This window comes from Paramisgurnus dabryanus, chromosome 2, assembly GCF_030506205.2.
Source record: "Paramisgurnus dabryanus chromosome 2, PD_genome_1.1, whole genome shotgun sequence".
In the NCBI taxonomy this organism is placed as follows: domain Eukaryota; kingdom Metazoa; phylum Chordata; class Actinopteri; order Cypriniformes; family Cobitidae; genus Paramisgurnus; species Paramisgurnus dabryanus.
Window position 1 is genome coordinate 23,446,846 of NC_133338.1, and position 59,589 is coordinate 23,506,434.

At 39.0% G+C, this 59,589-nt stretch overlaps 5 protein-coding genes across 6 annotated transcripts; 3 read left to right on the top strand and 2 right to left on the bottom strand.

Annotated features, from left to right (window-relative positions):
• Positions 1–804: 804 nt before the first annotated feature.
• LOC135730621 (butyrophilin subfamily 1 member A1-like) lies at positions 805–4,612 on the top strand (the record flags this gene model as incomplete). The annotated part of the gene is made up of 7 exons (XM_065248521.1): positions 805–883; positions 1,089–1,442; positions 3,039–3,308; positions 3,465–3,572; positions 3,667–3,693; positions 3,794–3,820; positions 4,040–4,612. Coding segments are annotated over 7 exons (1,425 nt in total), but the record flags the coding sequence as incomplete, so codon positions are not given.
• A 2,684-nt stretch (positions 4,613–7,296) lies between these two features.
• Positions 7,297–12,168, top strand: homezb (homeobox and leucine zipper encoding b). Its single transcript, XM_065248680.2, has 2 exons — positions 7,297–9,031; positions 9,391–12,168. Exons 1-2 carry the CDS (start codon positions 8,687–8,689, stop codon positions 11,224–11,226), a joined length of 2,181 nt encoding a protein of 726 aa, XP_065104752.1. The 5' UTR covers positions 7,297–8,686; the 3' UTR covers positions 11,227–12,168.
• A 198-nt stretch (positions 12,169–12,366) lies between these two features.
• Positions 12,367–15,836, bottom strand: cideb (cell death inducing DFFA like effector b). The gene is made up of 5 exons (XM_065248686.2): positions 15,629–15,836; positions 15,127–15,241; positions 14,376–14,525; positions 12,886–13,079; positions 12,367–12,741 (listed from the first exon to the last, which is right to left on the bottom strand). Exons 1-5 carry the CDS (start codon positions 15,655–15,657, stop codon positions 12,591–12,593), a joined length of 639 nt encoding a protein of 212 aa, XP_065104758.1. The 5' UTR covers positions 15,658–15,836; the 3' UTR covers positions 12,367–12,590.
• Positions 15,837–16,510: 674 nt separating this feature from the next.
• On the top strand, positions 16,511–30,165 carry tinf2 (TERF1 (TRF1)-interacting nuclear factor 2). Of its 2 annotated transcripts, XM_065248682.2 has the most exons (11): positions 16,511–16,773; positions 17,311–17,513; positions 17,746–17,841; positions 17,993–18,088; positions 21,175–21,285; positions 22,487–22,607; positions 22,930–23,728; positions 23,929–23,987; positions 24,076–24,158; positions 29,519–29,647; positions 29,842–30,164. In XM_065248682.2, exons 1-10 carry the CDS (start codon positions 16,743–16,745, stop codon positions 29,633–29,635), a joined length of 1,716 nt encoding a protein of 571 aa, XP_065104754.1. In that variant the 5' UTR covers positions 16,511–16,742; the 3' UTR covers positions 29,636–29,647; positions 29,842–30,164. The 2 variants fall into 2 exon arrangements, with proteins under 2 accessions (XP_065104754.1, XP_065104753.1); XM_065248681.2 differs by having other exon boundaries at positions 29,519–30,165.
• A 24-nt stretch (positions 30,166–30,189) lies between these two features.
• On the bottom strand, positions 30,190–36,066 carry LOC135730769 (dehydrogenase/reductase SDR family member 4-like). The gene is made up of 9 exons (XM_065248685.2): positions 35,840–36,066; positions 34,866–34,984; positions 34,440–34,617; positions 34,242–34,343; positions 34,030–34,100; positions 33,883–33,934; positions 33,080–33,214; positions 30,608–30,663; positions 30,190–30,312 (listed from the first exon to the last, which is right to left on the bottom strand). Exons 2-9 carry the CDS (start codon positions 34,979–34,981, stop codon positions 30,198–30,200), a joined length of 825 nt encoding a protein of 274 aa, XP_065104757.1. The 5' UTR covers positions 34,982–34,984; positions 35,840–36,066; the 3' UTR covers positions 30,190–30,197.
• Positions 36,067–59,589: the final 23,523 nt, after the last annotated feature.

A 59,589-nucleotide genomic window follows, 5' to 3' on the forward strand; every position in this document is an offset into this window, starting at 1 on the left:
AAACAAACAGTAGAGAAAAAAAGAAAAGAAAAAGACAGGCTATGATAAAAGACATAAAACTGTCACATATGAAATATTTAATAAATTGTAATAGAATACATGATATTATTGCTTTTTAGTATAACCAATTGAAATCTTTAATCTTTCTAAATAAATTATAAATGTAACGTGATGAAAACGCTATAAACATAGAGGGAACAGACTTCAAAGAGGAACAAACACCGGCGCCGTCTTTGATTCATTAGTTCTGATACCAAATAAAGTCAACTGCATAAATAGTCCTGTATCCATTGCAAACATATTTTATTATAAGTCTTAAAAATGTCCATAACATAAAATCATTGTCAGCATACCATAGTTTGACTTGTACTGCGCTGCGCTGATTTCTAAAGACTGCGGCGAAAGCGTTTTGCGCTCAAACAACGCTAAGAGAGAGCTTACGAATGGTCCAGACCAACCTTACGAAAGTGTGACTTACAGAAGATATACTTAGCGTACGAACGTTTTGGGAATCATGCCATAGAGTTAAGAGAGAGGTTAAGGAATAGGTTAAGAACTACTTAGCGATAAGAACGTTTTGGGGAACCGGGCCCAGAATGCTAAATGTGTGTGTGTGCGCGCGCGCACGCGTGTGCATGCATGCATGCGTTTCTGGTTTGACTGGTTCTTTTTAAAATGAAAGTGCTAGAAAGTATTCTAAAGTTTCATCAACAATGGACAGATCAGGCAAGTGTTTTAAGACGTATCAATCAATCACATGAGACAACTTATTAGTAATACTGTATATAACATGATGTTTATACATTAAACCATTTGTTTGTTTCAGGGAGGAAGCTTGTTTTTGTTTCTCTAATTTTTTGTGGAATTACAAAGTCAAGATCAGGTAATCTATTCTCACCATGAAAAAAAACAATAGCTAAACTTCTTTGTAACCTGGAGTCGATCTGTGGAGCTGCAACTTTAAGGGCAGAAGTAAAATGAGAAAGTGTTTTATGTGTAAATACACTGTGTATATTAAAATGAGTACAGTAAAAATATGCTGAGCTGAATACACCAAAAACTAAGGTCTGAATTATATTCTCTTATAGCTGAGCAGTATCATTTAAAAGGACCTGCGGCACCTCTCTACGCTGTTGCTGGTGAAGATGTGATTCTGCCTTGTTACATTAAACCCATCACCAGTGCTGTGGACTTGAGAGTGGAGTGGTTTAGACCCGACCAGCAAAACTCAGTAGTGTATCTATATGAAGCTCATGAAAACCGAACTACAGCGCAAAGTCAGGCCTACAAGGGGAGAACAAGGCTTCTCCATCAAGAGCTACAAAGAGGAAACTTATCACTCAAACTATCAACAGTCCAAGTCTCTGATGAGGGCGTTTACAAGTGTTTTATTCAGTCTGAATCCTGGTATGATGACATCAAGGTTATTCTCAAAGTTCAAGGTGGGCAAAACGTGTATAATCAATTTAGTAGGCCTAACCACATTTTCAATAAACGTATTATTTTGATAAACTTGTCAGACATTTTTGTTGTTCGCCAGCAACAAACAAAGAAGCCACAGTAGAAATTAGGCCGAAATAAATTGGCTAACATTTTGTATATTTGGAATGTACTGTACAGATATTACACTGTGAAAAAATATATGATACTTAAACAACTTAAATATGCACGGAAAGTCGTGCTATAGTCACGAAAACGTTAATTAATTTATTTGTGTCCATGACACGAAATTCAGCTTTTTCATGTCTTGAGCACAAATGTCTTTTTCATTTCACTCACACAAATTTCTATAAATAGTTTTTCATGTCCACGGTGAAGGCAGGGCTTTCTTTTTGTGGCATTTTATGTATCGTTTCTCATTGTTTTTTCCTATTTTCTTAACATTGTCGCTTGGGGTTGGGGTTAAAATCACTTTCAGTTACATTTTTAAACATCAAAACTAACCCCAAGTGACAATGATTTAAAAATAGTGGGAAAAAATTAGAAAACAATACATAAAATGACACGAAAAAGACATTCGTGCTCAAGGCACGAAAAAGCTGAATTTCGTACCATGGACACAAATAAATTAATAAAAAGTTTTGTGACTATAACACGACTTTGTTAAATCATGTTGTAGAGTCAATAAAACCTACCTTTTTAAGTTTTGACTTGTGATAAGTTGACATAACTTAGAAAAACAAGTTGAAATTGTTTTACTTAATTTTTAAAGTTAAAGTAACAAAAATAGTATAATAATAAATATAAACAATTAATGGGATAACAGGTAATAAATTCACATTAACGTTGACCAGTGTAGGGGGTAACATGCATTACGTAATAATATTACTTTTCTGAAGTAACAAGTAAAGTAACGCATTACTTTTTAAATGTACACATTAATATTTGAGTAACTTTTTCAAAAAAAGTAATGCAGGTTACTTTTTTAGTTTAATTAATTTGATTAAATTTTTTTTACTGAATTAAACTAAACGTAGTTACATTATGCACTCTATGCGTACACGCCTCTGTGGGAACAGTAAACTGAGATGGCAGGCCAGAGCTCGACATTTTTGTGATGAAATATGCAATTTCTGAATGCAAAACTTTTCAGTCATAAAAAACACCTGCAAGGCCTGGAAGAGATCAAACCTCAGCCAAGAAAAAGTAACGCAAAATTAACTAAAAAGTAAAGTAAGCATTACTTTCCATGAAAAGTAACAAAGTAACACAATTAGTTACTTTTTTGGAAGTAACTTAATATTGTAATGCATTACTTACTTTCCCCAACACTGACGTTGACATTGTCAACAACAGACAAAGACTAAGGCAAACAACAGGGTATAAGTAGACAATAATAATGAACATAATTGATAATAATTGACAGGTGAGGATGATAGCAAATGCAGTTCAGGTGAGAAAGTGAAAAGAGTGATGGGAATTTTAGTCCGGAGAGCGATGACTGAGGAAAACAAAGCAAAACAAAACGGGACTGTAACAGATAACATTTTTTACAGTGTACAAAATGACCATAAATTTGCATTCTTTGTTACCTGTAGTTATAGGCACTCATCCAATGATCATTATAGAAGAATTTGATCATTCAGGAGGACTTCATCTGCTGTGTAAAAGTGAAGGCTGGATCCCTGAACCTGAGCTTGTGTGGTTGGACAGTGAAGGCAGCATAATTTCTGATACTGTAGAGAAACACAAAGATTCAAAGGGCTTCAATTTGAAACACAGAATTATTGTACATAACAGTGATGCTAAGTATCACTGCAGAGTCAAACTGAACCATCATATGCTGGAGACTGAGATCACTATCTCAGGTATGTTTATCTTCTGATATATAACTCATCTCAAATCTCATTCAGTCAATATTTGGTAATATACTTTGTTTCATAGCTAATGTTTAAATGTACTGTATACATAGTAGTTTCATATATCTTTAAATTGGTTGCATGTTACTATGGTTTGTATTGCAGGTAAAATATTTCATGCTTGGAGGACATCAGTCATTTTGGTATCAATAATGGTTGTGTTCAGCGTGTTTGCTGCAGTAGTAATTGCTATTTTTGTTTACAGAAGAAGAGGTAAATCATTTATATCCTAAATTAATGCATGTGTGTATTGCAATACCACTGGAATTCTGTGTCATTATAATTGTCTTTTTTGTGTCATCATTAGTTCGATACCATCGGAAGATTCATGAAGGTAATTTTAAACATTAATGCTTTTTCAATTAAAAAACATACTTCATGAAAGCATAAATAATTAAATGTGTATTGTATATATTGTTTTAAACATTTTGTAGAGATCCTAAAGATAAAAAAATACGCAGGTAAGGAAAGTTTTATGTTCTTTTAACATTTTTTCTTTTACTGAGATAGACGCATATAGGAAGTTTGCTTTAATTAATGGATTAAATCATATCAAAATCTAACAGCTAAATTCACTTCATTCAGTTTATTTTGTTGTATTTTAACACACCACAATTCAATATTTCATTCTCACAACTAATCTTGTAATCTCTACAAATTCCTTTCATGACTTCCATCAGTGGATGTGACATTGGATCCAGACACTGCTCATCGATATCTGATCTTGTCTGAAGATGGGAAACAAGTGCGAAGTGTAGAAAACAAACAGAATGTCCCAGACAACCCAGAGCGGTTTAATAAATGTGGTAATGTCCTGGGAAAAGAGGGATTCTCCTCCGGAAGGTTTTATTTTGAAGTGATGGTGAGGGGAAAAACAGAGTGGGATTTGGGAATCGCCAGAGAATCCATTAACAGAAAGGGAAAGGTCAAGTTGAGTCCTCAGAATGGATACTGGACAGTACGCTTGAGAAATGGAAACAAATATAGCGCCTGTGCTGGTCCCACTGTACCTCTCTCTCTGAGAGTGAAGCCACAGGAGGTGGGTGTGTTTGTGGATTATGAGGAGGGTCTGGTCTCCTTTTATGATGTAGAGTCCTGTTCTCATATCTACTCTTACACTGGACAGTCATTTACTGAGAAACTCTATCCATTCCTCAACCCATGTACGAATTTGAAACACAAATATTCAGCCCCTTTAAGTATTTCACCTGTCAATTGTCAAACCAGATTAATTCCCTAACAATAAAATATACAAAAATAAATAAATAACTTTAAAAACAATGTCAGCTGTTTACTTTAAATACATAAATAACGATATGTGCTTTGTTTATATTAGAATAAAAAATACATTAAATCTGTACTGTAGATTTAGGATGGAGAAAACACACAAAATACATTGTACTTTATATCCTTTAATGTCATTCAACTGGATTTATCAGTAGTGGTTAATGAACTATTGCACTCAACTCAGTTCAGTTTGAGCCCATATCTATATCACTGAAAAAAATTATTCATTCAATTTACTCCTTTTTTAAGGCAAGTGGTCGCAATCAATTTATTTAAGCTACATTTAAACAAAAAAATTTGAAAAACAAAACAAAACAAAAAACTTTTGTTTAAATGTAGCTTCGATAAATTAATTGCAACCACTTACCTTAAAAAATTGAGTAAATTATATGAATTTTTTATGTGTAGCAAGAGCAGATTTAACAAAGCACCATTATAACGGTGGATAAGTTCAACAAGGTCAGGACCTGGTCAAGCAATTTAAGTGCTTTATTAACCTCTGGAATCTGTTAAAAATGAACTCTTCTCTATATATCGTCTGCACAAACAAAATCAGAGTTTAAGTGTACATGATTTGGACGGTTGTAGTTACTGAATCAATAGAACACTGAAGATTTTCTAATGGCACTAGACAGTATAGTATATTAAAAAGGTCTGCATTCTTATGTTAAAATGATACAGCAGTCAAAATTTTTAACTCTGTTAAAATTAACTTCCATTATACAAGGTCAATGTTTCCCTATATGGTTGCGTAAGCGTTTCTTTAAGTGTGGTTGTCTGTGATATTCTGGAGTGTAGATGTGTCTTCTTGGGTCTCTCATTCAGTGCATTTTCAATGCATTTAGTATTTTTTTCACCAGGCAAACATTCTGATCACATAGAAATTTAATAACACATTTCTGAAACATGCATATCCATGCATGCACTGCAGCCAGGTTACACAGCAAAGCTTAAAACATGGTAAAATGTTCAAGTCTTTATGGCCAGTATTCATTTTGCCTTAGCAATAATTAAAAATGATTATCATTGGTGTTAATTTAAAACTTTAGTCGTTGTTAATTAGAAAATGCAAATCATTTAAAACTACAAAGCTCATTTGTAGACCACTGAAATTATGTGTGTGTAGTGTGGTTAGCAAGCATATACAGCCGTGGAAAAAATTAGAGAGACCACTCCAGTTTTGACTTAATCATCATTTCAAGATGGATTGTGACCATTTCAGTCCAGTGTCTGTTGAGTTTCAACAAAAGCAAACCTCGGTAGTGACATAAAGTCACCCAACAGCAAATGTAAAAGACTGAGATCATAACAAGAAGACTCATGAAAGATTTGACTAAAAGTCAGGGTTTTTCCAAAATGACAAATTAATTTTTGAATTCTTTCTAAAATATATGTAAAATAGTAGTATTTTTTTAGTGGAAAAAATGAATTTGTTTTTTGACAATCAAAAAACACTGCATCTTTTTTTGTTGTTTTGACCACGTTTTCCCCATTTGATTTTTCAGTAAATAAATCCGAATAAAACATTATTTTTCCAAAATGTTGTCGGTAGTGGACAGAATGAAACAAAAATTTTACTTAAACACCTATAAATAATAAATCTATAAAAACTGAGAGGGACCATTGAAATGGTTTCCTATTTTTTTTTCCGCAGCTGTATTTATATATAAGAGCTACAGACAGCACCAAGACAATCTCTTAAAAGCTACAAGGAAAGCCCACTAAATTATCTAAATGATCAACTAAATGATCTAAGTTGAAATAAATGCAAACCAAAGTCAGCAACTGCAGCTTATCCTACTTGAAATTAGCAGCTAATATTATCTCTCCCCTTTTGACTTACCGGTATCAATGCAATCTTTTACTTAATACTGGTGCTATCCCAATTCAGCTCTTGTTATTAAAGGAGGGAGTTTCAACTATTCTAGATAATTTTAGACCAGTTCAAAGCTTTGTGTTTTGTCCAAAATTCTAGAACGTTTTATTAGTGAACAGTTAACACATTATTTCAATGATGATGAGATCCTGTCCGGGTTTCATATAAAATAGTACCATAACATCTGCTCTGAACGTTTTTAAGGATATTGTGGAATCTCTTGACAAAGGTGATCATTGTGCCTCCCTTTTTGTTGACTTATCCAAAGCTTTTGATATGGTAGACCATGATATATTGTTAAGCATACTAAAGAGTGTTGGTCTATCTAATCGGGTAATTTGTTGGTTTATGAACTATTTAAGTGAAAAAACTCAATGCGTAGCTGATGGTAAATTATTTGACTTACTCGAGTCACCAATGTTACCAAACCGTTCATGAACCCCATTCACTTCCATAGTATTGTTTTTCCTACAACGGTAGTGAATGGGGCTCATGATCAGTTTGAATACAAACATTCCTTTAACTTTACATTTTGGTCCCATACACCCTTCCCTTTGAATCTCTCACTCTGGAGGGTAAACCCTTAAAGGGATTAGGGCATATGGATGAGCTATTCAGAGTGGAAGGCAGGAATTAACAAGACCAGACAATAAACAGGAAACATTAGCGTAATAAGACAAGAGAATCACAATCTGGGTAGAAGAAACAGGAAGAAAAATTCAGGACGTAGAATGAAGTTTTAATACACACCCAAGATTAGCGATTTCTTCACACTAAAAGTCAACGGAAAAATGTTTGTCTTGTGATGCTGAAACATATATGTCTGTCTTTTTATATAGACTGTTTATATTCACTTCTGTTGTAAGTGCCTTAGTATAATTGTGACTGAAAATAAACAAAAAATACATATAAATTACTTTCAAGAACTATACAGACCAAACATTTTACACCAATAAAATAAAAAATATAAATTGAATAACTATGAACTCAGTCAGGCAGGAAATCAGAAACAAAACCACATAATGCCATGATTTATGCAAAAACTCTGAGCTAAAACTGAGCTAATTTCACAATTTAAAATTCTTTTTAAAATTCACATTTAACAATGCAAAAACATTTTCTCCAAATTAATTAGTCTTACTTAGTGAGTGAAAAAAGCATTTAGTTCACAATTTTAGTTTAGTTGACTATTTTTTGCTAATCCTACACTGTTAGATCGCTGTAGATTTAGCAGTAGACTGCTGTAAAAATCCACAGTACTATACTGTATGTGTACATTAACAATTTCTAAAATACATTAATTTATCATACATTATGTGTAATTAAACCTCAGAAAAATAAACCAACTAACCAACAGCACCACATTGTATAATTGAATATGTTTTGTTTGATTAAAATTAAAAAAAATTATGTCATAAATTTTCTTTTGGGGGGCCATAAAGGGATACACCGTACACAAGGGGGACCGCACGCCGAAAAAGTTTAAGAACCATTGCTTTAATGAACTGAAATGATGGCCAAGTGAGGTAAGTAGAGTAAAAGAGTGGAAGGTATTTTCATATTTATTAGTATATTTTAACTATATTATTTGATAGCTTTACAGATCATTTAATAATACCAATACATGCTCCTAAATATGAAAGGATTGTGTGATTTATGAAAGAGACAAATTTCCTTTATTTTTTCCTGACGTGTTTCCAAGAGTAAGGGGACTTTTATTTTGAAGCAAACTAAACTCCAGCTTCACTTTCAAGGATGCGACAAATCAAACCTGTGTGATAGCTCTCAGCAGTACCTCCCAAAGGCGATAGCGATTGCCAGGGCAATACGCTTTTAAATGTGAACTTTCTTAAGTCATTGTCTTTCTGAAAGAAAAATAAACCGTGCTGCATCCGAAACGATTGGTTTACTTTAAACGCGATTGTGTGAAGTCAACACGACAAGCTCTTGGGTTAGCTCGTTTTGCTAAGCAGTCTTTGTTTCAGACCAGCGTGACCATGGTTTAGAATTTTTATTTCCAACTTTTCCGTGATAAAATTGACCTATTGAAGTGAAAGTAGTTGCATCTTTGACACCGTTACAAGCTGAAAATGTTACTGTAAAGGATAAGTTTATCGTTGTGTTTGCATGTATTACGTCTCGGCTCAGCCGTGCACAGCTAGCGATGGAGCGATGCGCAGCTCCGCAGCTCGAGAGCGCTCGCGCCTCACCTCCAGAGCAGGTGACTCGTACTGAAATCGAGGTGGAAAACGGAGGAGACACCGAAGAGACGACTAAAGATGCTTACGAGTGTCGGATTTGTGGTTATAAAGCGATAGACGTTAAATGCCTCAGTCAGCATCTTCACGCCGCTCACCCGGTAACTAGCTTTCCGGAGACAAGCTCGCTGAGGAGCGACAGATGTAATACACAAGAGGAGGAGCGTGGAGGAGGTGTGGATGATAATGATGATGAGGAGACAGCTTGTCTGATTGTGCCGAGGTCACAGTCGACTCCTGCTAATAACAAAGTAAGTTTGAGTGCGTGCATGGAGTTGCGTGGATGACTTGTGTGTTTACGTCAATTATCATCTAGTTCTACAGTAGACAACCACTGGGTGCCCTAGAGAATTTAGTTTTGAAGAATAATTATATTGAAAATAATGATTAAATTTATTTTTGTTATCCTACATTGATCCAAGGGGAAGGGTCTACTGTCAATTGTGTAGTGTTCACAACCAACACAAAGACTGGGGGTCTGAGAAGTGAATGCAGGGTGATGTCTTCAGTCAGTTATATTTCAGTCATAGTGTATGTGACTTTAGTGGTATTAGCATGTTGCATTTGCTTTTATGCTTTTTTTATTCATACTCCTGTTTCTCACTTTCAGGCAGCCACATCCGAGGGATCCGAATCTGCTTCGCTTAATACCACTGAAGACTCAAACGAGACTTCATCCTCCATAGAGGCCCAGGAACAGGAAGACAGGATGGACATCTCTCCTGTTCCCAAAGCCACGCAGGGCTCATCTCCTGCATTAATGCCTAAGCATGCATGCCACAGAGGTCAAACTGTCCTTGGCACACCAACCCATAACAAGACTAACCTGGTCTGTCTGCCATTGGTATCAGAAGGATTGAAGCTTATTTGGGTGCGCTCCGAGCAGATCCACGAACTGGATGCGGTGTCTGATCTTGTGGAAGCGTTTAACGAGTTTCCCTACCCCACGCCGCAGGAGGCAAGTGCTCTGGCTCGGAAGTGCGCATTACCAGCAGACCGAGTGAAAGCGTGGTTCATGATGCAACGGGTACGTTATGGAATCAGCTGGGGTGATGATGACATTCGTGACATACGGCGCAAACTTTGGCACATTCAGAAAAGAACAGCAGGCGAGGATTGTGAGGATCTCAATGATGAGGAGCACGAACAGCAGGATTACTTAGGACATGTCAGGAGAAGGCCAGATGAGATGCAGCAGGTTTCAAAACAGCCAGCTGTGGCAGAGACCCACATACAGCAGAGAGACCACACACCGAAACCCAGCCACGGTGTTTCTCAACACACTACCAATGACCAACACCGCTTCAATGTTAGCCAGAATAATATCACCTCCCAGTCCGGCAACGGTGTTCGGCAGTTTCCTAATACAAATGTTGTGTTTAATAATGGTCTTGAATTTTTAACCAGAGTTCCTCAAATGAATTCCCACTTGCACAGTGGCAGTACAAACGTAACCCCTCAGAATACCGGAGTCCAGGTTTTAAATTCCTATGGACAACCACCATACATGGTAATGAATGACCAACACACCGCAGCTCAGCTGCTTCCCCAGTCCTTCCAAAGCTTGCCAGGGAAAAAAACGAAAGCTCAGCTGATGGCCCTGCGGCGAAGTTTTGTACGGAAGTCTTGGCCCTCTGATGCCGAAGTCCAGCGCCTCCTAAAAGCGACTGGACTTAGCTGCCGTGAAATTCGTAAATGGTTTGCAGACAGCCGCTACCAGCTTCGCAAGAATGGCCGAGCTTGGCTGGCCAAGCTTGCCAAGCACAATCGCTCAATGCAACAAGATCAACAGCTAGGGGATGAATCTATACCTGGTGGCAGTTTCTGTAGCAGCGAGGCAGATAACACAGAGGAGCAGTTTGATTTCGATGTGGGTGTGGATGATAATGAGGAAAAAGGTAACCAATTAGATGAGACCGTACAGGAAATAAGTGATGAAGGTGAGTTTGAGGACAGCAAAAGTTCCATTCAGCAACAATCGGCAGAACGCTCCACTTCCCCTTCTCCTTCGCCCTCTCCATCATTCCATCAAGCCCGAGTAGAACCAAATGTGCGACTTCGAAAGAAAACCAGGGAACAGTTGGAAGTTTTGAGGCAGAGCTTCCTTCTCTGCCAGTGGCCGACAAGTGACGACTACTTGATTCTGCAGCAGAAGACGGGCCTGACGAAAACTGAGATTATTCAGTGGTACGGAGACACGCGTTACCACATCAAACACAATCAGATGCGATGGATGACTTCGCAGGAGAGACAACGCATCATTGAGGTCATAACGCAACAGCAGAAAAAGAGCGGGAAGACTATGCGGAGTAAAATCTTACTAGGGGGCATGGGCTCGGGAGCTTCAGCTTTTATAAATGGAAGCGGAAGTGGTGCTCCCATTACGTGGGCTGAACTCTTTAGAGAAAATACCCCAGTAGTGCCCGAGGGTGAACTTTTGACTTGAAAGCAAAGTCAGTTCATGAAGGCATTTGTAGCTGTGCAGATAGGTGGAAGCTGAATTCCACATCGCTGCCAAAGATGTTACACAAAAAGTTCAACCTTTTTGTTTTCCCTTAACTGTCTCGGCACCCAAAAATTAATGCTATGATCCAGGCACCTCTCACAACATTGTTATGCAATACGTATCTCTAAACGCATCTTACTTGAATCAAAACTACTTACTTAGTATTAGAATATGTACCTAAAAGTAATTGAAATAAAATAGCGTGCAGCAATGCACTGAATTACTGTAAAATGTATTTGTTTTGTAGCTTGTTTCATTGGTTTATTCATTGTGATTCTAAGTGTGATTCAACAAAGCGAGTGCATGTTTGCATTTCATGTTTTTTTTAACGTTTAATTTGCACTTCGAGCTTGTAGATGTTTGCTTTTACAAAGGTCAATTGTATTTAAGGTTTGAAGCAGAACTACAGTTTTTAGATGGAAAGTGTTCTATAAAACAAGGATTCTTGGATGAAAACAGCGTGCTGATATAACATACTCATTTCTTTACTTAATTATTTTTCCCAAACATAATGGGGTGGTTTCCCAGGCAGGGTTAAGATAAATGTCCTAATAGTCCTGGATTAAAGTAGTTTTTACAAAAATACCTTACATAAAAACATTACGGGTGTGCATACCGAGACAAAACAATGACACTGATATATTTAAATATATGTAAGTGGACGCTGTTTTCAGTTAAGACAACTCAAACATGCATTTTAGTCTGGGACTAAACTTAAACCCTGTCCAGGAAACCGACCCAATGTGTTTTTTAAATAAATGATCAATAAAACCTTGTAGTACTAAATGACAGTTTATTTTAGTCTATGCATTGAGTGAATTGACTATAGAGACTGTCCTTATCTGTGCCCGAGCTCTTTGTACAAATTTGGTTTTAATAAATAGATTTTAAAACATTCCAATATTAAATTTGATATATTACTGTTTTACCCATTCGTTGTCATGAACACATCAGTTTATTTACATTATCATACAGTAGTCTAGCACATAAAATAATAAACATTTCACTATATGTGATAGTAGAGCGGACTTACTACCTACTTACTACCAAAAAAGGTAAAAACCAAAGAATCTATTTCTGCATACATTGAGTAATCCTGAAATAATAAAAGAAAACTTAAAATTACTCTAAAAGGTCTGTTTTCATAGAAACACAAGCATTTTCCTGGTTAAAATACAGTTATCTCCATAGCAAAGAAACAATCTACAAATGGAACGGTAACAAATCAGTGTCTAAGAAAATATACACAAAGATAAACATCTCTCCATTTACAGTGTTGTGTCTCTACAGTTACATCTCTTAGTTTATTTCCAGTACGCCGTGTGAGCGACAGGTTTGCCTTGCTGAGCATCAAGAAAATCCGCCCCCTGGATGAGACGGCGAATCACATTAGCAGATGAGATCAGCAGGTAACCAGCAGCGTGAAGGAGAGCTGACATCATTTTAAGGGCCTCCCTTAAAGTTAAAGAGAGATCAAAAGAAAATGAGGGTGAGAGAATAAAAGGTTTGATAAAATCTGTTTATGACCAGAGACACTAAACTTTACTTTTAGGGTATCTATTATCTGTATGGCAGTACAAAGTCTGAAAATGACTTTACCTCAAGACTTTCTTTGGTCCCAGGCATTGGAAATCGGCACTGACAGAGTAGACCCCTTGATATGTGGCTTTCACATTCAGTGAGCCAAAAAGATCTTTGGGGCTTGTACGGTAAAGATCAAAGGTGACTTGAGCAATGTCTCTTCCTGTCTTTGGCTTGTCGTCAGCTGGTTTATAACCACTCCTTTGATGTAACTATAGGAGCAACAGATTAGATAAGCTTCTGTACAATATAATAGACGTATGGACACAGCTGGATGATTTTATGAACAAAATGATCATTCTTTATACAAAATTAAAAATTTCAAACCGGCTTTAATAACACGTACCCCTTGTTTTTCAGAAAAGACTTAAAGCTAGTCCCAAAGCTGTCTCAACTGAAAATAAGTTGCATTAACAGATCTTAAAATATGCCGATGACACTAATTTGTCTCAAGATACACACCAGTAAGGTATTTTCTAAGGAACACTGTAAAAAAATATGTAGAAATTACAGTATTACTTGCAACAGTTTGTTCAAAGTTAAATGAACATGAAACGTTTTCATTAACAGTGCATGTTTATAAAAGATGCTTTAAAAAAAACTTTATTTAACTAAGGCCTTGTCCAGGCTTTAGCTAAGGCTTTTCTGTGAAACTAGGCCATTATGTTGCACAATCAATATAAAAAACACGTGATGCTTAGTGTATTACTTAACCACAGCATGAGACTAAAACATTGATAAGCATAGCACATTACTTATTATGTCATAGGCATAAACACCCAATTATATTTGCTATTTGATGGTGTGATGTGTGATAAGGTTCAATGTTGGTGATATTTCATTATCCAATAGTGTGCTGCTGGGATGACAATGTTGTAGGCCAACCCGGAAGTGACCATCACACTGGTTACCTCAACAAAAATCCGATAGGATTTTACCATAGGCAAATATTAAGCTCTTACTACACCATGGTCGCTGGACATCAACGATACCATCACAAAGCTCATGACAATTCTTTTAAACAAATCTCAATTTTTGGGAGTTGTGCCAATGGTGCATTATTTTTAATGTCCCTGTTAACATCTCCCATGTAGAAACTTGTTAGCAACTACATATTCAAAGACACTTAAAGTAAAATACACTGTAAAAAAAAATGTGTCTTATCAACATATTTTTATGTTACTTTAACTATACAAATTAAGTTAAAAAATGTAAACTTGTTTTTCTTAGTTATGTCAAGTTATCACAAGTCAAAACTTAAAAAGTAAGTTGAACTGACTTGCATAATTAAGCTGTTTAAACTACATGCTGCATTTTTCTTACAGTAAATGAAGAACCTAATGACTTTCGGAAGAGGGAACGGGAAGTGCAGCAATGCTAACTAGTTTCCGGATTTGTGATCTACAAAAGAACGTCATGACTGCGGCACTCTATAGCCAATATAGTCAATAGAATGAATAGTGAGCAAATATTTCTAGATGTCATTTGAATATATGAAATAAACATACAGGATGAGGTTTCCAGATCTCTCCAGGTTTCAGTCCCATAAAAACGGTGTTGTCTGGTAGGACAGTGAGAAACTCATCCGAGTCAACCTCTGTCCCATCCTCCTCACACACCAAGGTCAGCACATTAGATATCAAGAGAACCTGGGCAGCCTGAGGTACAAAAATAACACCACATTTACATGTGCCAGAATATTTACTGATATGAAATCATCCATACAATATTTAAGGCCCTGCAAATTATTATAAAACGTACATCCTTTTGATGTTTTGCATGTGTCTGTGATGGTCCCTATAGTTTTCCAGGTCATTGTAGGATTTCTAGAAAACTTGTTTCTATATAACAGATATTACCCCTTAATTAAAACATGAGGCATAATTAACTACCATCACTATTACAGTCACTGACACATTCTTTATATTTTTCCAGATGTTTTTAAGCCATCAAAACTATGAAACAAGAAAACGTTACTATGAGAATTTTGTGATGAAAACTATGTTATCATTTCTTAAAGTATAGCCATAATTTGCCTATAATTGCTAAAATGGAGAACTGAAAGAGCCATCCATTTTAAAAACCCCACTGTTTCTGTGTTAACCTTCATTAAAGCGATGAAGCCACTTGAATGAGTGGAAAAACATCTTGCGCAACAGGAAGACATGAGCAGTTGAATTGAACTTCAGGCATTAGCCTTTGCTTGTTTAAAATACATTTTCCAATCAATGCTAATAGTTAATCCCACACCATACTAACCTTCTCTTTTAGCTCCTCTAAAGTTCCTGCAGTGACACCTTTTTTAATCTCTCTGTTCCAGGAACACACTCTGAATGGACGCTGAGGAGGAGCCCAAACCCTTCTAGACACTGACCTTAAAAATAAGAGATCGAATTAAGGGACATGGTTGGTTTTAAGAGTAAGGAATCAGGATGGGAAAGAACATAATTTAATATTCTAGATCTTCTCTGAAAGATGACTGAGCACATACATCTGTAATCACACTGTATGCCATTTGGATAGTCTTAGAGGGACGATGGGGTGAAACAAATTTATTGTGAAAGATGGCATAAAGGCCAATGTCTAAACACTAAGAACATTGACGAAACATTTAAACAAAACTATATACATATTTTTCTTTTTTTTATCTTAATGTTTACAAATATTTTTTGAAGTGGTTTTTGGTTTACATACAAGATGAGTATTGTAAATAACAGTGCTGAATATTTACAAATTAAAATCAGTATGTTGATATACTTACTTTAAAAGAGAGGATGTTGTTTCCATCATGGTAAGTGCTGTAGTCCACTTGCTTGTCTATTTATTTTGCTTTAGTTGTCTAAACTCCCTTCTACCTTAAAATCACTGTTTGAAGTAAACTGGTAATACTGAGTCAAAGCAGGTGGAGAATATCTTTTGTAAAATGTGTACTGTTGTTGTGGCCAAGCGGACTTTGACTTTGCTGGATGATAAGTCTGATAGTGTGTGTCATTGGGCAAGGTCTCTTCTATGACGGTAGGTATGTGTGTAGGAGTGAAGGTTTGAGTGTAGAGTAGACCCCCAAATGCTACTGAATTAAACCTTATTATTGTCTTTGATTGAAAATGTCAACTTCTTCTGGCACTGATGGCAATCAATTAGTTTAAATAATGTAAGTACTATTATATATGTTTAAAAAAAAAATTCTGCTTAAGAATCAAGAAGATTGGTCTGAAATTGCCTCTTGACATCACCTTAATCTAAATATAAAATGCCTTTATTTTGAAACCTTTCAAAAACAACCACAATTCTGCTTCACGATGACAACGAATGAAATAAGGCCACTTTAAACCTCTATTATTTAAAAAACAGCATATTTAGATTTTATTTATTATCTTGAAAATCCCCTATTCAAATAACGGATTGCGCTCAGAGATTTAATTTTTTATTATTATTAAACATACAACAAAGAGTACAAGTGATAGAAGGCACAAAGTTCAATCGAAAACATATAGAGCAAAATATAAAAAAAAATCAAAAAGCATTAGTTAAAACGTACAGTAATAGGAAAACAATTTAACAAACATAATAAAAACACTTGTCTACTTACCAAATAGGACTTTTAGTATACTTCTAACCGGAAACAGTATTTTCGTCACTTTGGCGCGAGAAGTGGATTTTTCCGCGAATAGCATTATTTTCAGATCGTCACTTTGGGCTATTGTGTGATCGTTTAGTGAATTAGAAAAATACATAGACGACAGATGAGATTGTTGTTACACTTGCGCTTTACCACTATGTTTTAGACGAGTCGTTTATTTTAGGATAAATTGTTTAACTAGTTAAATAATAAGCTGTTTGCAAAATATCGCTTTGTTTTCTGGACTGTCAAGACGATGACAACAGCAAATAACTCTAAAAGTGAAGGTGAGTTTATGCAAAGTGAGTTAGCTCTAATCGAAGAGTTAACTTACAGAGAGCTAAATTAAAGCATCTAACGTAACGTTAAATGTATTGTTGTGAAAATGATTCCGTCTTTTCTAGTAGACAACACTTTTCTTTTGTTATGCCATCTATATTACGGAATATGATGAGACTTGATGTTAGGTTAGGTTTAAAAAATAAAATTATTACTTTAAAATTAAACATTGACGCATGTAAAAATATGACAACCCACAGTCCTCCTGTGACCGTTTTAAAGTAAAGGGGTTATAGACGTGCGAGATTTATAAACTAACTTACTAGTTTAAGTGAACAAAATTATATTATTATAGTCGTAATAACATTTCAGCTTTGTGTACGCAATATTCAATCTAAAAAAAATAATGCGTATAGAAAATACCTAATAAATATATCTACTTGTGCGTAATGCTAGTTGGAGACTCATTTTTTTTATATAGTTAAGACTGTTTGGAGTGTTTGCTTGTGTCCTAATGTAAATGTGTGTGTTTTTTTCCGTAACAGATGCGTCTCTATCCCTGTCAGCTATGCGGCTTATAGCTCCGCCTCTGCGCCTGCTCTCTGCATCCATGTGGAAAGTTATGCAGCAGAGGGATGCAGTGCATTATGGGAAACTGGAGGAGACTGTAACGTCAATCTGTGAAACTGTACCTGGGTTGCTCCTCTACAGACACCAGGCCAGGCTTTCATTGGGTCTGCGGGCACTGGTAAGATTACTGAAAGTTATGCAAAAGATAAAAAGTTCAACAGTTATCTTATTTTATACCATTCTCATTCACACTATTCTTATCAGGCTGTTGTTTTGTCCATTGTATTATGTAGTACTACATTTTTCTGTTGGTTGTTTGCTTCAGTGAAGTCATCTCTGATCATAAACTTGTACTTTAAATGCGGTTTTAAATTCTCTAAATGCGAAAACATGTGCGTTTTATTCTACAGTTGATCCTTGAAGAACTTCAATCTGATCCTCCTGACGCTGAGCATGTCCTTCAGGAGTTAGATAGGCTGCAAGCTTTCCCAATTGACAGTGGCAGGGTGAGTGCATACCAAACACTTCTGCAAAGATTTTTGTGTTTTCCTTGCTTGTCTCATCCAGCTTCTTTAGAAAATATATAGAATTGCATTGCATAATGCATAAAAGTTCACAGTAGTTGCATTCATTCATACATATGTCTCTTATACACAGAGGAAAGATAAGAAGGTGGAGGAAGCTAAACGCAATTTTCATACCCTTGTGCACTCTCTCCTAAAAAGCCCAGCTGCCAGACAACAATTCTTCAAGGTACTAAAATATCAACTTTAGCCCAAAAGCTTATAACCTACAGTTGTAAGTTGTGGCAAATCAGTGGTAGTTACCCAAAGTCAGAGCCAGTCTGCAGAATAAAGTTTTAGTTTTCACAGTAATTGAAAGTTTATGGGATTTGATCTAGTCTGTGGATATTACATATGTTGGATATTTTGACAAATCGCCTAGTGGATTTGTAAAGACAAACAAAAAAGTCTTTGTTTACCATAGTCATTTACTGTTTCATAGGTGTGATACTGAGATTTAGAGTTTTGGAGTGTAATTCAGACTTTCACTGTCTCACTCTGACTAGTAATATACAGATATATTGCCTATACACATTTCTATTAAAAATGGTACTTATTAGGGTTGTGCCGATAGATGATAGTATCGTGTATCGACAATCGTCAGACACATCGCCAATAGCAGGCTTTCATGACGATAGTTGGCGATAGGGATGCACCGGTTGATTAGCCAGAGATCGGAACCGGCCGGTCTTTGCGCAATCGGCAACTGGCCATTTTTGTATTTTTTCAGCCGATTTTTCCGTAAGTGCACCCACGTGCACAGACTACATTTTTATCAATGCTTTTACATTTTGTGTAAAAGCATTTCGAAATCTGTGCGCAGGACATTAAGATTGCAAGCTGCAATGTCTCTAAAGGACAAGTTAATCGCGGAGAAACAACAGTACATTCGCAGGGCTCTCAGGTTTCACGCATTCACTGTGAGATACACGCATTTCAGTCAGTTTACACACTCACACCTTGTATTTCTAAGAAACTTATAACTTTTCCTGCTATATACAATTAATGGATGAGGCGCAGGGAAAGTCTCTGTCGAGTTTAGCTGTCTCGAGTTTTTCTCGCGCTCCTCTGATGTCAATCACGTGGATGCGCGGCGCGTGCACGCACAGAGTGAAGGTCGGGGTATACTTTTTTTCCGCGTCCGGCTCGCGCGCGCACGCGTCCGCGCAGCTTTTCGAGTATACTCCCCGCGGCTACACGCGCATGGCCGCGTTCGACACTATACGCAATACAAATGATTTCTTATTCAAATTATTAGTCTAACAGGCTGTCAGGGCAGCACTGATTTGGCAACATTTACAGTACATTAAAACATTAGGATAGGAGAAGAAAAGTAACTCATCCACCATTGCAAACACAGTTTAGAACAAACAACAAGACAACAAAGAACAGGAATCAAACAAACATGCTCCAGAGCTTTCTGTTCTTTGAAGAAGTAAAAGTTAAAGAAGAAAAACCATAGTGTGTGTGCAAATGCTGTCTGTTTCCTTTGTATAATTGTTTATAGTGGAATGCACTGTCTAAATATTTTCACGCGCATGCGCTGTTGTACGCGGACTGTACGCGCACTGTCCGCGCGGTCTCAAATTTTGGGCTGCACGCGGACGGTCCGCGCGGCCGGCCGCGGACCCTCTCGATGACGAAAATGACGTCATGCGGACGGCGCGCATACGCGGACGTCCCTAGTATACTTTCGGCTTGAAAGTTAGAAGCGCAAGATCCGATAAATTCTGTAAATAATGCAGGTTTCTTGAATATAGCCAAATACATGTTAAAATTATACTTGATTTCTTAAAAAACTCTCCAACTGCTTTTCAATCAGAAGCTTTAGCTTACCTGAAACTAACGTAGGGCCTTCCTGAAATTAATAAAAAGGACCAGAGATGTATTTCATTATTATTGCCATGTAGTACTGAACATGTAACCTTCTCTCTCTCTTAAACACAGCTTAAAATACACGCTGATGGCAAGTGCTACAATCCTACTGTATATAATACAGATTTCATTTTAATTTTGATACATTTGTATTTTTTTATATGTAGAGCAATTTATTTAATTTGGATAAATTTGTCTGTCTTTTATCAGACTTACCAATTGTTATAATTTATATTTGTGCTGGTCAGTTATGAATAATAGGTAACATTGAACTGCTAGCAAAAACTTGAGAATTTGGTGGGGCAAAGGGGTCTCTCCCCTAACAGATGTTATCTCACTCCAAACTTTTATATAAAACCTGAGAGCCCTGCATTCACCACAACAAACTTGGTCAGACATTTAAGTTCATCACCTGATAGAACACAATAAGTATCAAAAGTCTGTTGATAATGCAAAACAGGCAAGACCTTCAACCCTCACTCAACCATCCATGTCATGGTCTCATTTAACCACTTGTGTTTGTATTGAACATAACCTACCGCACAGTTACTGCTGTTAATTTTAGATGGTTACAGTTATTGATAGCCAAAACCAAGTTTAGCCTGTTAAATACAAAATAAACATCTTGTTTATGTATACTTTCATTCTTTCTTGTTTGTTGCTTGATAAGAAAAAAAATCAGAAATCGGATCGGAAACGGCCAATTTGCTTGTTAAGAAAATCGGTATAAAAACCGGCCATGAAAAATCAAGATCGTGCATCCCTAGTTGGCAATGGTTTTTATTATCATCATAGTTTTGCATAAACATGCACATTGCATGCTTTTTCTTCCATGAGAGAGTTTTTGGGTTTCACTTTGCACGAGAGAGCTTGTAACGCACGCGGATTCCTTCTCGCACGCACCTAGATTTAATGCTTGCATCTTGGACTCTTGCACAGACCTGAATGAGCGCAGCATGATTCAGACTCTTCCTCGCCAATGAACTTGTAGTACGCGTGGCTCTGACATTTCCTTGTATTAGAGAGGCGCGCAGAAGGTTAAAACCAACGAGTGTTTTGTTCCTGCTCCCTGGCACGCAGGAAATTTTAAAGCGCCTGGGCATTTCCGCACTCGGATTAATGGCGTCAGTTTTAAAAAGTTTGCGGTCATGACATTGTTGCCGTTGCTTCTTTTTGTCGATCAATCAAGTGACTTATCATTTATGAGTAAAAAATTTACAATACCAGTGTCATTTTATTTCACTGTAACGGTATATACAGCCATACCGCCCAGCCTGGGTACAAATATTATTTTTATTAAAGTATTAGCATATAATAACTGTAATTGGCTCCTACACTAAATAGTTCCAAGCATCAGCTGTATGACCACTAATACTCAATTAATTTTTACTTGGACTCCAGGAGGATTTTCATCAACAGTATGGAGAAAACTATGTATCCAGTCTAGAGAAACTACTTTGGGAGTTTCTAATCAGATTGGATCAACTATTACCTGTTCCAGACCTTGCTCAGGTAAAAATTGTCAATGCCCATATTTTTATGTATGTTTGATATTGTTCTGTCATGTTGGCACTTGCGGATACGTGAATTCTATAATAAACATTTCGAGGCTGTTTAAACCTGGTATTAAAGGAATAGTCTACTCTTTTTCCATATTAAACTATGTTATTACTTCAACTTAGACAAATTAATACATATCTATCTTTTTTCAATGCGTGCACTGTACAGCGTGTCGTGAATGTGTTAGCATTTAGCCTAGACCCATTCATTCCTATGGTACCAAACAGCGAAGCCACCAAACACTTCTGTGTTTTCCCTATTTAAAGACCGTTACATGAAGTGTTATACTAGTAAGTATGGTGCCACAAAATAAAACTTTTTTTTGGTACCATAGGAATGGATTGGGCTAGGTTAAATGCTAACACATTCATAATGCGCTGTACAGTGCACGCATTGAAAAAAGATAGGTATGTATTAATTCATCTAGGTTGAGGTAATAACATAGTTTAATATGGCAAAAGAGTAGACTATTCCTTTAAGATGCGTTTAGGTCGATCGGATTGCCAGTGGACAACAGAGACACTTACCCCTGATATATTAATCTGTCTCTTTTGTTCAATTTTGACCACTTCTGTTTTGATTACTGAGTGGTGGTCTGTGGGCGAGTCGCTCTGGTTTTGTTTAAATGATGGGTTCAAATTGACGCAAACTAATAGTATGTAAGACTTGTGGCGTTTTGTACATGTATATGTAAGAGCTTTCTCTGATAATTCAGCGCAATTGATAAAATAAGCTTGCGCAACTTTCACTTGTTCGGAAAATGAAACAAAAATGAAAGGCAGAGAGCAGCCACTTCTGTTTAATCGACGAAAGCCTAAAGGTCGCGCTGTACATGGTTGGCTCGCTCTAGAAGTCATGACCGAAGGATAAACATTGTGCTCGGTGCATCACATTAAATCAGTATGCGGTCTTATGTGGCTGTTTGAACACATCCTCGACCACATGTGTTTCTACACCACAAAAGCAATCTGGTCATATGCGTTTTCGACTACCTCTGTATGTGGTCGAAAGTGGACGAGCTTAAAACATTTTATTTAGCGTTGTCTACTTGTGATCCAATCAACCAAAGCGCCTCTTAATAACACATGTAAACAGCCTCTTAGACAGAAGAGTACAAGATAAGTGAGAGAAAACAAAATCCTGTGCATTTCAGACAGTGTCATGGCTCAGTGGTGCCCCTGCTGTTCTGGAGGAGTGTGCTCGCACTGCCTCACAGCCCCAGCTCCTCAGGACTCTGCTGCAACACGAGAAATGTCTCGGACACCTCGGCTCAGGTATGTTTGCCAGCTAAAATGATCATCTAGTTCAGGGATAGGCAACTTAGGTGGAGGGCCGGTGTCCTGCAGAGTTTAGCTCCAACCATAATTAAACACACCAATTAAGGTCTTACTAGGTATACTAGAAACTTTTAGGCAGGTGTGCTGAGGCAAGTTGGAGCTAAACTCTGCAAGACACCGGCCCTCCAGGACGGAAGTTGCCCATCCCTGATCTAGTTGCATGTCAGTAAGTACAACGTTGAACCTAGATATACTGACATCTTTCTTCCTTCCTGCCCCTTCCTGTTTTGTTGTTTTTCCCTGTGACTTCCTGTGACAGCATCTCTTCTGTCCTCCACTGGTGACTCGATCCTATCATCCCTTTCCCTCCCTCTTTCTGGCAGAGTGCAACAGAAGATCCAATCAGAATCCACTCCCAAGTCTAACAGAGTCATGAGTCCAGCCCTGTCAATGCCCAGAGCCACTCGTAGATCAGCAAGAGATACATCACAGGTTGCACCTGTGATTGGATCAATTTCCAATCAAATAAACACCGTAACCAATAAGACCGTAACATCCAGTTCAGCAAAACCAGTTGACCAGGCTTCCGAGATATCAGTAAATATGAGGACCAAACTCAGATCATGTACTAAAAAGAAGGAGGATCCTCAAAATGAGTATGTTGTTGGTAATATGTTGGTCACAGTCATCAGTCAGTCATCAAGCAGTGAAACGGAAGGAGAGGACAGCAACGACAAAAGGAGTGATGACGAAAATAGTAGTGAGCGGAACAACATAGCAAAAAGAAAGATCACAAACAGAAAAGAAGATGAAGGTGTTAGGAGAAATTCAGCTAAAGGAAACTCCAAAGGCATTTGCTCGGAGGAAGAGTCAATCTTAAGTGCTCTTCTCGTTTCTTGTATGAAGCGCCAAGTAAGAGTTGTTATTCCCAGATTGAAGATCAGCAATCTACCTGTGCACCTGAACTATCTGTCTGATGAGCAAGATGCAACCAAATCTCCATGCCAAACTCGGGACATATCCACAGCAGGAAAAAGTCACTCCGTGAAACGGAAGAGGAAGTTCGTAGATTGGACTCCGACACCTGAAAAGTCCCGGGCGAGTGCAATCAATAAACCGTAAGTAGTAAATATGAGTAGACTAAAAGATATATAACATAACAATGTATACGGTATGTAATAGTACTTGCCTATAGTTTATAATAACACAAAAGTCATCAATAATTTACGTTTTTACTATAGTAATGCTATGGATTTTATGATGTTGTGTTGCCTGAGATAATACTTCCCATTTAATTGTCTGAATGGCTTTTTTTAAGGTCATCGGAGTGCTCTCCATGTATTCCTCCTGTTCTACGTTTTCCAATGGCTAGTCCAGGTAACCATTTTTTTCCATTTATGGCTCATTTAGTCATTTTGGGATATGTATATGCCAAAAAAGTATATTGATTACTTTTTTTTTTTAGAAACACCATCTTCCATAGCTGATTCGTCTGGAGAAATCGTAGTCGATTCTGAGGATGAAAGATCCGAGAAAGTGAAGAGAAAGGTTTGTTATGGCACTCATGAGAGTATAACACAGAAAGTAATGTGTTATATTTTTGTTTTACCTGGGGCCACGTACATACTGCTCGTCTTTGAATGTTCTGTACAAAGTGTATTTATACAGCGACAAGATCCATACTGAACAAGTAGTTGTTAATTCAATGATGCAACTCTCTTTTGGACACTGACAGCTCGTCTGACATGTCTGTCCTCACTTCAGGAGCAGTACTAGCGAATCCGAGAGATTCAGGTAGGTGTGTGGACTCATTTGCCCATTTGACAAAATGCACGTTACGTTTCACTAGCTGATTTTTATTTACTTCAGCTGCGTCCCAGTTCGAAGGCCAGACTGATCTGGAAAGATGCATGTTAAGGCTGTCTTTGAAGAAGCCTTTGTAATTGGAACGGCTTACCAGCGTTTAGTCGTACTGCTGTGATTCGTTGATCTTCAGAGGATGCAGCCTCTGAATTGGGACGCAGCTACAGAACAATAATTCAACATTATAAACCCATGTTTAAATCACTTCCTAAATTTGCAGTGTGTACGTGGCCTATTTATCTTTACATTTTTCACATTATAATCTACAATTGCACAACACAAAGATTGAATGGTGTCTGTATTGTTAATGTACTGCTGTGCAAAACCACAAGATTATTAATCTCAAACATTAACATAAAAAGGTTATACATGTTAAGAAACACACATAATCAGTTTGGATTAAAGTTCTTAAATAAGTACAATAAAAAAAATAGTCAATAAAGCAGACTTTGTGTACATTTAAGTATGCTGTGTAAAGTAAAGGTCTTCTCGGGTCCAAATAAATTTTCCCGACCCAAATCACTTTTCACCCAAACCCGATGTACATAAATCTTTTTTTTTTTTTAAGAAAGTCCTGACCTGAGATGAACTCGACAAAATTACACCTGAGTCTGACTCGCTTGCGATTTCTTGAACCCGACTGGACCCGTATGTAATAGGGGTGCAATGGTTCAAATTACTCACGTTTCAGTTTGTTTTAGGGTCACAGTTTCGGTACTTTTCGGTGTGTGCGTGGGTATGTTTACGGGTACAAAAAGGCTACTGTCAATTTCAACGAAAATAACATTATTTATTTGGTTACAAACACCTAACACTTTGGTCAAAACAGGCTTCTTTACAAAAATAAAAACCTAAGCAGTTTTTAACCTCTGCCAAAATCAACATTTTAACTTAGGACTACTTACATTATTATACTACACTACCAACATACTAGAGTTCTCAACGGGTCGGGCCGGACCGACAAACCCGACGGGACCCGGGTTCGGGTCAAAAATATAAGCAAATGAGTCGGGTCAGGTCAGACCTCGGGCTTAATCTTTTACGCTCCGTGAAAAAAATTATTAATAATCACTGCTGTTCACTGTAAAGAAAGTCTGGTCGGGTTGCTGCGTGCAACGTGCATCACAGAGAGGGACGGGGGATAGCAATAAGCTCGGGGGCGGATCAGCAACGGATCCAGACCGGAGCTGCCGGCTTTAGAGCGGATCCGTTGCAGATCCGCACCGGAGCTTATTGCTATCACTGCGTGCACGCCTGTTGCCTGGAGAAGACGAGATGGAGAAAAGTAAACTTGCCGCAGGTGAATTCACCGTTGCTTGCTACTACAGGAGGAAAAGCCGCTGGCGCTGGGTACATGTTTGAGTTCTTTTTATTTATTATTGTGTGATTTTTATTTAAGGCATATTTATATAGCCTATATTTAAAGTTTATTGTTTCAGTTGTTTGTATTGTGAAAAGGCGTGGACATTAAAGCTTGATTTGAATTCCCGTCTGCTGTTCATGATAATAGCCTACGTGTATGAGGAAAAAAGGCATCAGGGATCAGCGGCGTCGGGTTCGGACAGATAATTCACGTTGATGTGTCGGGTTAAATCGGGTCCGGGCTTTAAATGCCACGGGCCGGGTCGGGTAGGGTTGTAATTATCAGGCCCGTTGAGAACTCTACAACATACAGTAACTTCAAAATGAACATAAAATGGCTTAGAACACTGGGTTACTTATATTCTATTCCACAATATTCAAGATTTTTTGCAAGATCAGTTTGTTAACATTTAAACACAGAAGGTAATGTGTGCTGTTTCGGGGTTTTTTACAGCGAATTGTATAGTTTTCTTGAGCACCGCTGCTGTAGTAGACTTAAAGCTGCTAATAGATGCACCACCAGCTTCACTTAAAGGACAAGTTTGGTATTTTACACTTAAAGCCCTGTTTTCAGATTGTTTATGATGAAATAGAACACATTTGACTGAAATTTGGACATATGCGGCTGCCCCGAGAATTTTCGGGTGTTTGTTCTATCACCTCCCACCTCTACAATGGGTATATAGGTGCACAGGAACAATCCTTCCTAAAATGCATTAAACTTTCGTTTACAAAGACGTGAAACTTACCGAGTGGTCAGGGGTGTTCACTGGTATGCTCACACAGAAATCACAGCAAAAGACGCATTCCAACAGGTTTTATCGTAGTTTTTACCAACTCCATTGACTTTTATTAGATGTGCTGTGAGGTACGGTATTACTCCGCGCCGGGAACTTTGTTTCTATTCTTGCAATTGGAAAGGCGGATTATCGCCACCGACTGGGCTGGAGTGTCTATTATTCAAGCTCTCAACAGAAGAATATACGGGTGTGAGGCGTTTGGAAAAATAGGTCCACAAGTTTACAACGAATGCTAAAACACCTGTTGGAAAGCATCGTTTGCAGCGATTTTTGTGTGAGCATATCAGTGAACACCCCTGACCACTCGGTGAGTTTCACGTCTTTGTAAACAAAAGTTTAATGCATTTTAGAAAGGATTGTTCCAGTGCACCTATACACCCATTGTAGAGGTAGTGGGTGATACAAAAGAAACCGAAAATTCTCGGGACAGCCGCATATGTCCAAATTTCAGTCAAAACCGTTCTATTCCATCATAAACAATCTGAAAACACGGCTGTAAGTGTAAAATACCGAACTTGTCCTTTAAATGAAGCTGGTGGTGCATCTTTTAGATGCTTTTTTCCTTCGCCGCGCTATACAATCTCCAACACACACACACACCCCAACACATGAGGAGGAACTGTGTGGTTGGCAACAGATTTGCATACTACTCTCACGTAAACACACACAGAGGGTACATACATTAGCGATTTTATACGTAGTTTTTTCACCAAACTATATTAGAAATGCGTGGTTGAATCAAACATGGTGCATCGCGGTATACATGCATGCTGAACCGTGGGAGGATAACGGGAGAGTTCTATTCTTTACCGAGAACCGTTGCACCCCTAGAATGTAAACGGCACCGACATGTGTGCAGTCTCTGCAGTCCCACATGGCATGCACCAGTCAGACAGAAAGAATATAGAAACCCTGGTGGCCTCACAACCAATATGGCCTCCTGCTCAATTTATTTTTATTTGTTATCTGACAACGACACCAAGGTCCGTTTGGAAAAAACTAATTTATTTTAAATTACCCAGAGGCCACTGATATTATACCCGACCCATGTAACTTTTAGACCCAAACCCTCTCGGGTCAAAACTCTAGTTTTCCGATCTAAGTGGACTAGGGATGTTCACATTGACCGTTTAACCGTTAACCGAAGGTAAGAAATTATGACCGATTAACATTATCAGTTAAAATAAAAAATATTTGTTAATACATGGTGTGTGTCGCCATGAGGCGACAGACATTTCGCCACTTTTCTATCTTTAATTTGTGAATGTCCTGTAAATGACACAAATGATTGCTGCCCTGACGGTCTGATAAAGTAATCATTTGTATGAGAAATCATTTGTATGCGTGTTTGGAAGCTGAACGGAGACGCGCGCGTGTCCGCGCAAGATGACGCGGTCCGTCTGCACACATCCGGACAGACGTTCGCTGATGGCCTCTGACCCTAACCATAAACATCTAGCTCTTTTTGGACAAACGGAGAAAGACGACGCAAAACCAAAACTTTCTGAAAAGCGTCCTGCTTTAGAAATGACCACTGTGGTAGATGAAACGGAGACAATCTGCCATTTGGATATTAATCCACTGGACCGATCGCGTGCTTTTTCACAAGGTATGTTGCGTGAATATCTGATAATGTATGAATCCTGGTTCTGTTTTTGATCTGTGGCTGCTGTTTGCACGACGTAAAACCAAAGACGACGCAAAACCAAAACTTTCTGAAAAGCGTCCTGCTTTAGAAATGACCACTGTGGTAGATGAAACGGAGACAATCTGTCCTTTGGATATAAATCTACTGGACCGATCGCGTGCTTTTTAATAAGGTAATGTTGCGTGAATATCTAATAATGTATGAATCCTGGTTCTGTTGTTGATCTGTGGCTGCTGTTTGCACGTTCAAATTAAATGTTTTGTTTTTACTAGTTCACAGACAACCGTCAAATGTATTTTTACTCAATGACAATTTCATATTAAAATCTTATCAGTTAACGGTTAATGTTCGGTTTAGAAGCTACGGTTGTCGGTCGGGAAAATTAACTGATATGAGCATCCCTAAAGTGGACCTGTGAAGACCTCTAGTGTAAAGTTGAGACCAGTTAAGCAGTGGCTTAGTAGGCTTTAGCAAGCTCTAGAGATATGTAGTGATATCAAAAAGTGTGCAAGGTGAGTGAAGTCTGATAAATTATTAAAATGATGACATCTGGGCATTAATGTCATTTACTGCTGGTAACAAAATATTGATATTTTGTGATGTTTTGAAAACAGAGCCCTATGTTAATCTCTCATGCAGCTGATATTGCCCACATCTCATTGGAGAGTTAGAACACTGAATTAATAATCCTAATGATATATTAAATGTCACATGAAAAATAATGAAGCTGAAATGCAAGGATTTGTACGTAGATGTGTGTTATTGTTAAATGTGCACTATGTAGGGTTTTCAGTTATCGTTTTATACAACATTCGCCCCTTCTCTCTGGGAGAACACAGTGCTCATATTTACTTAAGCACACACGACATATTCTCTACTATCTCCAACAATGCAATTATGACTTGCTTTGTGTGTCAAACAGAAAATCACTCAAAACTCAAGGGCGGTTTTACAGAGCTCAAGGGTCTGCGTCTCTCTTAAGACCCATCCTCTCTTTTAGTGTTTACCAGCATGTGAAAGCTGAACCAATTAAAAGAACACACTTTTTGGGCTTGGTGTACATAGATGAATTGGGATGCAGCAAAACGCTTACCAGATATCACCGTTGTTTTTGCACGTTGAATTCAAAGCAACATGCTATCCAACAGGCTGAATAATTTATGACTTACCAAATGTTTGAGTCAAGGACTTTAATTTGTGTAATTTCATGTGTGACTTCCCTCTGTATTTGTCAGGTGTTCACACAGCGGTATTGCAAGACAAAGAATGGCACGTATGTACCGACTCTACAGGAGTTCTGGAATCCAGGGTTTTATCACAGAGACATTGTGTCACCTGGAAACAGATGTTGATTTAGTTACATGGTAACTACTTTTACTATTATAAATAGCATGTAGTTTTCCTCTATAAAACACTTTTAGCTAGTATGAGCATTAATAATTGTCATATTTTAAATAGATTGTGATAATATTTTATTTGTATCATGTGGAAAGTTATTATAAGTGTGTTCTTTTTGGTTAATAAAGAATTTTGTCTGCTACTTTTGTACTCTGTATAGGAAAGTCCACCAGTGAAGTTCCCAAATAATAAAAGAATTGTGTTATCTTGGTCTAAACCAATAATGGACATTTATCTCTAAAGAACCAGGGGAAAAAATTACAAAAGTTCCTCTTACTATTCTTAATTGAAATGATCTAGTGACCATGTGCTATTGGATACTAGTACTGTGGAGAAATTAAATTGTGTAACAATTGCAATAAAATAAAGAAATATTTTTACAAAATATGCAAAAATCACTTTATTATAATTACAAGCTTTAAAATTGTTATGTGTTTCAACATAAATGATGTTTTTTTGCTGAATCATACAATCAGACGGCTCCTCAGTAAACATTACTGTATATGAGAACAGCACTCAAAGTCTGCAGTTGATGCCTCCAGTTACAGTAAAGGTCTCTCCTGTGATATATGAGGCTTCATCCGTGCACAGGAATGCAATCACACCGCCTATTTCCTCTGGTTTCCCAAGTCTAAAATATTAAGACACAAAACATAAGAATGGTATTGCCTAGTGAGATTTGATATCATGTACAAATATTGCAGTGATTACTGGTAACTACTAACAATTACATACAGGCTTTAAATTATCTACGTTTTAAAAAGTCTAACAACAATCATACTTTATTAATCATATAATCATAGACTTTTAAATGACAACAGTGATCAATTATATTTATTAAAAGTACTTAGAACAAACCTCTATTATATTTTTATATATGATCCTACTACTTTTATTCATGTCTTAAAGTCAGTAAATGTAAAGACCTTTTCATGCTTATCTGCTTTAGGACTTCTTCCAGCACACTCTCGTTCTCCCACAACTACAGAAGAACAAAGACAAAGCTCATTCTTCAAACACACAGAAAGGGTTTCACTGGTAAATTCAGTGCTCGAATTGAGGGGGGGCTGGGGGATCTGGGACCCCCGATAAGGCATTAGGGACCCACTATAAGAAGTCAAATTTAAACATGTGAATGCCCATTGCTAAGGGGATGTTCAGTTTGTACTTGCTTTGCGCAGCACTGCTAGTACCTGATTTCACATATAACAGCTTCTTCCAAAATTTTAATATACAGCCTATTATCATTATGCAAATAATATATAAAAAAGTAACTTTTAATAAATATGTGTGTGAATAAATCCAACAAGAAGCAGTTTCTTTAAATTTCGGCGTTGACACAAAAAATCTGCACCAAACCTATTTGACACGATTTTGTCTAATTTAATATTATGGTCAGTGTTCACTTTCAAATGATGAAAAGAGCTTTCTGAAACAAATGATAAAGGAATCATCAGGTGTTTCTGTATCTAAAGTGAAAAGTAGTACAGTGAACCTTGAGATGATCAAAGTATTTCTTTGCAAAATAGTAAAGCGTAGTGTCTATAAAATCATTAATTTCAATATTTTTCTTGTTATAAATTAACGTTTAAGGAATTGTATATAAAGTTTAGTTTTTGTCATTTACAGTAACAATCACAAATTATATGTCATCTGTCGTTTTTTTTAAATACTTTTACGTGCTAAATCTCAAAATTAAATAAGATTGCTGAACTTAGCCGGGACTTCCCAGGCAGAATCACATTTGTTATTTTTTAGGTTTAGTTATCAAAAATGCTTTTTTGTTATTTCTCTGTTTGATGTTCTGAACATCGTTGCTTTAAAATGTTGATGAATCATTTAACGCATTAAAAATGCACTGACTGCATCTGCTCCAGTGAAGCTAAATAAGAAAAAAAAAAAACGGCTAACTTTAAAAATGGAGAATTAAAATTTTTCGCTCAGCGTGGGAAAGAGAATGCTTTTTAAATGACATTTTTAAAGGGTTAATATTGTCACTTTATTGTCAATATTGTGTACTGTAGCCTATTTATCAACTTAATGTCTGGGTTTGGCATTCCTTACCAACATAAATTGGACGCATTTAGGTTTACTTTTTCTTTAATCATTTAAATAATTGTTCTCAGTGGCATCACATAGGTCCTTTTTAAATTTCTGCCCAGTCCACCTAAAAAAAAATCTGATTTATTCCACAATTGGTACACAAATTTGTGGACGCTTTTAAGTCCTATTTAAATTTCATATGAAAACGTCAGCAGTCTTCGGCTCCGCACATTTTTTCCGATCCTGCATCCATGGATCAAAGCAAACATCAAAGTACAAGGAGTGTAGTGTACATTAACTGATGACATCTGCATCTGTGTAGTTCTTTAATAAAAAAAAACAGTACACAATATAATGTCGGAGCATTATAGTATTCAGACATTTTTTTTATATAGGCCTATTTTTAAATCACATCCTCATTGGAGGCTGAATCACACTAATATTGAAAACCTAGATTTGCCCCTAATTATTGCAAAGTACTTTCAAACTTTATAACTTTTACAAAAATATTTTGGGAAGTATTACATAAATCATTCATTTGTGTTAATAGGTAGCAATGTGTTGCCATTTTGGGTTTGCTGCTATGTCATGGTGGGGACCCCCATAAGATTCAATTCGAGCACTGGATAAATTACTTTAAAGACTAGAACTGAAGTTACAGTTACATAAAAAATCACTTATTTTTCCTAGATATATGTATAAGTTTTCCTAAAGCACATAGTCGGTCTTTTAAGTAAACTATAAAACATCAGGCACTTTTAGTTAAAGCGTCATGAAACCCTTCTGTTTCAGCTCCAGTCTACCTCACCGTCATCTTGAAAAATGCTACTTAAATGGGCATGGACGCTGTGAGAAGAACGGCGATGAGTGGGCGCGGCATCTGCTATAAGCTAAGATTTACTAAGATTAGCAGTATTACAGAAATAATTAAACTAAATATAATATTTTACACATTTACTTCAGAACCGTATCCATGTGCGATTATCCTGAGCCCCAGACACCCCTCCACTTAACGTCTCCGCATTGGATAAAAACACGCTATCTTATAAAGAATAATGAGACACTGTTATGATGTACTACAGTAATTTGTCACGTCACAGCCCGAGACGTTTACATGATATGGAGTTTAAACCCGGAAGACAAAAATATCACAAAAAGCTAAAAATTAACTAGTTTTCTCCTAAAATTAACCGATACCAACATTGTCTTCTATGATGTGCAACACAACTAACTTTGTTAACATCTAAAACAAAGGTTGGTTAGTGTTTCATGACGCTTTAAAGGTAAAATTGTGTAATTTCATGGGAACTTTGCCTTTTCAAGGCACAAAATGCCATAGTGTAGGAAATCCTTACCGCAGAGCTGAAACGCGTCTTGATGATGCCAGGGGCAACACAGTTGACCCGGATATTACTGTGGGCGAGATCAGGAGCAAGTGCTCGAGTTAAACCAAGCAGAGCGGTCTTACTCACACTGTAAGGGCCCAGGCCCTAAAAGTCAAACAGCAAAAAATGACATCAAAAAGGTCAAAAATACCAGCTGAACCTCTTTTATAATAGGCGATGTATTAATGTAAACACAAAATATAAGTACACTCAATCTCACAAATGTATTGTTTCACTTCAGAAAACATTAACATTTATTTATTTATTAACCGTCTGAGGTCATACAGACTATCTTTAGGATAAATGGATGCACTTTTTGGAGTTTCAAAAAGCTCTAAGTAGAGCTAGAACATTATTACCTATAAGATATTGCATTTTTAATATAAAAAAGCCATACATAGTATGATATAAGAGTTATTTTTCTGTTAACTCTGCCTTTAACATACTCCGTTTGTCAAAATTTTCTTTAAATCAAAACAAACCAACAGCAGTTTGATTAATATTAATTGAAAGGCACAATCAAAAAAACTTGATTTTTGAAATATTTTAAAAAGCAGTTATCTCGCTTTGGAACCAAATTCTTCCCCATGTTGATGTGTTCTGAAACACATCCTGCTTTGTATTTTCTATAGCTGTTTATTACACTATTATATCTATTACTGTATATACATCACACTGCGTTTAGCCCATCTCTGTTGTAATAGCAGTAATTTGACAAGACTAAAATCTGTTGCATGATTAAACAAACGATAAAGTAACTTATGGGTTCATACTTGCATTGGCTGGTACCCTGCTACTGAAGACACAAACACAACTGACCCACCTCTGCAATTGAAATTAAACATACATTAGGCCCAAATATAACATTTTATCTGGCAACACTTTTTTTATATCACAACCTTATCTTGCTTATCTCTCACCCTCTTTTCTCCATGTAAGGAACGACTAGTTTGGTCAGTAAAAATGAACTTTTTACATTCACTCCAAGTATCTGAAAAAAACAAAGCTGAAAATGTTAAGCCAGTCAAATAATTTCTATAAATGTACTTGTAGATTATAATCATAACAGGTTGTTCTTTAAGATGTCTTCAAAGAACAAATCTTTACTAGGTTTAAAAAAATATTTTCATACTTTGTCCCAGACATCCTCTGTGGAGTCTAATATGTTCCCAAAAAATGGGTTCACTGCTGCATTAGACACCAGGATGTCCACACCACCACACTGCTCAACTGTCTGCAATATAAACCAAAATATTCTGAGTTAAACCATTAAGAGACAACAAAAAAATGATTTTCCATCACAAAGCCTCCCAAATTCATATTTGGTCACCATGTTAATGAGCTTCTCTCTGTCTTCTGCGTTTCCTACATTACATGTGGTCCCTGTTACTTTTATATTTTTACTGCGCAAAAGTGACACAGCCTTGTCAACGTTGGTCTGTCGTCGACTGCTCACAACAACATGTGCTCCTCTCTGACCCAAGGCCTCTGCAGCCGCAAGCCCAATCCTGAAAAAAATCAGGGTTTGACTGTGTTACGCCACTGTGAATACATTTTTACATTAACTTGGATTTATAATAATGCTTTAGTAACTTTAATATCAAAGAGAATGTGTTTTGGCTTTAAAAGAGTTTTTTTTGTTTCACACTGTTCTCTACATGATCTTAACTTTTATGTAAATAAAAATGGGAAATTGTTATAAAAAATGTAATAAATAAATAAAATGTAAAAAACAATGAGAAATCTTATGGCATACCCATCAGTTGATGCAGTTACAATAGCAACCTTTCCTGATAGGGGGCTGTGGTGGGACATCATTCTTATACCAGCAACAGATTTTAACCAAAGAGACCTGGTTACCGCTTTCAACATTGCCTTCAGATAGAAAAAAGCCACTGATAATTATGTATATATATAAATATGCACAATATATATATATATATATATATATATATATATATATATATATATATATATATATATATATATATATATATATATATATATATATATATATATATTTATATATTAAGTATTTATATTTATATATAATATAAATTATACATAAATATACAAATGTGTATACACATGTAAACATTTCTTAAATATATACATGCATGTGTCTGCATTTATTTATACAAAGTTATTATACACAGTTTACACACACATATATATAATGTAAACAAAAACTTTTATTCTGCTATAGATTAATTGCTATGCATCCATACTCTTAAATTCTTATGTCAGTGTTACGTTTTAGTTGTATTTATTTATAATGTTTTTATAAAAACAAAACTATTAAAATAATATTATGTCATCACAATAACTCCAATGTAGATTGTTTAATAGATTATTTTATAACTAATCTATTTTATTTAGTGGTAAAAATAATTTAAACTTGGGTTCAAGTTTGATGCACTTCGATATTATCGTGACTTTAGTAGTACAACAGTTTACAGTACTCACGTTTACGTAGGCCGTAAGGTTAAAGGTTATGCAGGTTACAAGGAGATACAAATGCCGTTTTTTACTTTAGCATGAATACAACGATTATGTACACTGGCAGCAAGTGTTTTAAGTATTGCCAGTAAAAAGGTTAACGTTAAATACAGTTTTGTGTGCTGACTGCACAACAAAACGCACTTAGCAACCAAACGCAAATCAAATGGAAGGTTAACATTAAATACTGCAAAAGTATGATAAACGATTACTTATGACAGCAAACTTTACCTGTGAAGTGTAGAGATACAGTATGCTCTCCTGATGACAGTTATTTGTCGCGATGAAAACGTTGGTACAAAGATTCAAACCTTTTACGAATCGTTTGTTTCGAATCAGTGTTTCATAAGCTCGCGTCAAACTGACCGAGTAGCGTGATTTAGCTGAAAGGAGTTTTTAATGATGTCGAAAGTGGTTTTTCGCTACGGAGAGTTCTGTCCAAGTGTCTGCAACTGATCTGGAGTCAGTTTTATAACTTGGGTTCATAAAAGTGATTCGGTTCATTTGGACTGATGCATAGTCATTCTCCAAAACAACAAGATACCTATGTTTCAAGATAGTAAAAGACTATACATTTTACAGACACTTTAATACTTTACTTTATTGAATTATATTTAAAACAATCTTTAGATTTACTTTAATGAAAAACAACTGGAATTGTCGCTTTCAACTGCGTTCTCATTGGACTTTTGATCGAATCAAACATTCTTCTTCTTGTTAAATAGCCGCTACTTCTTTGGAGCTCTACTGCCACCTGCTGTACATTGCAGTATCCTGCACAAATTATTCTGAAACTTCAGCTTCTCTAGCCACAAAGCAAAGCATGGCATCATAGAACAAACCTGTGTCTTGTAAAAATGTAAAACGTGGTTTTTGCATCTTTGCATCATACTTACCTTCCCCCAGAATATCCATATTATTCAGAAGCCTCCTCTTTACACAATCGAGTAAACTGCTTTACAGATAATTTACATACTATTTCCCTACAGAATATATCCTCTGTTTTATTCCACCCAATGTATTGTTCCCTCGGACGCGCTGACTGGATAATACAGTTTTTTTTCTGCTTTGGTACGATTTTCACAAGTATGTGGTAAAACCTCACAACTGTTTGTACAAAACTCAAAGCAGATCATCAAACAGTCAGTTTTTTCAAACATGTAATCACATGTTCAATTGACTTACAACACACAAACTATACATTAACTTTTTCACCACACCTAATCATTGTGTCATCAAAGAAATAACTTTCATATGAAGTAACTGTCTTTCACAATGCAATGCTCACAATACTTTTGATATGCTTCTCATCTAATTTGCTTAAAAATACATTTGACCAGCACTTAATCCAATTGATCTTAATGGTTAATCACTGAACCATTTGTTAAACCTATATATTTTCATTTCAGCAATATACAGTATATGGATTTTAAGAACTACATAAATAAAATGTGTGTTTGTACCAACATATAAATTATGTGTAACCACACATAATAAAATACTCTTTATTGCTTATTGATTTTACATAGTGGTAACCACAACTGGTCATTACCGTACTGTACTGTAGATATACTGTAATAGTGGGGGTGTAAACACTGGCAATTTCTTACAACATGGAGCAGGACAGACAGCAAGGAATAAGAAGATCTTGTGGACAAGGGATTCGCCAGAGAGGTGGGCATGGGCACCCACAGAGGTCAAAGAGGTGGACGAAAATCTACAGCCAAATGCTCAAGACAGGCTTGATCCAAATTACTGTATGTAATGTAATGTGTGCACTAAATATTAAGCATTACATCTGATTTTGAAAGAATGACTAGCTGTGTTACAAGTGTGATCAGTTTGCATTTTTGTACTAAGAGTTTTGAAAATGTACACCTTACTTGTGAAAATAGTACCAAAGCGAATAAAAAAACTGTATTTTAGTTTTCAAATCATAAAAACATGATGCATATTTATTGAAAAAAAAAACTCTGCTTTTTAGTTTGTCTGTTTAACTTCCAGTGACACCTGATTTGTTTGGACATTTAAGGTATTGAAATACATATGAATATATCCATAGGCTATAGATAACTTTATACTGTATATTGGTTCAGTAAGAGAGGAATTCCTCTTCATACCCAGCTAAAATAAAAAAAGTTCTATAGGAGGTGTAAATCTATAGTTTTTTACAGTTAGCGTTTTTGTGTTGTCTTTTTAATTTTACTCTTTGGAGAAAGCAAAACTGTTATACTGTTTTATCCCAAAAAGGTGTTTTAAATAAATTACTGCATCCACAACAACAACAAAATGTTTAGCCTTAAAATGCTTAACACATGTGGTTTTGCATAATTTCTAATTAAATTTTAACATAAATTGAATCAATTTGTTTACTTGATAAAACAGAGAAGTAATAAGGAAAACATGTTTAATAACTGTAGTGCTTAAAAGATTTCTTATGGGTAGGGAAAAAACCACTTTTTCACATTATTCTGAAAATTAGCGGGGTGTGAGGGGCCTCCAATTTAAATGTTGCCTAGGGCCTCCAAATATCTAGAACCGGTCATGCAATTACTTCATATGAAAGTTATTTCTTTGATGACACAATGATTAGGTGTGGTGAAAAAGTAAATGTATAGTTTTGTGTGTTGTAAGTCAATTGAACATGTGATTACATGTTTGGAAAAAAACTGACTTTTTGATGATCTGCTTTGAGTTTTGTACTAACACTTGTGAGGTTTTACCACATACAATGACGATTCTCGGGGCCCACGAGTAAGAGGGGGCCCAGAGAAGCCCCCAAAATTGTGGTGCTAAAAATATATTTAAAAATTATTAACTTTAAATCATTCTATTTGCTGTTTCCTGGTATCAAAAAAATGTATTTGTTTAGGAAACACAAACGTCCGTGGGCCCCTTTCCCGCTCTCAATTATCATAAAATGGTTCAGTCCGCCCAAATTGTATAATCCAGGCAACACAGCTTGACTTCACTTATAGCGCCGGCAGAATATCAACTTGACTGACGAGGAAGTGAAAATGCCTCAAAAATCTGGATGTCAAAAACGGAAAGAGAAGAAAAATAAGAGAAGTGAAAGAGGCAAAGGGTCGACAGTATGTTACCAAATTTTTCACAAGAAAAGGTGGGTTTGTAAGTAGGCCTAAATTGTTAGTGGACCGCCCGCCCGTGACAATGATCGTAGCCTACGGCACTTTTCTGTGCTAACGTGCACGCTTTGTACATAAGGCCCCAGGTCTCTACGGTAGCATTTTTCAACAAGTAAGCACGTTTCGATAGAGCAGGGTGCAGCAGGTGCACGGCTTTGCCTCACAGGCAGCAGTTGTCGGCATCTTTGTACGAGGCTCCGCCAGTCCGCCCACTTTCAGCAGCACCCTGCATCGGTCCACGCTGTTGCACCTGTCTTGCAAGCAGCCCACCAAACATGGAACGTCTGGGAGACATTCAGATCATGTCTGTATAACGTCCGTTAGTTCAGACCCACTTTTAAACGTCTGCTGGACGTGTAATAGAGGGTCAGTGTCTGGACGTCACTCTTGCACCCCTCTTGGATGTCTGTGAACATACCAAAAAGGTTCAGTGTATGAACGTCAGACTACCACCCCTTATGGATGTCTGTGGATGTGCAAAACAGGATCAGTGTCTTGACGTCACTCTTACACACCTCTTGAATGTCTATAATCGTGCCAAAAAGGTTCAGTGTATGAACGTCAGACTATGACTCCTTATGGATGTCTCTGGACGTGCAAAACAGGGTCATTGTCTGGACGTCACTCTTGCACCCCTTTTGGATGTCTGTGAACATACCAAAAAGGTTCAGTGTATGAACATCAGACTACCACCCCTTATGGATGTCTGTGGACGTGCAAAACAGGGTCAGTGTCTGGACGTCACTCTTGCACACCTCTTGAATGTCTGTGGACGTGCCAAAAAGGTTCAGTGTATAAACGTCAGACTATGACCCATTATGGATGTCTCTGGACGTGCAAAACAGGGTCATTGTCTGGACGTCACTCTTGCACCCCTTTTGGATGTCTGTGAACGTACCAAAAAGGTTCAGTGTATAAACGTCAGACTATGACCCCTTATGGATGTCTGTGGACGTGCAAAACAGGGTCAGTGTCTGGACGTCACTCTTGCACCCCTTTTGGATTTCTGCGAACGTACCAAAAAGGTTCAGTGTATGAACGTCAGACTACCACCCCTTATGGATGTCTGTGGGCATGCAAAACAGGGTCAGTGTCTGGACATCACTCTGGCACCCTTCTTGGATGTCTGTGGACGTGCCAAAAAGGTTCACTGTATAAACGTCAGACTATGACTCCTTATGGATGTATGTGGACGTGCAAAACAGGGTCATTGTCTAGACGTCACTCTTGCACCCTTCTTGGATGTCTGTGGACGTGCAAAACAGGGTCAGTGTAAGAACATCAGACTTTGACTCCTTATGGATGTCTCTGGACGTGCAAAACAGGGTCAGTGTCTGGACATCACTCTTGCACCCCTCTTGAATGTCTGTGGACGTACCAAAAAGGTTCAGTGTTTAAACGTCAGACTATGACCCCTTATGAATGTCTGTGGATATGCAAACCCACATGGAAAGAACCTATATGAGGATATATGCACATATATGAAACCTGCAGCTTATATGCACATACAGTATATGCTGCATATACATGTAGGCAAAATTGAGGTGCATATATATGCATATACAGGCCATATTGGTCTCATGTATTGCTTATAAATATCCACATATAAGCCCTATACATACAAGATATGTCTTCTATATTGCTCATGGCAGGATCTGTTCATTTTGTAGCTAATACGTCACATTGGCATCTGTCATACATGATGCCTAGCTCATATTTTCTATTATCAAAGCAATAACTAGGAACTAACTAAAAAATAATGTAAGAACTTATGTATGAGCAAACACGTGAAATTGGTATCACATAATTGGCATGTTATGGAATTTAAGCTATGATGTCTACACGTTTTTTTCTGAAACATTTACAAGGCCAATTTCTTGTATGAAGATAGTAGATGTCTATGGCTGTGCCAAAAATATTAAATATCTGAACACCTGACCAGAGACCGATATGAACTCATATGGAATTTTTTTTGTAAATCAAGAATTTATTGTCAAATAGTCTGGAGAACTACCTGCTATATAAAAGCAAGAAATCACATGAAATTGGCACATGTTTATATGCAATACCATTTATGTAATATACAGCCGCGGAAAAATGTATTTTTTTTGTGCATTTTTTCATCATTTCTACATTTGTGTCCATATTAGTCCATTGTCTGTTGGCAAGCAAACCTCAGGACTGACATAAACTAACAGCAATGAAAGTATGAGAGCATGACACATGAAACATGTGATAAAAATAAGGTTATTCCATCAAGTACAATTGTTCCTAAAATACAAGTAAAAACATTATGTTGTTTATAAATGAATATGACACCAAACACCAAGGTTTTTTTTGCTCATCCACTGTATTTTTTCTGCCTGCTTTAGCATAGAGCCTATCTTTAGATTCATATCCTTTCCCTTAAAAATAGTTACTTGTAAAACTGATTTTGGAACCAGTTGTACTTCCCACTACCTGTTGTTGTAGGTGTGGCTATTATTACACTCAAGTCCAAATATTGCCTCCCAGCTCCCCTTGGAACATCATGGAACATCTTTTAAACGTTAGACAAAGACATTATGATTACTTCTTTTAGACGTGTTTTTGCTCAGTGGGTTCTCTGGACAAATGCAGATGACATTTCTGACTGCTACAGTCTGTCTGGAAGCTAAAGGGAAACAAAGTATTTTGCGTTTCAGTTTTCTGCAAAGACATGTATAGAAAAACATATACTTTTTCTATGTACACAAAAGGCCTATTTCTTATAAATATTGTTCAGAAATCTGTGTAAATCTGTGTAAGTGAGCACTTCTCCTTTGACAAGATAATCCAACTCACAGGTGTGGCACATCAACATGCTGATTAGACAGCATGATTATTGCACAGGTGTGACTTAAGATGCCCACAATAAAAGCCTTGGCTCTCCAGCACCTTGTTTCCAGCCGGGCTCTGTGTCTGTCTGGTTACATCTCAGGCTCTTCCGCCACCGTCTGCAGCTCTGTGTCCATCAGTCGGCACCCTGGTCTCCTCCATGATGGTTCCTTCCACTCCTCCATGGCTTCTCATGCTCATGTGTCGCCTTGCTCAAGGCCCCATCCTGGATTGCATCTTTCTTCCTCCTCCTGGCAATCCATCTGCCTCCAGAACCTCCTCCTACTCTTCATTGCTCTCCACGGCGCAAGTTTGCAGGGATCGTCTGCTCTCACTCACTGGACTACATTACCAATAATCCTTTGCACCCCCTCAACCACCATCTTTAATTTTTTTTATACACACACATGCTTACCATTGTCTTTATTCATTGTCGGTTCTTGTCTATGTTATGGGTATTTACCCATAGTCTGTCAAATAAAGTTCTGTTTAGTGTTACCTGTCATCGTCCTTATACTTCCTACATACTGTGACCTGTATTATAAAATGTCTCTGCCCACCTAAAGTTCTTGGATAGGTACATGTCAGCCAAGGGGATGGGTATTTAATATTTTAAAGCAGTAGGTGTGCACACGGTCAACATCCAGTACCTGAAAAAGTGTTGATGTCCAAACCCTTGTGTAGCATATTTGGTGATAAGGCCATTTTGAACTGTGGCCTTAAGAAGTAAAATTGTACACCTGGTTTAAATGGAGGTCAACGGGGATGTCTGAAATGAAACATAAATAATTGTATGAACGTCTTTTAGAGGTCTGCAAAGACATCGAAAAACCCTGTAAGGATGTCACTTGGATTTCAATAATGAACATTTAAAAAACATCCTTTAAAAGATGTCTTTTAAACCTTTAGCAAGCATGTCAGTAGGACGTCTAATTTCAACACAAAAAAGACGTTGCAAAAACTTTCATTCTGGATACTCCATGGACTTCTTTTGAACGTTCAACAAACATGTCAGTAGGACGTCTAATTTCAACACATACAAGATGTCTAGAAAAGACGTTGAATGAACGTTGTCTCTGGCTCCCCACTGGACGTCTTTTAAACGTTCAACAAGCATGTCAGTAGGACGTCTAATTTCAACACATAAAAGACGTCTAAAAAAGACGTTGAATGAACGTTGTCTCTGGCTTTCCAGTAGACGTCTTTTAAACATTCAACAAGTATGTCAGTAGGACGTCTAATTTCAACACAAAAAAAGACGTCTAAAAAAAGACGTTGAATGAACGTTGGGTCTGGCTCCCCACTGGACGTCTTTTAAACGTTCAACAAGCATGTCAGTAGGACGTCTAATTTCAACAAAAAAAGACGTCTAAAAAAGACATTAAATGAACGTTGTCTCTGGCTCCCCACTGGACGTCTTTTAAACGTTCAACAAGCATGTCAGTACGTCAAATTTCAACACAATAAAAGACGTCTAAAAAGACGTTGAATGAACGTTGTCTCTGGCTTTCCAGTAGACGTCTTTTAAACATTCAACAAGTATGTCAGTAGGACGTCTAATTTCAACACAAAAAAGACGTCTAAAAAAAGACGTTGAATGAACTTTGTCTCTGGCTCCCCACTGGACGTCTTTTAAACGTTCAACAAGCATGTCAGTAGGACGTCTAATTTCAACACAAAAAAGACGTTGCAAAAACTTTCATTCTGGCTACTCAGTGGACGTCTTTTAAACGGTAGACAAAGACGTTATAATGACGTCTTTTGGACGTGTTTTTGTTTAGTGGGAGTCTAACTTCATGAACTCTGATAAAAATCCTCTGCCAGCTACTGTACAAACTACTATCAGCTGTTTGTGAGGTTTCAGTGTATCTCTTGATGTTGATGTGGAGTTGTAATACTTTCACATTATCTGATTCAGACCAACTCGGCAAAACTCAATTTAAACAGTGCAAAATGACTGTCTGTGGATGTTATAGATAGAAATGATTATATTTCTGTTTTTATTCACACAATAAATATTTAAACTAGTTTTAATGAACATTCATGTAGTTTTAGGAAAAGTCAGGGAGCAGCAAGGCTTTATGATTTATTTAGACAAAGTTATTGACTATGCAAATTTCAAAACGGTCAAAATGAAGCCTTGTTCATTCTAGTGTTAAAGATAATTACCATAAGTATAAATGTTGTGGTTAAAATGACTGCTGGTGGCCTTTCTAGTGTTAAAAGTGCATGATAAGGGAACTCAATTTTCTCCCCTTGTTAGGTCAAGAAAACGCTGGAAAAACTAACAATACACAGTTTTAGTTAAACGTTCAACACTGCAAAAAATGGCTTTCTTACTTTGTATTTTTGACTTGTTTTCAGTAGAAATATCTAAATATTATTAAATTAAGATGCTTTTTCTTGATGAGCAAAATGACCTAAGTAAATAAGTCTTGATTAAGACAAATTAATATACAATTTAAGTGAAATTGTCCTTAAAATAAGCTAAATTATCTGACAATGGGGTGAGAAAAAAATTGTGAAATAAGATTTCTTTTTTCTTAAACACTTAATTCAAGTAACATTTTCTCACCCCACTCAGGGTTTTCCGCAGCACTTTTCATTTCGTGCGGCCCACCTAAGCTGGGATACCCTACCACCTTAACTAGGTCGTCCAAAAAAAAAAATTCCACCAAACGCCACATGGCCGAAATGAGAGAAAGACATGGTCCGTCACTGTCTGAAGGATAACTAGCCTGTTGATAAAACATTTAATTCATTAATAATCTACATTTTCTGTCATAGTTTCTTCAAAATTGAGTTTTATTTGAGTGTTTAAAAAAATATTTTTATCATGACGCATACTCCCGCCCCTTTGATTGCCACGCCCCTGGCCCACCCGCCTGCACAACCCTACCACCTTAACTAACACATTTTCTGCGGGAAACCCTGCCACTGGTAGTCAAAATACCATAAAAGCGCATGATTTTATGTAAATTAATATGAAAAAAAGTCTCAGCTGTGTTGGGGGCCCTCTCAAGATTCTTTTCATGGGGCCCAAAATCCTTAGCAGCGCCCCGACCACATACTTGTGGAAATAGTACCAAAGCGAATAAAAAAACTGTAACCATTAAGATCAATTGGATTAAGTGTTGGTCAAATGTTTTTTTACGCAAATTAGACGATAAGCATATCAAAAGTAGTGTGAGCATTGCATTGTGAAAGACAGTTACTTCATATGAAAGTTATTTCTTTGATGACACAATGATTAGGTGTGGTGAAAAAGTTAATGTATAGTTTTGTATGTTGTACTAAGTCACTTGAACATGTTATTACATGTTTGAAAAAACTGACTGTTTGATGATCTGCTTTGAGTTTTGAATTAACAGTTGTGAGGTTTTACCACATACTTGTGAAAATAGTACCAAAGCGAATAAAAAAATACTGTAATGTAATGTGTGCACTAAATGTTATTTTTTGTTCTCATTTAGTTACATTAGAAAGTATACCTATGTTACAATTATATCTAAAAATTAAAAACTAATTTGTCCAAATGATTGTAGGCGATGTCTTCATTGATCCTTCACTTGATTACACATAGGATGGATATTTTGGAAATTATAGATTATGTAAATGTTGGGTAATGTAATTGTATTGCCTAATGTGAAACAGTGTAATCTTTCTTTTATAGTATTGTAGCATATTAATTTCAGAACTTCTAAGGCCGATTTGAAACATGTATGTTGCATTGTTTGCTGTTAGATGGACTGATTGTTAAAAGATCATACTGTTGTGTTTCAGTGATTAAACCAAATGTTCTCATTACATATTACAATAATCTTGTATTTGAAACAATGCCCCTTTCACTGATGCAGCTTAATGCATTTCAATCTACACATATCAAAGACTATTTAGGCAGGATTATAAATATATTTCGTATATTTACACATTTGTCTATATGTATATTTGATCAAGGCCAGTATCCTAGTCTTTAGGCTGTTGTGTTAATATCTTGAAGTGGTTTATTTTATGTTAAATACTTTTTAAACTGAATTATACAATTATAGATAATGGTGTCTGGTCCTATTAACACATAATTGCCAAATTATAAAATTGAAATTAAAAATGAAAGATGTCCTTTAAAAAGTTAGGAACATTATGATTTTATGAAATGATGTCTTCACTCCCCTGCTGAAGCCCAATGGCTGGTCCGACTAGTTTAACCACTGCAGCTGTCTTTACAGGTTTTAACAGCCTCAAGTATATTTGTGAAACACTAGTGTCTCAGATTACCACATTTATCCTTAAAAATTTGTTTTTTTTCTATCCACCAGGTTCAAAATGGGTCAGATGTGATGAAAGTCCCAAATTGCAAAGGATTCTGTAGATCATTTTGAGATATTTACCTCCGCTGCACAGTTCAGGTTAACGGGAAAAACAGATCTGTAAAACATGCAGATGACGCACACGGTCTGGATGTGAATGGGGTTTAGTGGAAAGCCCATGTGGAATTAACCAAACCTTAAACTGTGGAGAACCGGCTTCAAAAATGTCTCTATGTGATGGGTTTTGATATATAAGGCACTGCTGTAAACCCTTGAAAAACCCTACTGTCCAATGTAAAATCAGTGCTTATTAATAAACAGCATTTATAAATGCGTTCAGCGATTAATAATAATTTAAAGTGATGCAGATGGCATCTCCCATCAGATGTTTCCAACTTCCCATATTAGTGACAATATGCATAAGAAGAAGAGTCCGCCCATCCACACAATGACACTTTTAAAAATTAAATTTTTGCCAGTAATTTAACTAAGGTTTACTACAGTGTGACAGTGTGAGATAACATTTTTTATCTCGTATGGCAACATACCGTAATACCACTACACCGGCTGGAGAGTGGAAAATACCTTGATATGAATTTTTGCTCAAACTGCCCACCCCATTTCCAGTATTGTTTTTGGAATATGAGCCAATTGCCGTGTCAAATCACATTGATCCAGCTGCACAAGCTTCACTGATATAAACGCAAGTTTTGTCTTTGCTTGCTTAAAGTTCAGAAAACTTTACACCTATTAGCATTATGTGTGAGAAGTGCTTTTGGCACCACAGCTTCTTGTGTGCGCCTTGAGAGACCTCTGCATGAGCACAGAGAAAGGGAGAGACCCATAGTGGATTCACTGGTGCTTATTATGAAATTACAGAAATTACTCCTTCATTTGTTATGAGTGAATTATTTTACATGTTTCTCCGTCACACTTATGCTAACATGCAGGAGTGCTGAGTTAGCCACGCCCACTTATTTACATTTCGCGGAATACACAGAATAGAAAAATCTGTTCCGGTTGACATTTTATTTTACTGTAACGATATATACAGCCATACCACTCAGCCAGAGTACAAATATTATTTTATTAAAGTATTAGGAAATTGTATTAGTATATAATGACTGTAATTGGCTCCTACACTCTATAGTTCCAAGCATCAGCTATGACCACTATGGTATTAAGGTATTAAGATGCCTTTTTCGGTCAATCGGATTGCCAGTGGTCAAGAGAGACGTTTACCCCTGATATTCTAATCCGTCTCTTTTGTTCAATTTCGACCACTTCTGTTTTGATTACAGAGTTATGGTTTTTTCCTCTTAATAATAGGTGTAAACAGCTTCTAACCCTGCGTTCCAGTTCGATTGTTTTACCTTCCCTCGCTAACTTCCCTCAGTCTCATTCACTGGGATGAACGTCATTGCTTACGTTGTACGAGTGCCCACTACTGCTGAAACACTTGAAGTAGGTTCAAATGGATCCCCCTAAGCCCTTGATCAGATGGAAAGTGGAGACCGCCCCCTCCATGTGCAAAGCGCGAGTTGCTGAAGTTACTTCACAATCGTGATGCATTGTGGGATATGGAGCTGCCTGAAGTGTACATATGAAGTAGTCAAAATTGAGGGAGCGAGGGTCTGTCCATACAAACTTCCCTTGTCCACTTGACAAAGTTCAAAATGGCGACAGGGATTCCCCTGAGGGTAAGTGTTTAGGGAAGTTTGCGAGTGCGTGTTTAAAACTGGAGTGGAACGCACCCTTAGACAGAAAAGTACAAAATAAGTGAGAGAAAACAAAATCCTATGCATTTCAGACAGTGTCATGGCTCAGTGGTGCCCCTGCTGTTCTGGAGGAGTGTGCTCGCATTGCCTCACAGCCCCAGCTCCTCAGGACTCTGCTGCAACAATGTCTCGGACACCTCGGCACAGGTATGTTTGCCAGCTAAAACAATCGTCTATTTGCATGTCAGTAAGTACAACGTTGAATCTAGATATACTGACATCTTTCTTCCTTCCTGCCCCTCCTTGTTTTGTTGTTTTTCCCTTTGACTTCCTGTGACAGCATCTCTTCTGTCCTCCACTGGTGACTCAATCCTATCATCCCTTTCCCTCCCTCTTTCTGGCAGAGTGCAGCAGAAGATCCAATCAGAATCCACTCCCAAGTCTATGGTCAGGTTGGAGCAGCATTTATTACACAGACCCGTAGTTCACCGAGAAGCTAGGCAAAATCGCATAGAAAATCGGAATCGATTTTCCTCGATTATGAACCCGATTTTGCCTAGCTTCTCGGTGAACTACGGGTCTGTTTAATAAATGCCGCTCCATCTGAAAGCAGCTGATGGCAATTTAATACTAATCACTGAACCGGCTTTACTGATGACACGCGCATGATAATCGCAATCGATTTTTTGCACAGCCCTACTTTACCCTCTATGACTGTAACCTCAAGGGTATTTTACAGTATAAAACACACATTTATAACGATTTCATCAGGCTTCAGAAACATTTAAAAAAGAACACAAAGAATGGCCTCTCAGCTACCGTAGTTGCACTCTTACGTCCTCACAACAGGATGTTCAACACATCACCGTTTCTGTTTAATAAACGTTGTGCAGTGTTTTGTCGGGGCTGAACGCAGCCCAGGCTTCAGAGATATCAGTAAATATGAGGACCAAACTCAGATCATGTACTAAAAAAAAGGAGGATCCACAAAATGAGTATGTTGAGTATGTTCTTTTAGTGCTTACCAGCATGTGAAAGCTGAACCAACTAAAAGTACATACTTTTTGGGCTTGGTTTAAGTAGGTAAATTGGGAATTGCAGCAAAGCCCTTACAAGATGTCACCGTTGTTTTTGCACGTTAAATCCAAAGTAACATGCTATCAAGTAACAAAAAGGTGTTCCAAATAATTTATGACTTACTAAATGTTTGAGTCAAGGACTTAATTATTTCCCCAATCGGCATTAGTATAAGTTCTCTCCTTTCCCCTCAGTGTTTGCGAGTCCGTCATTCGATGTATGTCGCCGTACCGTACCGTACCTTGTCTTGTCGACTTTAATTTTAGTCTGTGCTATCTGCTTTTCGCTACTTACAGATATTCAGCTGCTGTTCCCTCGATTGTAGATTGCCATCTCTTTGCTGTGGATTTTCTATTTGCCTATAGACTATAAGAGACTCTGATCCTTTCTTAGACTTTGCCATTTGTCTTCGGTCTGCACACAGCGAGCGGCGGTGGAGTGTTGTGCCCTGAAGGTATGCCCGTTTCGCGGGTCCTTCTCATCTGTGCTCTCTCTCTGTACCCATAGACTGCCATCGCATCTGCTGTATGCCCGTCTGGTGTCGTTGACCAGCACTGCTGTTTCTCCACCTTCTGTGCCCCTCTTCCGTGGCTTGGTAATCCGCATCTCCACAGTGCTCCAGGTAGAGAGAGTTCGCCCTCCAGCCTCCCGCGTTGCAAGTTCTGTTACCCCTGTGTACCCCGTGCCGGTGTCCAAGGCTGGGGAATATTCTGTCCCTTTTCTTCAGCGGCAGCCTCCATCTTCTCTTTGTTGTCAAATAAAAGTACCTCTGCATTGGAATTCTGACTCTGTCGTTCCTTACAGTTTGAGCATTAATAATTGTCATATTTTAAATATATTGTGATTATATTTTATTTTTATTAAATAGAAAGTTATTATAAGTGTATTCTTTTTTTTAAAATAAAGACTTTTGTCTGCTAAAAGTGCTACTTTTGTACTCTGTAGAGGAAAGTCCGTCTGTGAAATTCATAAATAATAAAAGAATTGTGTTATCTTGGTCTAAACCAGGGGAGGGCCACTGTCCTGCAGAGTTTTGTTCTAACCCTTTTAGTGGTCAACATGTAACTTCCGATTAACTTCGTTAGAAATAAATAACAAAGTATTTTAAACGTAGTTTATTTATATAACAAGCAAAATAAACAACACATAGATATCCTATGAAACCTAGAAAAACAGAGATTTTTATATTTACGACAAGGTTTAAGAGTTCAGTTAAGCAACTTCAGACCATCAAAAAAACTGAAACCGGAAGTAAAGTTCGGACCAGACTCGTATCGCGTTTCCGCACGTGCGTCTGATGAAACCGTCTATAATGTTATAATGATTACACTTAATGTAGTTTTACACATTAAATCACAGTTAATGAAATCAGGCAAGTAGGTGATATGAATGCAAAGCTGTACATATAGCTATGTTTTATTAATGAGTACACTGCAATCTATTATTTCACTTATAGATCAATTAAAGCCATTCTTATACCTACCCTACCCAACATATGCCTGTCACGGTAGGATAAGTCCATCGTGACTTTCTGTGTTGTGTTTGTTTGGATGACTGAAGTGTGCATGTGCGTGTCTGATCACTAACGATCTGAGTGAGTGCAGGTGTGCGTGATTGCTTTACTCCAGCTGGCGGTGGTTACCCAGACGGCATATAAACTCACTCATTCTCTTCTCTCACTGCCAGATGATTACGCTACATGACTTGCCTGTGTTCTCGTGTTCGTGTGTTCCTGTGGTCTCGTCTTCGCGTGAAGGTCTGCCTGTTTGTGTATCCGGTTTCATCCGTTCACCTGACTTCACCCACGAGCACCAGGATTCGTCACCGCAGCCTTTGTCTGTCCCACCATTTCATCCGTATCATCTGTGTCATTTATATAATAAACTGTGTTTCATTCAGTCCTGCAATTGCTTCCTGATTTTCACATACAGTCATCACAGAATCATCTGGCCACCATGGAAGCAGCAGGAAAGGGTTCCCCAGCTCGGTTTGAGGAATTTATCTCCGCCGCCATACATCGCTTCACCACCCAGGATAGCCGGATTGAGGAACTGAGCCGGGGAATGAAGGAAATGACAGACAAGGTGTCCGAGCTCACCCAGGCGATCCAACAGCTGACGCTCCCCACTGCGCCACCCACACCGTCTGTTCCTCCTACACCACCCGCGAGCGTGTCCCGTCAGGAACCCAAATTATCCACGCCAGAGAAATACGCAGGTGATCCAGAATGTTGTAGACCATTTCTATCTCAATGCTCTCTGCATTTTTTCCTTCAGCCCCAGACCTACACTACGGAGGAGAGTAAAGTGGGATTTGTTTTATCCCTGCTGACGGGAAAGGCGGCGCGTTGGGGAACAGCGGTGTGGGAGAACCACGACCCGTGTACCTAGAATTTTGAGGCGCTCTCTTCCATGATGAGAAAGGTGTTCGATCGATCTGCAGTTGGAAGAGACGCCGCTAGGAAGCTGGCTGATCTGCGTCAGGGTACACGGTCGGTGTCGGATTACGCCATTGACTTTCGCACGCTAGCGGCGGACACGCACTGGAATGAGGAGGCGCAGTGGGATATTTTCCTGCATGGGTTAACCGGCCGCATACAACGAGAGTTACAACAAGGGGAGGTCCCATCCTCCCTAAATGGACTTATTGATGCTGCCATCCGAGCGGACATTCGATTGAGAACGATTCCTGCTTACGACGATGAAGTGTTGTCCCACGCTGTTCTGGAAAGAACGCCCTCGTCGAGGGAGACTGCGGCCGGTTCCTCCCTGTCCGATCCGGAGCCCATGCAGGTGGGTCGAGCTCGGCTTCCCGGGAGGAGAGGATTCGCCGTCGATCACTGGGGCTTTGCCTGTACTGTGGGGAGGCCGGACACCTACTCCATCGGTGTCCGGTAAAAGGCAGCGCCCGGGAGTAAATCTGGGGTTACTTTCGGGCGGAATCTCTTCGGCAAAGACCCCTCTAACATCTACCCTCCTCCCGGCGAAGCTGCGGTGGCGTAATACACATCTCACCTGTGACGCACTACTGGACTCGGGAGCCGAGGGGAATTTAATCGATCATCACTTTGCACGTAAGCTTCAAGTTCCGTTGTCTTCTCTTTCCAAACCCATATCACCCTTCGCACTCAATGGAAGTGAGTTATCTGTCATCACCCACGTCACAGACCCCGTCACCATTTGTATTTCTGGCAACCAATCTGAGACTTTGCAGTTTTTTGTTACGGTTTCCCCTCTGGCTCCCATTGTACTTGGACATCCCTGGCTGCTCAAACACAACCCGTCTGTCAACTGGAGGCTGGGTACTATCACCGGTTGGAGTGAAGCGTGTCATAAGTCTTGTCTTGTCTCTGCTTGTGTACCTGTCTCTGCGTCTGTGTTTCAGGAGGAGACGATGGATTTAACTAACGTGCCCGCTGAGTACCATGACCTGAAGGGAGTGTTCAGTAAGTCCCGGGCCGCTTCTCTACCTTCACATCGTCCCTATGACTGTGCCATAGATTTACTGCCAGGTACGTCTCCACCTAAAGGCAAACTTTACTCTCTTTCTGTTCCTGAGATGGAGGCCATGGAGAAATACATTTCTGATTCTCTGGCGACCGGGTTCATTCGCCCTTCTTCATCTCCAGCGGGGGCGGGGTTCTTTTTTGTTGGTAAGAAGGATGGGTCCTTGCGTCCTTGTATTGATTACCGAGGGTTGAATAACATTACGGTAAAGAATACTTATCCTTTGCCGTTAATGTCTTCGGCCTTCGAGAGGTTGCAAGGAGCCTCCTTCTTCACAAAACTGGATTTACGTAATGCTTACAATTTGGTCCGCATAAGGGAGGGGGATGAATGGAAAACTTCTTTTAACACCCCTCGTGGCCATTTTGAGTACTGCGTGATGCCTTTCGGATTATCCAACTCGCCAGCAGTTTTCCAAGCACTCGTTAATGACGTGTTGCGAGACATGGTCGATCAGTTTCTGTATGTCTACCTGGACGACATATTGATTTTTTCTACGTCTCTCCAGGAACATGTGCAACACGTACGACGAGTGCTTCTTAGGTTGCTAGAGAATGGGCTTTTTGTCAAGGCGGAGAAATGCGAATTTCATGCACAGTCTGTTTCCTTTCTAGGGCACATCATTTCGACTGAGGGTGTCCGTATGGATCCGGAGAAAGTTAAGGCTGTGGTGGATTGGCCATCCCCAGAGTCTCGCAAGGCCCTGCAGAGATTTCTGGGGTTCGCCAATTTTTACCGACGTTTTATTCGCAATTTCAGCCAACTAGCCGCACCTCTGACCGCCTTGACCTCCCCTAGTACGGCGTTCAGGTGGTCGGATGCAGCCCAGACTGCATTTGCCAAACTGAAAGGCTGCTTCGTTTCAGCCCCGATTCTCGTGGCCCCTGATCGTAAACGCCAGTTCATAGTGGAGGTCGACGCGTCAGATGTGGGGGTAGGAGCCGTGTTATCCCAACGCACATCTTCAGACGGAAAGGTGCATCCCTGCGCGTTTTACTCCCATCGCTTGTCGCCTGCTGAACGTAATTATGACATTGGTAATCGGGAGTTGTTGGCTGTTAAACTAGCACTGGAAGAATGGCGTCATTGGCTTGAGGGGTCGGGTGTGCCCTTCATAGTCTACACTGATCACAAGAACCTAGAATACATTAAATCTGCTAAACGTTTGAACTCTAGGCAGGCTCGGTGGGCTTTATTTTTCGGTCGTTTCGATTTCACATTGTCCTACCGTCCAGGTTCTAAAAACACCAAACCTGATGCTTTGTCCCGCATTTTTGAGCGTTCCGATCTTGTTTCCTCTCCCGAGCCCATTTTACCGGAGACTCTATTCATCTCCGCGCTCTCAAGGGAGATCGAATCGAAGGTAACTAAAGCCTTAGAAGGGGTAACGCCCCCGGCTCGTTGCCCACCGAACCGATTATTTGTGCCAGAGGGACTGAGATCAGAGGTACTTAAATGGAGCCATAATTCCAGTATAGCTTGCCATCCAGGGGTCAGTCGAACCAAATTTTTGGTTAAGCAACGATTTTGGTGGCCAGGGATGGCTCGTGACACACACGACTTTGTGTTGGCTTGTTCGGTTTGTGCTGTTGGTAAGTCATCTAATCGTCCTCCTGACGGATTACTTAGACCGCTGCCTGTCCCATCGAGACCCTGGTCCCATATCTCGCTCGATTTTATTACTGCCCTCCCACCCTCCCAGGGCAATACGGTGATTTTAACCGTAGTGGACCGATTCTCGAAGGCGCTCATTTTATTCCCTTGCCCAAATTGCCTTCTGCCAAGGAGACAGCGGTCGTTATCGTAGACCACGTATTCCGGTTACATGGCCTCCCGACAGACGTGGTCTCCGATAGAGGTCCCCAATTTATATCTAAATTTTGGCGAGAGTTCTGCAGGTTGCTAGGGGCTACGGTTAGTCTGTCTTCGGGGTTTCATCCTCAAACCAATGGTCAAACCGAACGAGCCAATCAGGACGTGGAGAGAGTGTTGCGATGTTTGGCTTCCAAGAATCCTTCCTCCTGGAGCCAACAACTCTCTATGGTGGAGTTCACGCACAATTCTTTACCAGTGTCAGCTACGGGCCTATCTCCGTTTAAGTGTAGCTTAGGGTACCAACCACCTTTATTTCCCAGTCTGGAATCCGAGGTCGCGGTCCCCTCCGCACACGCTTTCGTCCAGAGGTGCCGTCGCACTTGGAGTAGAGCACGTGAAGCTATACTCCAAGCGAGACTGCGCACCAAGGCTAAGGCTGATCGCCACCGGTCGAAGCCTCCCGTTTACGTCGTGGGTCAAAAAGTGTGGCTTTCTACTCAGAATATTCCGATGCGTTCCGTCTCGAATAAGTTGACTCCCAAATTTATCGGCCCGTTCTCTGTTGCTAAGATCATTAACCAAGTAACAGTCCGCCTTAACCTCCCTCCTGTGTACAGTGTAACGGCCACTTTCATGTTGTAATGGTTTATGTGTACTGTGCCTTTATGAGAGCTCTGCTGACGTATGCGCTTAGACTGGTGAGTGCGCATGCGCCAGGCAGAGCTAGAGCGAGAGCTAGAGCTAAGCGGGGTATGTTCAGACATGTTGTTGTGATCCTGCCATGTGAGCTAAACAAACCAATGTTTTCTTTTCTTTTGTGACGGGAACCGAGTGTTGTTTTGTTTCTACTTCGCCTTTTACTCCGTTTACATGTATGTAAGTTGGATGTGATTGCTGAAGAGGACTAAAATACAAAGGCTTTTTGGGATAACTTGCTGTTTGCATCGAGTGTTTATTCCTCTTATAAGCCATCTTGTTTTTCTCCGGGTAAAATCTAACACTCTGACCACGTTACAAATTGGCGCCCGAACAACTGAATCTTTTACGTTTTCTTGTTGGAAGTATGTTACTGTTGGATTGCTGGATTCCTGCCGATTGACATCTGTTACCACCTGCATGGATGTCGGCGTTTGTTTTGCCACCCTTTGTGTGATGATTTCCACGAACGGAGGAGGTTTGCAAGTTTTACAACCGGCGGATCGTGTTGATTAGCATGCTAACAGTGGACGGCATAGGATCGGCCGCGGCCATTTTGTGGTACAGTTGAACATTTCGGTCCAAAAAATAAAAATAAAAAATTGTGTACATAATCCAGTTAAATTCTCAACAATCCTGACAATCCGTGTGGTTATACGGTATTTGGACGATTTTTTTTCTCCATCTATTTCTTCAGTTAATGTGGTGCTGTTGCACTTATTGACATTCTTCACCGAGTTAACTGTGTTGTGCTGGGCCTGGACGTGCCCGGACATGCTCGCGTTGTTTGTAGACTACAATAAACATCGGCGAGGAGCGTTTTTGTTAATCCCTAAACTGTCAGTGGACATAACTCGTTGATTTGTTTTCCTCCCCTGTTTTTTCAATACTTTCTCCCACTCGCAAACTCGGACTGTGTATTTCCTTGTTGTTTCGAAATACACGTGTGGACTGTCGTCTTGGTTGCTAGGACAAGGGGGGACTACAGTGGGTGATGTGTTAGAGCTGTTTGACTTGGACTTTATGTTCTAAAACTTGCTGAATTAATCAAAACTGTTTTATATTGGGTGGTGAATTTTTCTGTCTGATACACCAAGTAAATATCTTTTTGCACTTTGTATCACAATATTACTGTACTGTATTATTGTGTAAATGGTGTGTATTTTTTTATTTTAATTTTAATTTCTTTTTCTCCCTTTATTTTCTTTTTCAAATAAGTTCAATTAATGATTACTTGTGCTTTTGGACAATATGGCTTCTCACCCTGACCTTAAGTTTGATTTAGATGACAGGTCTGCAGTCGATGATTCTCCCTCACAACGGGAGGGGGCGCAGCCAAGTGTTGGCGACTTGAAGGCTCAAGTACAACAGTTACAGGCCGAGGTGATGGTCCTACGGCGGTGTGTTCGTGACTCGATTGACCTGCAGAAAGGCATGTTGGAGTGCATAGAATGGAATGAGAGTACAACACCTGTCAGACCGCACCACACTCCATTGGCAAGTTCTACCCCTTATGGTATGACAAGCAGTCAGCCAACGACCCAAAGGTTAGTGCCACCAAATGCCTGTTATGAGGAAACGCCAACTGTTTCAAAGCCATATTCTATCAGTCTGAATAGCACAGTAAATGCTCTATCCTCATTGTTGTTACAATCACGACTTGAACCACCTGTGTTTGCTGCTGATGGCTCCCTTAGTCCTGAGGAATGGCTTCAGTCAGTTAACAATTACAGAACCTCTCTGGACCTCACGGACGCGCAAATGATTCTTGAGCTTCCACGTTTCCTGTCTAAGGAGCCAAGGAAGTGGTTCTCTGTACTTTGCACACAGTTAACCTCTTGGGCTCAATTTTGTAACTTCTTCAACATTGTCTATTTACCTTCAGACAGTCAAGAACGTATCCTGAGGGGTATCCTAGACCGTAGACAAATGCCTGAGGAGCCCCTACCTACCTTTGTCGCTCACATGCTAGGCGAGTTCCGTAAACTAAAAACCCCTCCACCCCAGCAAGAGCAAATTGATGTGATTCGGAAACATGCGCTAGAGAAATACAGACTCGCGCTATACGGCACGCCCATGCCTTCAACCATGGACCTTCTTTTACGAGCTCACGAGCTTCATGCGGTTCTGGGCCCGAGTGTTGGATGTTTGCCTCAGACGCAACCTAGCAGTATGCCAGCTACGAATGTCCATTGCTTTAAATGTTCCTTACCGGGTTTTACTACTCGTACCTGCCCAAACTGTTCCACAAGAGGAAAACGGCGTTCACCTCAAAGAGAACGCCGGAGCACAACGGAGGAGGAAATTGCGACGTCTGATGTAAATACGCCTCGCTCACGTACTACGTCTGCAAGAGACCAGGTGCTAGGTCATGTTGAGGATGTTTCTTCTACTTCACACTGGAACACTCCTTTCAGGGGGAAAGTAAACCTTTATGGGCATGCTTTTGATGCCACTCTTGACACCGGTGCATCTTTGTCCGCAGTACAATCGACTGTGGTTTCAAACTTACCTGGGGGGTTGACGCGCATGAAATCTTGGTCTTCACCCCCTGTTCAGCTTGCAGATGGTGCACTTTGCTGCCCACTTGGTTTGATCTGGCTGTCGCTGGGTTTTATGGGTCAGCGCTTTTATCAGCGTTTTGCAGTCTTTGAAAATCTTTCCTCTCCTGTTGTCCTGGGGATGGACTTCTTGATGAGATCCTCAGCCACTCTTCATGTACCCTCCAGGACTGTAGCCCTGGGTGATGTTTTACCACCTTCAGAGGGTGTTGAGAGTATAAACTTGATGGAAACCTCAAATGTTTCATGCTTGGGAACAAATTCTTCCCTCTTGTCTGATAAAGTTAACGAGGCTGCAATTGACATGGATCAGAAATGCATGCTTACTGAACTGCTTGAGTCTTTTGGAGTGCTGTTCGATGGTCATCTGGGTCACACGTCTCTCGTCGAACATGAGATTGATATTGGAAACGCTAAGCCAGTTCACCTTGCCCCATACCGTACTTCTCCTGCTAAAAAGGAGCTCATTGAATCCCAAATAAAAGATATGCTGAGGGAAGGAATAATCGAACCTGCTTCGGGTCATTGGGCCGCCCCAGTCGTAATTGTTCCTAAACCGTCAGGAGAACCCAGATTTTGTGTTGACTATCGGGCACTTAATAAGTTGACAGTTAAGGACTCGTACCCTCTTCCGAGGATTGATGAATCACTGGATTTTTTGGCAAGGGGCAGTTTCATCTCCACAATTGACTTAGCTAGGGGCTATTGGCAAGTGGCAATGTCTGAGCAGTCTAAGCCTATGACTGCGTTCATATCTCACTGTGGATTATATCAGTTCCGGGTCTTGCCTTTCGGATTGTGTAACGCTCCAGCCACATTCCAGAGGCTGATGAACTCTGTCCTTGCTGGGCTCATTTATAAGTCTTGTGCCGTTTACCTGGATGATATCGTCGTGGCATCACCCACATTTGACCAACACATCATTGACCTGAAGGATGTTCTGACAAGGCTGGAAACTGCGGGCCTGTCGGTTAAGCTTGCAAAGTGCCAATTCTGCAGAAGCGAGCTCACCTTTCTTGGCTACAATGTTACTGCAGAGGGCATCCGGCCGTGTGTGGAAAAAGTCAGAGCTGTGACTGAGTTCATGCCACCCACTTGTGTCAAACAAGTCAGACAATTTTTGGGTCTTACTGGTTACTACAGACGCTTTATCCATGAGTATGCTCGTCACGCGGAACCACTCTTTGCTCTTACCAGAACGGATGTTCCCTTTGTTTGGTCCAGTGAATGTCAGGCAGCTATGGACTTCCTGAAAGCTAAGCTAATTTCTGCACCTATCCTGGTGTTTCCCAACTTCTCGCTTCCTTTCTTTGTCCATACTGATGCGTGTGATGTGGGGCTTGGGGCCGCTCTCATGCAAAGAGATGACAGAGGACGAGATGTTGTGGTGGCCTATGCGAGTCGCACCCTGCACAAGGCTGAAAGACCATACTCCACCTCAGAAAAGGAGTGTCTGGCGGTCATATGGGCGTTGGAGCACTTCAGGTCGTACATTGAGGGCCTTCACGTGACAATTTTCTCTGACCACAACAGCCTCCGTTGGCTAATGTCTCGCCCTAATCTCTCTGGCCGGCTGGCTAGATGGTCTCTGCGGTTGCAGGACTTTGACTTTGATATCAATCACAAACCTGGTGCGTGCAACCAAGTGCCAGACGCTCTTTCTCGCAACCCTGTTCTTTCTTGCGAAACACAGATGGACATTCTCCCTGATTATGCTGTAATCGGTGGTCTGGATTTGCGTACTTTGCCCCCGGTGGTTTTCTCGGATAGAGAACACCTCAGACAAATGCAGCTCAATGATCATGATACGGGAAAGCTACTGCGAATGTTGGAAAGCCAGGAGGAGCACATGGAAGGAGAACTGTCTCAGTTCGAAATCCAGGATGGACTTTTGTACTTTGTGGATAGCAAGGCATCCTGTAACCTCCACCCTATGAAGCGACTCAGATTGTATGCACCTACTGCCATGAAGAGGAGTTTGCTGGAATACTATCATGACCACCCGTTGGCTGGACACTTGGGAATGAGCAAAACGCTTGCTAGGCTTAAACTTCGTTTCTATTGGCCAGGCCTATCGTCAGATGCTAAGCAGTATGTCGCCTCCTGCCCAACATGCCAGTTCACAAAGCCTAGCCAGAAAAAGCCTGCTGGTCTCATGATCCCCATCCGCCCTCAAAGGCCCTGGGAATATACAGGTGTGGACTTCGTGGGGCCCTTGCCACGTACTCCTGGGGGTAATGCATACATTCTGGTCTTTGTTGACTATTTTTCTAAGTGGGTTGAGATTAGCGCGGTGAGA

Bases quoted from the DNA above. Each gene is read 5' to 3' on its own strand.
- homezb (XM_065248680.2), top strand. From the start codon at position 8,687: ATGGAGCGATGCGCAGCTCCGCAGCTCGAGAGCGCTCGCGCCTCACCT. The intron at 9,032-9,390 runs GTAAGTTTGAGT...TCTCACTTTCAG, and splicing joins CGACTCCTGCTAATAACAAA to GCAGCCACATCCGAGGGATC.
- cideb (XM_065248686.2), bottom strand. From the start codon at position 15,657: ATGATGGAAACAACATCCTCTCTTTTAAA. The intron at 15,242-15,628 runs GTAAGTATATCA...CTTATTTTTAAG, and splicing joins ACAACATCCTCTCTTTTAAA to GTCAGTGTCTAGAAGGGTTT. The intron at 13,080-14,375 runs GTATGTTTATTT...TTGCTCCTATAG, and splicing joins AGATCTGGAAACCTCATCCT to TTACATCAAAGGAGTGGTTA.
- tinf2 (XM_065248681.2), top strand. From the start codon at position 16,743: ATGACAACAGCAAATAACTCTAAAAGTGAAG. The intron at 16,774-17,310 runs GTGAGTTTATGC...TTTCCGTAACAG, and splicing joins AAATAACTCTAAAAGTGAAG to ATGCGTCTCTATCCCTGTCA. The intron at 22,608-22,929 runs GTATGTTTGCCA...TTCCTGTGACAG, and splicing joins TCTCGGACACCTCGGCTCAG to CATCTCTTCTGTCCTCCACT.
- LOC135730769 (XM_065248685.2), bottom strand. From the start codon at position 34,981: ATGTTGAAAGCGGTAACCAGGTCTCTTTGGTTAAAATCTGTTGCTGGT. The intron at 33,935-34,029 runs GTGAGAGATAAG...TTTCAATTGCAG, and splicing joins CCTTACATGGAGAAAAGAGG to AGGTGGGTCAGTTGTGTTTG. The intron at 30,664-33,079 runs GTAAGGATTTCC...GTTCTTCTGTAG, and splicing joins AGACGCGTTTCAGCTCTGCG to TTGTGGGAGAACGAGAGTGT.